We start from the raw sequence: 72,089 nt of genomic DNA on the forward strand, positions 1-72,089 counted from the left end.
TTCCGATTACATCTTTTAGGTCTGGATCAATGGTCAGTAATCTCCAGTGCCTCTTAAAAATCATTGACACCTCAGTAGAGTAACAGTCATAAGTTCCAATGCACCGTATCACTTGTGGGGAACCATTGTCTACCTTGTCTTCATGGAGTGCCCGATCTCTGCTGGTATTTTTTGCCCTTCTAAACGCTTTCTTTAAACAGTTGATGGGGTATCCCTTAGCCATGAATCTAGACTTTAAATTCTCACATTCCTTTTGGAAAGTGGATTCCTCAGAGCAGTTTCTCCGTGCTCTGAGGTATTGTCCTACAGGTATTCCTCTTCGTAGTGGTTCTGGATGACAACTAGTCCAATGGAGCAGATTATTGGTAGAAGTGGGTTTTCTATAGATGTCAGTCTGTATTTTCAGACCGTCATCTATATAGATAGTCATGTCAAGGAAATTGATCTTTCTTGTCTGAAGTTCATGCGTGAACTTCATCCCTATGGTATTATTATTGAGAATATCAACAAAATCCAAAGAAAGTGCAGGATCCCCATCCCAAAAAAAATCAAAATCGTCAATGTACCGCCCCCAGAATTAAATGTGACTAGTGTAAAATAATAAATCATCATTAAAAACGTGCTCGTGCTCCCACCACCCCAGAAATAAATTAGCATAAGTGGGCGCCTCATGGCGGTACCCCTAATCTGGTGATAAAAGGTGGAATCAAACAAGAAAAAATTGTGCGCGAGTACAAACCGTAGTAATGTGAGGACAAAAAAATTGTTCCCCAAAGATAATACTTCTAGTGTTCAAATAACTCTTCACTGCTTGAATCCCTAAATCGTGCTGGATATTAGTGTACAAAGATTCTACATCAAGACTTGCCAAAAGTGTGGTGTTAGTGACTGTGATATTGGTAATTTTCTTCACCGTATCTTTGGTATCCCGTAAACATGAGGGTAAAGTGTTCACAAAAGAAGAAAGGATCTTGTCAACATAAATACTGGCCCCTTGTGTCAGGCTATCATTGCCCGACACAATAGGCCTCCCTTTCATCGGAAAAGTGTTCTTATGCACTTTTGGGAGTGCATAAAATGTAGCCAAAGTAGGTGATAAATTTAGAATAAACTTATACTCATCAGTAGAAATCAATTTCATTGACATAGCATCATCTAGGATACCCCTTAACTCCTGCAGAAAATCGACGGTAGGATTATTGAGCAAGACAGTATATGTATCAGAATCATCCAGCAGATTCTTAACCATAGAAACATAATTGGACTTTTCCATGAGGACAATATTGCCCCCTTTTCACTTGGTTTTACACCCACATTATCCAGACTTCTTAGCTCAACCAAAGCTGATTGTTCACCAATAGTCAGATTTGAATGAATCCTATCCTTCCTGGGATGTAACTTCTTAATATCCTTCATGACAAGAGTCACGAAAGTCTCAACATTAGGATACTGTGAGATACTTGGTGTAAATTGTGACTGCGGTTTTAAATTTGTTTGGGATGTCAATGGAACCAATTCAGTTCCCTCATTCTCTCTCAAGAGGCTATCCAGAATCCCAATCGCTTCTGATTCTCTGTCCCTTAAAAATCTAATATCCTGTTCCCTGTTGGTATGCCACTTATGTAGGGCCAGTTTTCTGGCAAATAGATGAATATCTTTTGCCCACATAAAGTCATCGAATTTAGGAACCGGAGTAAAGGATAAACCCTTTCTGAGAACACTTATTTGGTCCTCTGTTAATTGATGGGATGATAAATTAAAGATCCGTAAGGAGGAATCACTATCTTGATTCTCTCCAATAATATCATCATAGCCGTGACCTATATGGAGGGAAGGGGGTTGGTCATCCCTAAAAAATGAAAAGAGGGTACAGGGGCTCCGGTATTTTGGGAGGATTGTACCCCTGCATACACATTTTGTGACATTGGTAAGGGTTGACTGGCTAAATGTGAGGTCTGGTGTGATGTTGGATGAACCATAGGACCCTGTACTATGCCGGTAGTCACTGGTCCACTGGGCACAGTTGATAAGCCAGCACCCGATGATAAAAGGCCAGATCTTGATTGTACCGATATGTTTGGCTGATGTGGTGGATTTAAACATGCTGTACTACTACCGGCACCAGAGTGAGATGGAAATTGATTTGGTTTTTTGGGAGCTTGTTGTGGTTTGTGTTGTAATCTTCTCCCTTTCCGTTTGGTCCCCATACGTCTGAACCCACCAGATTCCGAGCTGGATTCCTCTGGACCAGAGGTTTCTGAACCCGAAATGGCTGTGTACGTATTCTGCGTATTATACCTATTTTTGGTTCTATTCTTAAAATCGTACACATGACCAGTCTCAAAGTCCTGCCAGTCCCTGATAAATTTCTTATGTTTACGCTTCTTGATGTCACTTTTAAAAATCTCAAGATTTTTTTTGTAAATTAATCTCAAATTGTTGGAATGCGGGGTTATTAATGAACGCCTGTATTTCCCTAATTTCCTTCTCTAACGTCTCCTGTATCTTATTATAGTACGTCTTCTTGTAATCGAGAAGGTATCTAATCATTCGCAGTGAGTTCTCAGTTAATAATTTTTCCCAACCTTGAATAAAGGAGGGATCCTCTTTATGAGAATTCGGTACTATAGGGATCCTCAACCCCCTGTAAACAATATTTCTTTGGAGGTAGGTTTCAAAGCTAGTAATTTCCCACCAGGTCTTAATTTGCTGCTTATATGTTTTGGTAATATTTTTGAATGCTGACTGAATCTCAAACTGGTGGAGAGGAAGACTCTCAGTGGTAAACACTTGTGCTGCCTCAGCTAATAGGCTCTCTACATTAATATTCTGCTGTAAGAAACCTGCCATATTGCAAGTAGGGCAACAAAAACCAATGGGGACATAACCCCACTCAAATACAATTCCAAAATAATGCCCCAGCGGGGACAAGGGTAAGTTACAACTACAAATAAACCAATCCCGTTCCCGGGATCAAAAAATACCCTTATTAAAACCCCACCCTAAAACATGACTTTTATTAATATGTTTATTAAAAGGTATAAGCAAAAAAATTTTTTAAAAACACCAGTGTCACCAGTCCTACTATAAAAGGTATACGTCACAGTAACATAAGCTGTGTAACACTAATATTAGGTCGTACATATTGTTGATGGCTGCAGTCCTAACAGAAATAATTCAATTATGACCAGTGACAGAGGCTAATTAAAAACTCTGGCTCCCCCCCCCATACACCACTCTGGCTCCTCCCCCTCCCATACATCACTTTGGCTCCTCCCCTCCCATACTCCACTCTGCCTCCTCCCCCTCCCATACACCACTTTGCCCCCTCCCATACACCACTCTGGCTCCTCCCCCTCCCATACACCACTCTGCCTCCTCCCCCTCCCATACATCACTTTGGCTCCTCCCCCCTCCCATACATCACTTTGGCTCCTCCCCCCTCCCATACATCACTTTGCCTCCTCCCCCCTCCCATACTCCACTATGCCTCCTGTCAGCCACGGAGGTTCACAAGACACCAGGGAGCCGGGTGGAGAGGCAGAGTGCCGTAAGGGAGGGGGAGGAGCCAGAGTGGTGTATGTATAATTTTTTTATTATCGTTTTTTATATATATTTTTTTAAATTTTAATTTTTTTAGTAGACTTTGCAGAACAGAAGGGGGGGGGAGGTCTGCTATAGCACTCAATCTGTTTCAACGATACTGTAGCTCCTTCACTCTGGTTTTGTTAAAGAGGTGTTCTCCAGGTACCATTTTGATTTTGTCCTTTCATGCTTGGGGTTAAGCTATTTCTGGTGGTATTATCCAGGCTGAGGCCCTCAGACCTAGAGTCTCTTGCCTTCTTAGGACTTGTCTATTGTACTTGCCTCTCACCTTTTGGTCACTTCCGTTCTAAAATGTTCAAATACAAGCTCATCTGTCATCCTAATTTATTTTACATATCTCATTCAAGACTGCTGGGGTTCATGAGGGGATACCTACTTTTTTCGTGGAAATTCCCTTTTCTTGTGTACCCTTTAGCAGTACCATTGTATTGTCTTGCCCAGTAAACTTGTGCATAGCTTCTGTTGGCTTGGTAGAGGAAAGTCCTTTATTGGTTTGCCCCTGCCTTACATAGAGATTGAACTATATATGATTATTGTTGCTTAGGAATACGCAATCTAATTCCAAGGTGGGATTTTAGGGGTTTTTTTCCCTCCCACATTATACATGTTTTTATTATCAACTAGTTTTTTGTTTTTTTTTCTTAGCCTGCCTACTGGGTCTTGTTTTGTAGGATAACAATAATACATTTGGGGAACCATAAGGGGGAGGGATTGTAAGATTGAATACATCCGCGTGTGTTTGTTATCTTGCATATATACACATTGGTGTACAGATATCTTCATTGATTCATCGATTGACCTGTTATGCACCTGTGGTTTTAGCTTGTGCCTGTTTCTCACAAACTGGCTAAAAACAAAATGCATACTTTCCTATTTAAATAAAAACATACCAAACATATTTATGAGCAAACAAAGGTAGAGCCCCCCCCTCTCCATGGCCTCAACCTTTACAACCCTAGACAGACCTATCAGTGTATCTTCAGTTTTTATTAAGCATTTTTGTGGTCTGGGAGTTCTCAGTTGGGTTAAAGTGTTATCGATTTGTGAACAGAGTATTTTGTAATAGTAGAAATGATATGAAAATGAAAGTATGTATATATATATATACCGTATTGGCTCGGATATAGGCCGCCCCCTTATATAGGCCGTACCCTAAAAGTTTGGTGCTTTTTTAAAGAAAAAGTTGTATATGCGTATTGCGTAGATGTCCCCCGCCGGCCCCGCAAGACACCCGGGAGTCTGCTCCGGTAAGTCAGGCGGGGGCCAGAGGTAAAACGCATCGTGCGGTTAGACAACCGCACGATGCGCTTAGACAACCTCCCCCCCCGTGGGAAGTGCTGGCAGGGGAGGCTGTCTGAGCGTATCGGGGAGTAGGATGCAGGTCCCCTGCACCGCTGCGGGGGATCTGTATCCTAACCCCGCTGCCTGCCCGGCGCCCGGGACGGCATGTCCTGGGCGTCGGGCGCTAGACCCCAAATATAGGCCGCACCCCCGCTTTAAATACTTAAAGTGGGGGGAAAAAGTGCGGCCTATATCCTAGCCAATACGGTATATAGTGTGTTTATAATATATATAATTACACACACACTTCAGAGACAACAGGTTTGCACGAACCAGCTGGTAAATTCAAGGAATATTGCTTGCTCGCAGTGCTTTCGATTGGATCAAAATTGTGTTAACCAAAAAATATTTAGCTATGTAAAGACTTTTCACTTGTATTCTGCATTTTTGTACTAAAACTCCTTGTTTTTCTACAGACTTGTGTGGCCTCTTTCTGCTTCAAGAAGAATCTTCAGTAAATGTTTAATTCTTGGCATTACAACGTTCCTTGGTGTAAATACATTTCATAGTGTGGGACATTTTTGATTTTGCATCTGATATTTTGACTTCCAGTCACAATGGCACAAAAGTCCTATCCACATTCGTCTTTAAATAGAGATTTGTCTGGCCATCATAGGCATGATACTTCTGGAGCAGGCATTCTTGCTGCTAATCAGTCCTTATCTATGCCATCTTCTCTTGGAAGACTGAGCCAAGGCTCTGGTCGTCTTGCTAGCTTGATGGATCTTGGAGCAGCGTCTAAGTTAAACATGCAGGGATCTCATAATATGCTGTCGTCCAGTTCCTCTTCCCACAACTTGCCCTCAATATTTAATATTGGTAATAGAGCTGCATCCTCTCTTTCTTCTCAATTTCGAGGAGACTCTGATCAGGCCAGCAAAATTTTGGCCAGCTTTGGCCTTTCCTCCAGGGATTTGGATGAGTTAAGTCGTTATCCTGAGGAAAAGATAACTCCTGAAAATTTACCACAGATTCTTCTACAGCTTAAAAGGAGGCCATCAGAAGAACTTCCTTTATCTTACAGGGAAGGCAGATCCCGAGAAAGAGGACTTGGTGAAGACTGGGAAGATTCTAGACCATACAGGAGAGAGCGTTTTGATGACAATGCATCTGATCTCAACCCAATTGTTGATTATGATCATGGGAATCACTCTCGAGAAACTAGTTTTCGTGAGCGAATAGATTTTGAGAATGACAGATTAAAAGAGCGAGAGCGGTTCAGAGAAGGAAATGTGTTTTCTAAAATCTCATATAGTAAATATGAGTATGACCATTTGGGGTACAGTCGGTCACAAGAAAGAGCTCTTTATGAAAAGACAAGAGGATTGCCATCAAGTAGCAATATTGATGACTACCATGGACTTTTACCAAAAGGTTTCCCTCATGTTTGTACTATTTGTGATATGCAAGCTCATTCAAAGCAGGTGAGTTTGATCCATTCATTAAGGTGTTTTTTTTGTTTTTAACATTTTTACATATAGCTATTCCTGCTGGCTTTTCTATTTCTAATTCGATATCTTAAATGCCCTTTTAATGGTGTATTTGCAAAGTAGACTTTCTCTACTTTGTGTTTGACTCTGTTTAAAAGTAATAGTTCAGTTTGCTTCATCAGAAACTCCTCTGCATCCTCTGATTTGACATGTGAAGGATGCGATAAATGGAAAAATTTAAATGCTCTTGAAGTTTTCCTTTTAGCATCGCAGTTCTTTTTTTCTAGTGGAGTCATCAGATGTAAAGAAGATTGACAGTAGCATTCTAAAGCCTTATGTTTGAGTGTCCCTGCTCATCCCCACCTCTTAGCTTTCACAAATTCATCAAGGCCAGATTAAAGCTGCCACTTTGGTGCCTTGCCTTACCTTGACTCATGTCCATAAATACAGAATGAATAAGTCTAAAAATTGATAGCAATAATGTCCTAAATCAAGAAGTCTTGGGAACTTTTCATCCATTGGTTAATGGAAAGCCCAGCCACTACTCGATAAACCGTAGCAGGACTCTTGGAGATTTCATGTGTTTTTCCTAAAACACCTTTTTTTAACAAATGTTTTACTTTCTGTGTTAACTTGATATTTTGCTGTCTTTATGATCACTTTCTGTCTGGTTGTTACAGACTATACCCCCCCACCTTGTTGGTTTGTTTGCCATTATTTTCAGGGCTCATTCTTCTATATGAAAAGTAAGCTTTCTTTTTCTCTTGGATTTTGCGGTTTCTCCCTAGCATCTACAGTTGCCCCTTTTATTGTATAGTAGTACTTACAAAACTGTAGTGATATCTTGGCCCAATTCAACACACCTTGAAGTACATCTGTGATGCTCCCTGAATTCAGTTTTATAGTTTCTTTAAATAAACCTGTTATAGGGTGTATATTCAACAAAAAAACTTTCTGTGCATATTATGGGAACAGCCATCTTCTTGTTCACATGATTTTGGTGATTATTCTTCCCCCATAAAGCTAACAATTTGTTATACTTTTGTTGGTCCTGACTTCTTAATCTAGGTATGCAAGGATCCTTGTTGCAGGCATGGTTTTATGGGTAATTCTTAGTCTCTGGGTTCTGATCCAGGGATATTCCCTTGCCCAGAATGTTCTCCTGTTCCAGTGATCTTAAGTTTTACCTACCTAATCTTCTAACAATTCTTACCCCAGGAGATGTACGAAAAAATACCATTTTATTTGATAGGTTGGCAGTCTGGATGTATAACTACGGATCAGTCTACCATACCTTAACAGTATTAAAAGTGAAAATGTTGGTTACCACTTTGTCCATTCTTGGCTCCTGCTGCATTGAGAATTTGAGAAGTTATAGGAGACACTTTAATTACTACTTCATTGAATTAACGAAGAATGCCTGAAAGGTGTTGAGGTCGACTTTTGTTCTTGTTTTTGAATCCATGTGCTAGGAAACATTATTTAGATGGTGTGGCATGTAAATTAAAATAGTTTCTTTAGCTGTTGTATAATGTAAAATTTGAGGAAAAAAATTGGCAAGCAGACACTGACTTTATTTTTGTATTTGTTTTATTATTAAGGAGTGGAGTCAGCATATAAATGGACCTACACATAGAAGACGTTGCCAGCTGCTTCTTGAAATGTGAGTGTTTTTTGTATTCTTTGGACAATGTATGTTTGGACACGGGTATAGAAGAGGGGATATATTTAGAAGGGTTGACTTTATTACCTTAACCATTTCGTGACCCTGGGACGTACTATTGCGTCCTATAAAACAGGCCCTAGTATTAAGACCCAGGAGCTTTCTTATAAACTTCTTATGATGTGGTATTCAGCCACTTCCCTACTTGTTGCATCAGACTCTGTCCTCCATTTGTTTCATAAAAAAAAGTGCGACACCTCCTTAATGAGGCCAAGGCCTTGATCCCCCTGCACTGGAATAAGGTCACGCCACCCTCCCTTCGGGAGTGGATTGCGAGGGTTGTTGAGGAACTGATAGCGGGGCACGTGGGTCAAGAGGCACAACACGGAAGGAAATGGTTATACTAGAACCGTTTCGTGGCTGATCTCTCTACACGGGCCAATCCGGTTTAAATTGTTAGTCACCTGAAGGAGTTGGGTTTTCTCACGAGATTTACCAAGTCATGTCTGGCGCTTCATTGTATTTTTATTACTGTCGGGGTTTTTTTGTTTAACCCCTTCAATCCCAGGGGTTTTTGGTACCTCAAAGCCCGGAGCAATTTTTGGGGTATGTCGGTAAAGCGATGATTCTCTTTTCCTGTGAATAGTGTAGGGCTGAAACAACTAATCGATAAAATCGATAATAATTGATGATTAAAATCGTTGTCAACGATTTTCATTATCGATTAGTCGAATAGATTTTTATCGATTTTAAAAAGAGGTTTTTTTTCAGAGCAAATGCTCTGAAAAACTTCTCTCCTTATATAATCCGACCTCAAACAGAGATCGGATTATAACACTAGAATCCAGATTCCCCGCAACGCTGCAGGGGACCTGGATTCCCCCTCACTGTCAGCCGGTGGGTGTCCGTGCAATGTGCACAGACAACTTCCGCCTCCACTTCCATACACCCCTCTGACTCTCTCCCGACTCCCTGGTGTTTTGTGAACCTCCGTTGCTGACAGGCACTTTCACTGCAGCTTCATAGAAGCCTCAGCGTAAGTGAAGGTGAGTAACGGAGGCTGTCTGTGCACATCGTGCAGACCCCCACCGGCTGACAGAGAGCTTTCTTTTGATACCATAGTTGGATGATTAGCTGAAAATTTAGAATGAGAAATTTAGGAAAAACTAGCGTAAATTAGAAAAAAAAAAACTTTTTTTTTTTATATTCCCTCTGAATCCTCACAAAATTAGGTAAAGTGATGGAAAATCCCCTCCAGGACACCTGAATTGATAAACTTGATTTCAGAAATACCTAATTCTTATAGATTTTCCACCCAGCACCAGGGAACATACTATAAGGTGTACATTTTTTGTATAATTTTGATGCTTATGGCTTAACGGGTTTGGGGGTTGTGAATGTGGGCAGGAGGGTTATAATGGCTAGATGTTACGCTAGGGCAATGGGATGTAAGCTTTTTTATTTTTTTTTATATATTTTCACATTTTTTATTTTTTTGTATTCATAATTTTTTTTTTTTTACACAAAAATGGTTAGAGGTCCTGTTATGGACTTCCTGAACATGCCAGTGATGTCACAGCTCACATAATTTTTTTAGTATTTATATTAATGATTTTTTTTACTATTTTTTTTTTTAATGAATTAACGGGGTTTTTTTTCCTTCACTGTTTCAGGACGGGAGTGAGAGACATGGTTTCTCACTCCCCTCCCCGCAATCCCCCTGCACCGATCACACTGTGATCTCTATGCAGACCCTCACAGACGTGCATAGAGATCGCAGCGTCTGTGTCTCATCGGAGGGCAGGATATCCCCTGCAGGGGATATCCTGTCCTCCGATGGACTTCCGGGTTACGTCAGCAGTGACGCAACCCGGAAGGGAATGCGCGATTGGGCAGTTTGAAATGTAACAGCTTTCCGGCCTTCATGCAGATCGGACAGCAGAAAGCCGGCGATGCCGGCTTCTGCTGTCAGTGGGGAGTCCAGGCTGTCAAACGACAACCTGGTCTCCCGTGAAGCGGCAGGGATGTGTCCCTGATGCTGCACGAAGGGCTGGACGTCCCAGTACGTCCATAGGGGATTAATTATCTTGTTGCTTTCTTTGTTTCATAATTTACTTGTTACCTGTTGTATGTCTATCATGTCCTGCTGTGTCAGGGCTCCCTCTCTCCTTTTTGTGTTTCCTTTCTCCTCCCCCTCCCCCATTTTTATTTGAAAAAAACCCAAAAACCTCAAAACTTTTTGTTTTACGAATAAAATAAAACAGGCCCTAGATCAGCGCTCCAGAAATCTGTTTACCAGGTTGCCATGTTAACTAGCACCTTGGTGCCCACCTTACGTTACTCTGAGAGGCAGCGGTGGACAACTTGCACGCAATGCAGACAGGACTGAGGAAACTGTATTTTGCACACTATATATACAGATATATGTATGTGTATATCTACATTTGTGTCTGTGTGATATAGAAGAATGGAGAGAGATAGTTATCGATCTATCACAGGTCAGCACTTATTCAATTTTATGACACAGCAGAATATATACTCACTGGCCACTTCATTAGGTACACCTTGCTAGTACTGGGTTTGACCCCCTGCTGCCTTTAGAACTGCCTTCATTCTTCGTGACATACTTTATAAAATGTGTTGGAAACATTCCTGTAGATTTTGGTCCATATGGATGTGATGGCATCACGCAGGTGCTGCACATCCATGATGCAAATATCCCATTCCACCACATCCCAAAAGTGGATTTAAATCTTGTGACAGTGAACTCATTGTCATGTTCAAGAAACCAGTTTCACATGATGTGAGCTTTGTGACATTGTGCATTATCCTGCTGGAAGTAGCCATCAGAAGATGGGTACACTGTGGTCATAAAGGGATGGACATGATCAGCAACAATAGCTGCTTTTAAACAATGCTCAGTTGGTACTAAGGGGCCTAAAGCGTGCCAAGAAAATGTGCCCCACACCATTACACCACCACCCTGAACTGTTGATATAAGTCAAGATGAATCTCCTCCCTGTCTCACATCCCTAACCAACTCTTTAATACTCAATTCCCTGCTTAGACCGATTCCCTACTACCGCTTCCACTAACCTTAATGCATCGGACTTTGCCACATACTTCAATAATTAAATTAATCAGAGATGACATATCTGCATATTTGCCACCCATTCACCTCTTCTCCCTTCACTACATTAACTCATTTCTCTGCTGTCACTGAAGAGGATGCACATGCTCTTCTTCTTTCCTCTTGTCCAACCACATGCCCCCTTGATCCGATCCCGTCCCATCTCACCCAATCTTTCATCTACACATGTCCCTACTGTAGCTCATATCTTCAACCTCTCCTTGAAAAAGTCCTCCCTTGACCTCAAATAGGTCTGACTATGAGACTAAGATCCAGATCACCCGCAGCGATGCAGGGGACCTGGATCCTCCTGTGTTATGCACCCCCAACTTACCGGTGCATCTGAGTCCCCGGTGCTTGGTCCGGGCAGCGTGTAGAGCTCTACACGCTGCCCGGACTAAGCACCGGGGACTCGGATGCAGGGGACCTGGATCCTCCTGTGTTATGCGCCCCCCCCCCCCCAACTTACCGGTGCTTCTGAGTCCCCGGTGCTTAGTCCGGGCAGCGTGTAGAGCTCTACGCGATTCGGGTACACCACTTCCGCTTGAGCTCTACACGCTGCCCGGACTAAGCACCGGGGACTCCGAAGCACCGGTAAGTTTGGAGGAGGGGGGGTGTTAAATGGGGGGCATAAAGCATTTCTGGAAGCAGAGTGCTCTGTGAAATGCCTTTTAACCCCCTTAATGCCACTCTGCCTCCAGAAATGCCTTTTAACCCTCTATACGCCACTCAGCCTCCTGAAATGCCTTATACCTCCCTATATGCCACTCTGCCCCATAATATGCCTTTTAACCCCCTAAATGCCAGAGTGGCATATAGGGGTATAAGGCAATTCTGGAGGCAGAGTGGCACATAGGGGGTCAAAAGGCGTATCATGGGGCACAGTGGCATTTAGAGGGTATAAGGCAGTATTGGGGTAGAGTGGCAAGCCTGGGGGCAGATGTGCATAACTGGGGGGCAGGTTGAAAAAAAGGAAATAAAAACAAAATTTTTCTCAATTATAGCTTTTATTAACAAACAATTGTTCACATAGTTTACTTGAATTAACATTTACTGGTAAAACTTTTTTCCTATAGGGTCGTCTTATATTCAGGCTTTTTCTGTTTCATAAATTAATATTCAGATTTTGGGGGGGGTCTTATAATCGAGCAAATACGGTAACTGTTTCTGGATTCCAACTCCCTGCTTGACCCTCTTCAATCTGGTTTTCGCCCTCGACACTCTACTGAGACCGCTCTTACTAAAGTTACTAATGACTTACTCACTGCTAAATCCAAGGGCCACTACTCCATGCTAATCCTACTGGACCTTTCTGCTGCTTTTGAAACTGTGGACCACCCTCTTCTCCTTCAAATGCTTCATGATCTCGTGACACTGCTGTCTCCTGGTCACTTCCTACCTCTCTGATCGTAACTTCAGCGTCTCCGTCTCCAGTAACACTTCCCCCTCCCTCTCTGTTGGGGTACCCCAAGGCTCTGTTCTAGGACCCCTTCTGTTCTCGCTTTACAATTCCTCGCTTGGCAAACTGATCTCATCCTTTGGCTTTCAATACCACCTGTATGCTGATGACACCCAGATCTATCTATCCTCCCCTGATCTCTCTCCCTCTGTCTTAGATTGTGTAACTGCCTTGCATCTGTCTCTACCTGGATGTCGGCACGTTTCTTGAAACTTAACCTCTCCAAAACAAAACTTCTCATCTTCCCTCCCTCCAATGGTAAGGCTCCCCCATCAATTTCCCTCATTGTTAATGGTTCCATCATCTCCCCGTCTACTTATGCACGCTGTCTTGGTGTCACCCTTGACTCCGACCTTTTGTTCACCCCCCACATTCAGTCTGTCTCTAAAAACTGTCGTCTCCATCTTAAAAACATTGCCTGCATCCGTCTGTCCCTAACACAGCACGCCACTGAAGCTCTTGTCCATGCCCTGATTATTTCCCGTCTTGATTACTGTAACTCTGTCTTAGCTGGTCTCCTTCTTAACCGTCTCACCTCTGTACAAGCCACCATGAATGCTGCTGCTAGACTCATCTACCTCTACCATCGCAATACTAACGGCTCTCCCCTCTGTCTCTTCACTGGCTGCCTATGCACTTCGGATTCATTTCAAAATCCTCACTCTTACTGTCAAAGCCCTTCACGGCGGTTCCTCTCCCTACATCTCCTCACTCATCTCCAAATACCATATTTCCCTCTGTATAAGACGCACCTTTTTTAGAAAAATTTGGGGTCTAAAAACTGGGTGCGTCTTATACAGTGGTGGTAGATTTGGATGCATGTGTAGGGGGCACAGGGAGGCTAAAAGTTATCTGCATGTACTGGCTGCCTGAGCATGATAGGAGTGTGATTGCTAACGGCTAGCAGCTAACATCAATCACTCATATCATGCCCAGGCAGCCAGTTCAATAGCTTTATGTAATATATTTGTTTTTTCTTTGTGTGTGTGTGTGTGTGTGTCCCAGTAGATCAGCAGTCTCTGAAATACTCAGACCAGCCATGCCACGTTCAAAGTCACTTAAATCCCCTTTCTTCCCCAACTTCAGGAAGGTGTCTTGAGGACGTCTACATCCCTAAATCCATAGTTGCTGCCATGTGATTGGCTGACTTGCTATTTGTGTTAACAAGCAATTGAACAGGTACACCTGTGTGTATAAGCTTCTTGCTTGAAACCTTTAGATTACATCAGCCAAAAAAGTGTACCTAATGTACCTAATTTTTAGACCTGCTAAGGAACAGATTGTCCTGATATGTAAAACTATAGAATTCAGAGGGCGTACTTTTCTTTCACACTATTCTACAGTGTCCCCTTGGGCAGACCTCCCTGGTGCTCTCGGCAACCAGTGAAGCCATGTGACATCCTGTTGAGCCACTTCAGCTATTCTGACGGCACTTCTGGTCACGCGTACCTCTATGGTACACTGTAGATGCTGTATCCCTGTGCGCAGCTCTACTCCTCTGGAGGAAGCAAGTCATTGGAAGACTGGACTGGAGGTCAAAGAAGATGCATTTTCCCTTGCAATTCCTGGTGGCACACAGAGAGAGATAGCTCTGCCTATCTGGTAAGGCAGGAACAAATAGTTACCCCTTCTCTGGTGTTCCTGCCGTACTCGGGTAGGGACATGTTAGATATTTTTTTTCCTGGAAGTTTATATATTTTTATTTCAGATTTCCAGAGGGGATTCTATCTCTTTGCCAGTAAGTGCTTTAGGGAAAGCACAGGTGCTTACCTGATGAGTGTGAGGTCCTAGGGGGACCCCTAGGTAAACCCAACTCAGTTTTTTGATCCTTAGGAGGGACCCTTTGATTACCTTAAATTCTTCAGCCCTTGGGTGGGTTTACTGGGAGAGACAGTAGGCAAATCAGTTTGGCTGGAGGCATGGAGCCACTTCTGTTGGCCCAGTTCTGCCTGGAATTCTGGTTTGCTGGGAGGTATTTTTGTTGAGGACATGCACTGAAATTGTCTTAAGATGTGCATCTATTGTCCTAAAAACAGGCTGAGAATAGAAGCTTCCAATCACCCTTTTTTCAGGAAGGGGAGGTCCTTGGTGTTGAAGTCACTTCCTGGTAAGGCTTACTTAAGGCAGCTATCTGATTAGTACAATTTTACCTCTATGCTGGTAAAGTTCTGGTTACCTATAGTGCATGTTTTGCCTGGGACAAATGTATAGCCTGTTCCCGTATTATCTTGTGTATTTTTACTACGCTACCCTCAATATACGTGATGTTCTCCTACTCCTGTTCCTTGTTCATTTAAGGATGACAGATAAGGGTGCCGAGTCCCCCATTGAGAAGGAACAGAGCCTTAGGCTACAACTAAAGCTAAGGATCATGTCTGCTCAGTCTGTAAAAAAGACTTTGTCAGCGGTCCGTTTCAGAAGGTATGCTCCTCCTGTACTAAAGCCAAACGGGTCTCTGTGGCAGAGTTTACTTTGTGGTAGAAAGAGCTGCAAGCTACATTTTGGCATTCAACTTTCTATTATGAACCAGCCTGATCCACTGACCTATCCTTCCCACAAGATTCCTGCCTTTAAACACGGTTCATCAGAAACGGGTTCTACATCAATTCAGATCCAATCATTTGAAGAGGAAGGCAGAATTAAAGAGTAATCGTTCTTTTTCCCATGGAAGGAGTAGGTCGCCTTATCTCAGCGGTTAGAACTGCCCTGGAAGAAACTACCACTAGGAAGTCTGACCCCTTTCAGGGACATACATGAACAGCCATGGCGTTTCCTATCCATGATACATCTGATTAGTGGCGTTATCCAGAAGGCTCTTTCCCTTCAGCGCTAAAGACTCAAACTTTTTGGAAGTTCCAAAAGTGGATACCTCCGTGGCTAAGGCTACTCGAAAAACAGCAATTCCATTAGAGGATGCCTCATTTTGAGGAACCCAAGGACAGGAAGGCCTTCTGAGGAAGCCAATTTTATCTCCAGTGGTTCTCTCCAAAAGGAGTGTGCCTCCCAGGTTAAAATGTAATCTCGTTTTGTTACTCGGGTTAGGGGAGAATACAGTTCCTTTCGGAATAAACCCTATCGGTGTCCCAGAGGTCATGCTCAGAGGGGAGAGGAAGGGGCCGGGTAGAGGTGACAACCTCACACGCAGATTCTGCCGCCAAACTTATACCAGTGGTGGGCGGGCTTTGTTTATTTCACCAAAAATAGGCCAAGATTATTTCAGATCCCTGGGTGCTATCTAAAATTTGTGTAGAGAATGCCTTAAGGCTACTGGCTCTCTCATCGCTTTCATTGTCTCAAGTCCTCGGGATTCAGCAAGAAGAGACGGTGTTCAGTTTGTCAACAAATTTCAGCTTTGGGCCCTGTTCCTCAACTAGAGCAATTTCAAGAAGGTCACTCTAGTATTCTTGGTGCCGAAGGCCTCTGGGAAGTACAGGCTGGTCATCTATCTTAAGCATGTCAACCGCTTTATCAGAGACAGCGGGCTTCGAGTGGGGACTCTACCGTAGAGATCGTTTCCAGTGGACAGTTCGAGAATTTCTGGAAAAGGAAGTGTTGGTTCCTGTGCCATTCAATGAGCAAGGAGAAGAATTACATTCCCAGGTTTCCATTGTACCAAAAGACTAAGAGGAAACTTAGCCTTTTGTAACTGCTCTTTGATGCATCTGTTTCAGGATGGAAACTCTGGGAATGCAGTTTCCATTTGCTTACATGGCATCTGTTTCAGATGGTTACATTAATTTACCCAGAACACCAAAGTTTCCTAAGGATGGCTGCTCTAGGACATAATGAAATGTTTAGTTTACGGCGCTGCTGTTGGCTGGTCAACATACAGAAGTCTTCTCTAGATCCTCCTCGGAAGCAAGAATCCTGTGACGCCCGGAAAGTGTCTTTAGGACTACTTTTGGAGAAAACTAGCTCAGCTGGATGCTCAGTCCTTTCCTAATGAGAACTTTGTTCTGCTTTCAAGAGTGGTAAAATCCCTCATGGAGATGGTGGCTGAAGTGCAAGAACCTATCACCATTTCTATCTCGACTGGTTATGGAGCTCATTTAGGTTTCTTAAGGTAATTGGTCTGGTCCAGGCCACCTTCTTCCATTTTTCTGTGGTCCAGTTCTTATGCTCACGTGCCCATAGTAGGTGCTTTCGACAGTGGACGGGGTTTAGGATGGGCACCCTAACTGATCTGTGGCTACGCAGCTCCGTACGCAACAAACAGCCTTGCACTGTTATGACACCTTTCTATCGGAACCAGTATACACTTTTTTAGTAACTTGAGATAAAGTTACCTTGTCTGTTGGATTTGACCGTACGGACTAGCCTTGCTGCAATTCCATCCTCCCCGCCCCTGTTGTCTATTCGCCACTTTTCCTTCCTTGGACCACTCTTGGTACTGGCCACTACGGACTGGAAACAGACCACAAGAGCTGCAGTTACAGAGAACCTCAGTCTTGCCCGTTTTTCCTGCTTCTAACACATCAACTTTGCCATGATAAGGTTATCAGTGTTTACATCACACTGATCAGCCATAACATGACCACTGACAGGTATCTCCTTTTTCTGACCTGTTATTTTTCCCCTTTTACCTCATCTCTTACCTTGCTGAGAAACCCTATCTTTTCCTTAATCCACTAATGTGGAGAGCACTGGCATATGACATCATATGCCGGCATACTCACAATGGAGCAGCGAGACTGAGGTCTGAACAGGCCTGTGCTTTTACTTTGGGCTGGTCGGAGGAAGCTCTATGATTTTCTGAACTGGCCCTACTCTCTCAGTGGATGTATCTGGGGGTGGCCACATGTAGTCTTGTGCTATAGGCTGGCTCCTGCTTGGCCTATCTAAAGCACCAGTCCTGCATGTGTGTAGATTCGTACCCAAAGTTACTTTTCTTGCATGTTTGTCAGGCTCTTGTTTATCTGGGGGAAATGAGTGTTGTTTGTGCGCTTCCTAGGAGAAATAAAATAGAAGGACCCGTTACCTGCCCACCTTCGCTAAACAGACAGGGATTCTGTCACCTCAGTGTCCGTTTTTCCATGTCATGGGGGAAGCTTGCAGTTTTGTAACTTAAGTTGAAACTCCTTTTACCTTTTTGTCTTTTTTTATTTTTTTATTTTTTTTCCAGCTCATTTCTCAAGGTTCAACATTTGTATTTTTACAGTCCCCATTGACTGGAGCACTGTTTTCATTCCCAGTGGTACATATTCCCTGTTTGTGTGTGTGGCCTGATCGCTAGCATAACTGTTCATTTTTGTGAGTGGCGCGAACAGCTTGCTATTTACTACAAACTGAGTAAGTGAACCATCAGTTGGGACAGACATTATGGCTTTTGATCCTTTTGTCACTACCTTGTGGAATTGTCTGTGTACATATTGTGGAACCCAAGGCTTCCACAATTCTATGGCATGTTCTTGGAAGATAACATTGTCCCCACAACATTTTCCTACCTGCAGCTATTTTAACTGTTTTATTCTATTGCAGGCACGCTATACGGCTACTATTAGTTTTGCTTCTAGGAAAGGCACATTCTATTGGGCAGTTCTCATGGCTACTAAACGTTTCCATTCAGAAGAGAAATTACACTTGCATTTGTAGTGTGTGATCTTTCCTTTGAAAACCATACCCAGTCATGTAGCCTTAAATCGGCAAACAAAATGCATGAAGAAATTCTTTGTAAACCTGTTCACTCAAGGTTTACTCCTCTAATGTATTCAGATGGGAAGCTACCTTCTGCAGTTGGATCCTCTGCCCTCAGGTCATCCGTTTTACAGGGGTACAAGATATACATTAGTCAAAATCACTTCCGACTCTTTATCCTTATCTCGCTTCCTTCTAAGACTTGACCTGTACGGACGGGAATAGACTAGATTGTCAAATTGGTGTTTATTCGCCTGTTGTGTTTCTATTGCCTTTTTTTATACCGCTTTTCTCGTACATTTTTCTGCAAATATTCATATGCAGAATTGTTTATTTTCATGCTTGTGACCCTTTCAATTTAAATGTTTTATATATTTGTTTTAGATATCCAGAATGGAACCCAGATGCTGCTCATGGAATGTAAGTATAATGTGCAGTTATCCAAGTCAGGTTTGTCATAATTGGTTTACCTTGATAAACTGTCAATCTTTGTAGTTTCTTAGGAAGTAGGATAGGTGGCCAGTGATGCATAATGCTTAAAATATACTGAAATGAAGTGTTGCAGGATACTTATCCTAAATATATTCCAGTAGTCTTAAAATACTTATTTCAGCAAAAATACATATGACGCAAAACACACACACTATATGGGAAAAAAACGTATTAGGGCACATCTTATTGTTGCTAGTAATTTTAACCCTGCTAGATTTTTTTGGTATTTTTGGAAGGTGGAAACCTTTTAGATAGAGACCACGTGAAATCACAAAGCGGGGTGACAGGGTGCTAAGGCGCATGGTGAATCGCCGACACTCTCCAAAGCTGGCTCCGAAGCTGAAAAGTTCTAAACTTCCATTGGCATGAATGTGGGCACAGAAACTGTCCGGTGGGAGCTTCATGGAATGAGTTTTCATGCCCAAGCAGCTGCATGCAATCATCAAATCACCAAGTGTCTGAGTCATATAAAGGACACCAGTAGTGGAAATGTATTCTGTATTGTGACAAATCAATCTTCTCTGTTTGGCAGTTTTGAGAGTCAGAAGAAAGTTACCTGCCCTACTTCTGTCTTTGTGGGAACAGTTTGGGGAGGGCCCTTTTCTATTCTAGTATGACTATGCCCCAGTGCACAAAGCAAGATCCATAAAGATGGATGAGTTTGGTGTGGAAGAACTTGACTGACATGCAGAGCCCTGACTCCAGCTCTATTGGGTAACTGGGCAAAAGTCCCCACAGAAACACTCCAAAATCTTGTGGAAAGCCTGGGAAGGAGTCTAGAAGCTGTTATATTAATGTCTATGTATTTTGAATGTGATGTCATATGTCTATATATATTTAGAAAGTCCCTGTTGGTGTAATGGTCAGGTGTCCCAATAATTTTGTCCATAGTGTGTAAATCTTTATTTAATAGTGTATACAGAGTTACAAATCTCAGTTGGAATCACACTCACATTTAATAAAGCCACTAAGGTAATGACCTTAGTAATGACCCCTCTGGCAAGCAAATAAGTCAATGAAGAATACAACTCGGTGAAATCACAAGACAAAAATTTTTTTTTACTGCCCTTCACTTACGCTGAGGCTTCTATGAAGCTGCAGTGTAAGTGCCTGTCAGCAACGGAGGTTCACAAGACACCAGGGAGTCGGGAGAGAGGCAGAGTGGAGTATGGGAGGGGGGGAGAGAGGCAGAGTGGAGTATGGGAGGGGGGATGCGAGGCAGAGTGGAGTATGGGAGGGGGGATGCGAGGCAGAGTGGAGTATGGGAGGGGGGATGCGAGGCAGAGTGGAGTATGGGAGGGGGGGAAGCGAGGCAGAGTGGAGTATGGGAGGGTTATAGTGGTGTATGGGGGGTATAATGAATTTCAGGGTAGCAGAGGGGTGTAATGAATTTAAGGGAGGCAGAATGGCATATCTGGGGGAGTTAGAGTGGTGTATGGGGGGGTATAATGAATATAAGAGTGGCATATCTGGGGGAGGCAGAGTGGTGAATCGGAGTATAATGAATTTCAGGGTGGTGCATTTATGGGGGGGTCTGAGTGGCATATCGGGCTGCACAGTGGCATATAGGGAGGTATAAGGCATAAATGGGGGCAAGTGGCATATTGGAAGTTATAAGGCATATAGGGGTATAAGGCATATCGATATTAGGCATATCAGGGGGGCATAAGACATATCTGGGGGTAAAAGGTATATTAGGGGGCTCAGTTGCATATCACTGGCATATAAGGAGTATAAGGCATATCGGGGGCACAGTGGAATCTCTGGCATATAGGATGTATAAGGCATATATGGGGGAAGAGTGGCAAGCTGGGGGTCAGATGTGCATAACTGGGGGCAGTTTGGTAAATAAAAAAATATAAACAAGGCTTTTTTTCTCATAGTTTTTATTAAATGTGAAAAATAGTTAACATATGAATTAATATTTACTAATAACTTTGTATTAAAACCTAGTTTGAGAAACACTGTGTTTGGGTTCTTGTAGCTTTTATTATGTCAGTAAAATAAGAAGGTGAAGAGAGAGAGGCCATTACAATAAAGAGATGAAAGTGTAAAATGTACGTTTTGCTAGCCACATGGGTGCTCATGTAATCCAAAAGGTGCCAATTCTAACCCTCCATTATATAGATAGTTGCTCTCGTACGGCGATATAATTGCAAGTAATGAAACAGAATTGAGACAATCGGTAGTGTTTCAGTAGCGTCTGTAGTATTGTTCTTAAAGAGCAACTGTAGAGTAATATGTATTGAATGGTTTAAGTCTTAATGCTATACTATTTACTTAATATTTTTAGGGGTGATTCATTTATGCTTCAACAATCCACCAACCCCGCACCCGGTATTTTGGGTCCACCACCACCACCGTTCCATATCGGAAGTGGTCCTGATGGAGGTCGTGGAAGTAACAGAGGAAACCTCAGTAAGTAAATTTTAACCCCTTAAAGACTTAATGGTTAACAATACTATAGCTGTCATGGGCACACCCTACTCCAAGCGTGTATGTGACTTGGTTCGGGTGGTAAAAGGGTTAAAACTCCGTCTGTCCTAGACCAGAAATAGTGATACCTCCCCCTCCTTTAAAACCACCCATGCTTAATTATGATATAACGCTGCCACCACCAATGCGATTTATAAATGGGCTGCCTTTGGTTCCTAGACAAAGACTAAAAACACACAAAGTACAGTATCTGTGAATCTTTTTTTTTTTTTTTTTTACCAGACAAAGGAAGAACTTAAAGGAATAGTTAAGAACAAAAAATTAGTCCTGAAATGCGTTATACTCCTAAATGCCACTTTGGCATTTAGGGGGTTAAAAGGCATATTATGGGGCAGAGTGGTATATAGGGAGGTATAAGGCATTTCGGGAGGCAGAGTGGTGTGTAGAGGGTTAAAAGGCATATCTGGAGGGAGTGGTGTTAAGGTGGTTAAAAAGCATATCATAGAGCACTCTGCCTACCGAAATCACACACACACACACACACACACTTACTTACCGGTGCTTTGGACTCCCTGGTGTGTAGTCGGGGCAGTGGGTAGCAGCGGGGGGTTGTCTGTGTCCATCTCACATACACCCTCTGACTGTCAGAGATAATTCCCCCCAGCAGTGTGGGGAACTCTCCTCTCTGACAGTCGGGGAAGGTCTGCGCGATGGACTAACCGCACCTCCCTCCGGCTGCAGCGGAAGTTGCCTACGCGAATCGCGTAGATGTCTACCCACTGCCCTGACTACACACCAGGGAGTCAGAAGCACCAGCAGCTGAGGTTACCAGACAGGAGGATCCAGGTCCCCCGCAGCGCTGCGGGGGGATCTGGATCTTAGTCTCATAGGTCTTGATTATAACATGACCCAGATTATAAAACGAGGGTTATTTTTCAGAGCAAAACCTTGTCTTCTAATCGAGCAAATACGGGATATTTTTTTTTCATAAAGGGCAACGCAGGGGGCCCTTTCTGCCATCTCTATCCTTTCAATATAACACATTTCCCAGTATAGCAAAACTCTAGTTTAAAGTTTCTTCCAACCCTCTAACCATTTTCTCCCTCATCATTGAGGTGCAATCTGTCATTGCTATAGTCTGTAGCAGACTGCTAGGTTTGCCTAGTTATCTTAAAACCTAAATCCCTCCTTTACTGCTTTTGCAGCCATGCATTAATCTCTCTCAGCTCTCGTTGCCTCCCTAGTGTAGCGCATGGTACTGGTAATATCCTTGAACATGAGAATTTTTCCCTAAATGTGTCATCTAGTGCCATAAAATCTTCGACTCACCTGTCATTGACTGTAAATCTAACCATCTGATATTTTGTAGCCTAAAGTCAGTGAGCTAAAATTAAATGTTCTGAAAAGTTGCACTATGCTTTTTTTTTTTCAGATCTATTTCAACAGCGAACCCAAGACTCAAACTTTTTAGTACAGCATCCCCACCTTTTTTCTATGTAATATAATCTGCTTGTATTTGTACCAATGTTCAGGGTCTTGGGCCTGAATCATTGTGTGGACATTTGTACAGTTATCCTGCAAATATTTTTTTTCTATGACAAACTGGCGCATTTTATAGTTTTTACACTTTTGCAGGGAATGAAGAGGTGTGCAGATCAAGACACCTTCAGAAAAGCAAACAGGTTTGTACAGTTTTATGAATTGTTACTCAGGTGATAAAAATGCATTAATATATACTTGATGAGTTTTGAGCATTAATTAACACTCAGGTCTTAAATTTGTGTACTATATAACATACAGAGAATCTAAGACCACGCTCCCATAAATTCATTAAGTATCGACAAAAATGGTAATTTTGCGTAGTTTAACTTACCTACCATGGTGCTGTGAAATATGTTTACATGTGCTGGTATGTAGAGGTTGTGAAAACCTGCACTGCTTCAATAATGTGACGATCAATAAATACTTAAGTGTTTGTGACAAGAAGTCTTGTATATCACTTAATACTCGTATGGATGTACTATTACATCCACAAAAGGCCTGGATTCTGTGATAGTAGCACTCTACATGGCCTCCAGTATACCACCTCTGTTTTCATACCTGTTCATGTCACCATATCACAAAAAAAATGTGCCCCAATACCCTATGTAGTGGAGAATTAAAGAAAAAAAACTTCACTACCCCCGAACCCCCCCAACCCTAGAAGTACTTAAACTGGACATAACAAGTAGAGCATAACAGTGTTGACCTACAGAATGAAAATGCAAGGAGGGTCTTTCTAAACAAGTTTATATACTGTAAAAACTAATGCATGTTTGGTTTTCCATAGCACAACTTGGTGTTTTTTCCCATTGATTTTTGTTCAGGAAAACAGTAGAGTTGTTCACATAATGGACTTCCAGAGGGGAAAAAACTTAAGAAGTCAGCTGCTACAGCTTGTAGAGCCTTTCGGAGTGATTACAAACCACCTTATTTTGAATAAAATAAATGAGGTATGTGTCACTGTCGTTTGTGTATTTTGTATGCATTGACCTGTTTAAACACCACACTGAGCTCATTCTTTGCAGTATGATCCTTTATGGCAGTGCTAATGCAGTCCATAGACTTGATCAATAAAGGGGAGAGTTGTGGTTTAACCCCTTCAATCCCAGGGGTTTTTGGTACCTCAAGTCCATGAGCAATTTTGCTTAATTTGCACTATGTCGGTTCAGCGATTATCTCTTCCTGTGAATAGTGTACCCATGTAAACTATATATAGTTGTTTTTTTTTTTCAAGGACAGAGCTTTCTTTTGATACCGTAGTTGGATGATTAGCTGAGAAATGTAGTAAAAGCTAGTGAAAATTTGAACACCTAATTTTTTTTTTTAAATTGTCCCTCTGAATCCTCACAAAATTGGGTAAAGTAATGGAAAATCCCCTCCAAGTTTATCAATTCAGGTGTCCTAATTTCAGAAATACTTAATTTATATAGATTTTTCCATACTTTCCCAGCACTTATAGTGCCTCTTTCACTATTCATTATGAGGGGCCAACAGTTTACTGGAAAGTCAAGAAGCAAAAACACTAATCTGCTATAAATGTGGGTACTTCCATTATGTTCCTCGGAAGGAAGAAGCAATTTCCCGGCTTGGGGGGGGGTCGGGGGTTTAACCACTAGTTTCCTGCGGGCTGGTGTTTAGGCCTTATTGCTTCTGGTTCGATACGTTTTCGGCGTTCTAAACACTATTACCAATGAGTCTTACCAGTTTGATATGTTAAGTGGGAAATCCAGCCAGTATGTTTTGTTTATTATGCACCTTATTAAGCATTTCATTGTGTTCTGATGGTTAACGACACCCAGCCTGTTGCAGGTTTTTTCACCTAAGGAATTTAAGCCTCTCTCTACACCCTTGTGTGTGTGCGCTGTGTAGGCTTGCGAAGATGTCTGCTCCTATTGTTCCTGATAAACAGACTGAGGAGAAGCCTAAGAAGGCTTTAGCCAAAGCTAAACATCTTTCATGTACAGGTTGTGGCAAACCCCTCCATAATACTACTAAGCTAAGTTGTGCCTGCCCCACACAACAAAGATCTAGCAGCCAAAGCACCTAGAGAAGCTCTTAAGAATATTTCAGCCATCAGACGGTGGTCGCCTTTTTTGTGTGATGCCTCTCTAGAGCGTATTTGTATATGTGCCAGCGCATCTGCCTTATCTGCGGCAGCCAGGAATGCGCTATGGCTTTGTGGTTGGAGGGCAAACATGGCCTCAATCACATCTGCTTAGACTACCCTTTCCTGGGAAAGTGCTCTTTATAGCTGAGCTTGAGGCCCCACTTGAGGAAGAAAAAAAAAAACCACAAGGGACAAGCATTGGTTGCCCCAAAAGAGACCAGTGACCAGAGTTCCAGCATAGACAAGGTGAATAAAGAAGATTTGACAGGACATATGACTGGCACCCTAGGAGATCCACCAGAGAATAACATTCTCGGGGCAGCACTTTCAGAGGAAGAGGGAGATGAGACTAGTTCCTCTTCCCCAAACCCTCTGCATGACACCAGACAGATGATGAGAGGACGATTAAGGGCATTCAGTGATTGTGGCATTTACGCAAGATGTATGGACAAACAGTGTTGTATCCAGGATATTCCCTTGAAATTCAGAGAACAGCCTCCCACTTGCCTGCAGATCCAGTACAAAGAAAATATCTTGTTGCAGGTGATTGTCTTTCCAGAGAGACAGACTATCATCTGTTGGTTCCAGGTGCCCAAGAGGGAGTAGGCTTCTTCACCAGTATTTGCGATCCCCCAAAGCCGGGGGTGGGGCACAGTTATTCAGACTCATTGTGGACTATTTCCACTTGCAGAGACAGCATTTTCAAATATATGGGAACTATCAAGTCTACACTGGGAGACTTTATGGTGACCATTGACTTAAAGGACACATACCTTTATGCCATTTCCTCAGATTCATGGCTCCTTCACCTCCCGTTTCAAGCTCAACCTTTTGGCCTGGCATCTGCTCCCAGAGTCTTCACAAAGATACAGAAAAGTGGAAGCTGTTATAGCTGCATAAGGGGGTGCAACATGGTTTTGGAATAGAATATCCAACATATAGATGTGATGGTCGGGTTTCTACATACTTTTTGGTCATGTAGTGTGTGCGTATATGTATAAAGTAAAACGTTTTATACTGAGATTTCCCAAAGGAACTCAATACAGTGTCTTGAATCAATACTAACAAACTTCTTTCCCCCTCTCCTTATTCATTAAGGCCTTTATTGAAATGTCTGCTTCAGATGATGCCTTGGCTGTAGTGGAATATTATAGGAATACTCCAGCTCTTGTACTTGGACATCCAGTCAGAGTCCATTTGTCTCAGAAGTATAAGAGAATCAAGGTGATTGTCGTCCCCCCCCCCCTCATTTTAGCATTACGCGATTTGTGTTTTAAAATGACTTGTGAAAAAGCTTAGTTACCTTTTATATACATATATATGCATAATGCATATAACTTCATTGTTAAACATATTGGTAAGCAACCTGGTACAAATGCTCAAGAAGATGCTATAATGCAGAACAGATGACAGCATTATATAATTAAAATGCTGTTGTGGCTTTGTTTATTTTTTTCACAAATTTATTTTTGAAATGGCTTTTATATTTCTAAGAAACCTGAGGTGAAAACTGAAGAAAAATCTAGCTTCAAACCGGATACTGGTCGAGTGATACATCTAAGCAATTTACCCCATTCTGGTTATTCTGATGGTGCAATTGTCAAGCTAGCAGAGGGGTATGGAAAAGTGAAAACATACATATTGATGAGAATGAAGAACCAGGTAGGTACACAAATCATAGCTGTCTCTCCACTATTGTACATTAGTTTTAGCTTTAACTTATCTGTCACTAAATTTTAGGACAGCCAACTTCTGTAACTACTTGCTACCATGTAAAGGTTTTAATGATTTTATATATATTACTTGGGTTCTGCGTGGAATCTACTTAAATGTTAAAGATATATATTACTTTGTGGTAGAGGTAAATGTATTTTCATTTGGTTTTTACCTGCTGCATAGGCATTTATTGAAATGGAGAAGGCGGAAGATGCGCATACAATGGTTGATCACTGTCAAAAAAACCCCCTTTGGTTTCAGGGAAAAGGCATAAAGGTAGACCTTTCTGAAAAATACAAGAAACTGGTTCTAAGGGTAAGTGTTGTAGTGTAAGCATATAAATTACTTATGCCAATGGTTTTTTGTTGTTGCATTTGTTTGATCTAAAATGTCTGTGCATTTGGAGTCGTACAAATTGCAAACTTACTGAATTTTGGCAAGTTTGCTGATTCGTACAAGGCAAGTCCCTTACCAAACAGGTGAAAACAAATCAAAAGGACTCCTGGAACAGGTGATCTGACAAGATGGAACATCTCTGTTTTGTTGAACATTCCCTGTCCTGTAATTGGCCAACAAAAGGACGAATCTCCCACATGGAATAAAAAAATATTCATCTCCTTACAGAGTAGACTCCTTCAAGGAACATATGAATAAGATTTGATTTGTAATCTTGTGCCTCTTCACTGCTACCGTATTTTCTCGATTATAAGACCAGGCTTTTTTTCAGAGCAAATAATCGGGGTTGTCTTATAATCAGACTTCAAATAGGTCTGACTATGAGACTAAGATCCAGATCCCCAGCAGCGCTACAGGGGACCTGGATCCTCCTGACCCCCCCCCTTTACTGGTGCTTCTGAGTACCCGGTGTGTAGCCGGGGGAGTGTGTAGACGTCTACGCGGTTTGTGTAGACAAATTCCACTGCGGTTAGCAGCGGGGGTTGTCTGCGTCCATCGCCCAGACCTTCCCCGGCTGTCAGAGATCAGAGTTCCCCTCACCGGGGAATTCTCTCTGACAGCCGGGGAAAGTCTGCGTGATGGACGCAGACAACCCCCGCTGCTAACAGCACCTCCTTCCGGCTGCAGCGCTGCCCGGACAACACACCTGGAGTCAAAAACACCGTTAAGTTTTGTTTTTTTGGGGGGGGGGGGGCGGCGGTGTTAAATGGGGGGGCATAAGGCATTTCTGTAGGCAGAGTGCTGTATGATATGCCTTTTAATCCCCTTAATGCCACTCTGCCTCCAGAAATGCCTTATACCTCCATATATGCCACTCTGCCCCATAATATGCCTTTTAACCCCCTTAATGCCAGTGGCATATAGGTGTTTAAGACATTTGTGGAGGCACAGTGGCACATAGGGTGTCAAAAGGCATATCATGGGGCACAGTGGCATATAGGAGGTTTAAGGCATTTATGGGGCAGAGTGACAAGCCTGGGGGCAGATGTGCATAACTGGGTGCAGGTTGGAAATGTTTGAGTCCGGTGATAAGTTCTTGTAGGTTTGTTAGACTTTTAGATTTAGACAACCAGGTAATCTATTGTGCTCATAGACACTATAATAATGTAGGAGAAAGTTGAGTGACTCCTAAGTGTGTAATAAATATATTAAAATGGTATAAGTAATGGGGCAAACATTTATATGTGATTAGTTGAAATTGTGTCAAATTTCTTTAGCAGCTTAAAAGCACAACCCGCTGCCCAAAATCATATTTCTATTTAATGTCCATAGTCCATTTTGCATACACCCGGATGCATTTCACTTAAAACATGCTTATTAGCTCTCCTTTTGAAGCAGCCAATTGCACGTGTGGTCATAAACCACTAGTGTACAGATGGCATGTACACGGTGGGCTTCTGCTACCCCAGTTTGGTTTCAGTGGGAGCTCAGTTTCCTTTAAGTGGACTTTGGGGTTGTACTGAACACATGCAAGAGGTGTACTAAAATACCCTTCAGAAGGGCAACTGGGACAGGTATTCCAACTTGCAGGCAGTAAAACATTCACATAGGTATATATATTTTAAAATATACCATAAATGTTTAAATTTCCAGTATTGTGTATAATAGTGGTTTGGGGTATGTGTGACTGCTTCATGATGTCTGGAAATTACTGGAAAGGACCTTTTCTTGATTGCCCATTATGTCCAGCTTGTCTGATTTTTACGATGTGTTTATTCAAAAATAAAACCTCTTGTAACACATTTAATGGCTTTTTCCTGTTAGATTCCAAACAAGGCAATTGAACAACTTCAAAAAGAAAAAAACAGGTAAGCCCACTGCAGATATTTAATTCACCTCAAATGGTCAACATTAATCACTGCAAAGACAGCTGAATTTTCCTTGTTTAAGTTGCTTTTGTAAATAAAATAACTTAAGTTGTTGGGAACTTGTTTAAAGTAAAACACTATTGTATACATTCTCATGAAAACTGGTCTTTGGGTTTCACTCTCAACCCTAGTTGGTGCAAGTGGGTTGTATCATTTTTGTCTCTGGATGAAGGAATAAATCATTCCTCCTCCTACTGTTGGTACAACACCTACCTACTGAGGAAGTGCAGTCTTTATTCTTTCTCGAAGTTGGCTTAAACTGACCCTGTAGATATCCCCTTCTAAATTAGCCCCCTTTGCCACATTTGGCAGATTCTCTGCAGGTCAAGACCACCTCCTGCCTTGGAGGGTTAGTGGATCTCCTACCAGTCTTTCAGCCCCTAAAGTGAGGTTTTTTTTTTTAACTCATTGGTGACAGGCATTTTTTTGCACTTGAGCATTTTCAGGGGTTCTGCGATGTCCTTGTTCAACTGTAATATAGTGTGCTCTCCAGGACAATTAGAGCTTTCTTTTGAAACTGTTATCCATAATATAGTATGGGGGAAAGAGTGAAATGAAATTGTAAAAACTTTATCTGCTATAAATTGTACACGGCTAAAAAAATATATTGCCTTCACAACTTGTATGCTTAGGATTTTCATATTTTGGCAGTTGGGTAAGTGTTTCAGTTTGATCATATTTTTTCCCAAACTCTTTTCCAGTGAGCTATAATCTTAAAACAGCCTGATCTGCCCTGTTGATGCTCACAGCAACAGGGTGTAATAGTATGACACAGAATGCCATCATAATGGGGTTAAGGTTTGGTTGTGATGGATCATTGATTCATCAAAGGATTGTACAACACTGCGGAATGTGATGGTGCTATATTATACATAATAAACAAATTACAATTAGTCCACCCCTAAAGCTGTACTTTCTGGATTTAATATACAGAAAAAGAGCTCATTCACCAGACCACAAGGAAGGATCAAGTGATAAGAAAGCCGTTAAAGTGGAAGGCGGTTCCAGCGCAAGTAAATCTATATCCAGTACAGTTGGAAATAAAATACGTTTTGAGAGTGATTCAGTTCTATTGGAGGAGATAAAACCAAAGGAACAAATTGCTGGAAAAGAAGAATTGACAGTTAAACATGAGAGTGACTTTTTAGTGCAAGAGGAAGAAGCAACAGCACTCCTAGAAACAAGTAGTTCAGTTGGTGATGAAGCTGAAGAGCTTGTGGATGAAAATGTGAACAAAGATGTGTCAGGCACTTGTTCTGTTGTGCAAGAAACTGAAGATGTAAAGAAAAAGGTATATAACATACGTACAACCATGTTTTCTGTCTTAAATGTTTTAAGCTCATGTTTGCTATGCAGATATGGGTTTTATGAGGGAAGAGCGGTGGCATGTATGTTCTGGTTAGTGTGCTGAAGGCCACTGGCTTAAATCCTAAACCTAGCCCCTACAAAAGCAGTCTCCCAGTGCATCTATTATGCATGTGCTCATATGTTTCTGCTTGACTAAAGGAAGTATGTGTATATATCATTGTTTATAACAAATGTTTACCTAGGGTACATAAAAATGCCAGCCAGATTGAAACATAAAGATGGCATGGAACAAACACCTTCATGTACACATCACCACTCCATTTAGCCACACTAAAAATGCATATTTAAAGTACTTGGTAATTACTTTAATATGCGTTCTTCCGTCTATGTCTTATCTTTATTAAAAGCTGTAGTGCTGCTGTTGTCTTCTTCAAGCAGTTTGAAGCACCTTGAATGCAAGCATTTGGCTGGGTTGCCAGCCCTGTTAGAACTCTTGCACAAACCAGTGCTAGAGCTTGCTGGTGGGGAACATTTGGTCTGCAAGCTTAGGAGTAAAGTACAGGCAGAGAGGCATATACTTTGGAGGGATTCTGCAGAAAATACCTGGCAAGTATGTATCTCCAAGCCAAAGCACTGGAGGTGTGGACACAGTGCTAATGTATAGAAGGCGAGTTTTGATGAATATCTCCATGCTTTTGCAAAGAAGTGGTGGATTAAAGATGGCACTTGGTTATCATATGCATTAGTTAACCAGAGTGTATTTGTAGCATATCCCCAGCTTGGCAGCTATCTTAAAATCTGCAAACTCCTAAGCAAGTAAAATAAAAAAAAAAAAAAAAAGCTTTCTGGATATTCCTGGCCTCCTTGGGAGTTTGCAGACTTCTATATAGCACGACCTGTGTAGGCAGTTCATACTCTGCCAATCCATACCCTTAGTGTAAATTCCAAAACTGGTTTTGGGTCTACCTAAGATAACAATTGTTGAAAAACATGTTGCAACAGTACCTGTCATGGTTTGTGTTCACATTAATCGCTGCCGCTGATTCAAGGCTCTCTAGAACATCTGTGCCAGGGGAGTTTATTCAGGGTATCTGGTTTTCTCAGGAGAAGATCTTTAACTGTCTGTTACGTAGAACTTGTAGTTTTCATGGCACCGTGGAAGAAAACATGATGGTGGTTAGGATTTGCTCAGGCAGTTAAAAAGTTATTAAAAATGTTACTAATATCCGGCCAATCTATTTATTTAGAACTATAACGTGTTTCCTTTTCTAAAGTATTTGTTTTTTTTCCATAATATTTCCAGACTATTACATGTTATGCATTTTATCTTTATACCAATCTACTAGACAAGCACTAACTCATTTCTTATATAGCCTTATTGTAAAGAATAGGCTTCATTTTAAAAACCCAGTCAGACAGACTGACTAATAAGACCACGCAGGAAAGGATATTTTTTTGTTATGTATTGACATAAGGATCACCTCTGTGACGTTTGCGCAGGCAGTCATCCAAAACATCACTTGACTGACCTTAGTAGCTTACAGGTCTGCCGATAAAATGTTAGAAAAAGTAAATTAAAAGTAGAACTGCATTCCAATAATTTAAGTATAAATATAAAGTGAAAAATGATCCACAAATTCTTATTGTCCGTTCTTCATGTCACTAAAAGAATACAAACGTGTAGTATGTGGCTCACAGATTTAAGTTTCTCCCACATGTAGAAAGTTGGCAAAAGCTGCAATATTGTAAGAAATATGTTTAATAGATAATACTAATCACACTTGGTTTTTTATTTGCTTATAGTGTCTTTTACTGTATGATGAAAAGTGTAGGATGAAATGTATGTAATGGCTAAATATGTACAAGCTTGAGTCTTTGTGGTGTAAAATTCCCTTTGTCATGAATGGATTAACTGTGGTACTGTACAAAGTGGTGCTGCACTGGAGAGGTTTTGGTTTCTTATGTATTACTGCAGACTAATGGATAACATGAAAATAAAAACATGATTGGTTCCTAAACTTTTTTGTTTATTTTTATGAATATCGGTCGCCTTGGTTATTTTACTGAGGTTGGAAGTGTGTGTGGGGGGTTCTATATAGTCTGTGCCCTGCCGATTAGAGAGGGGGTTATATGTTTATCAGTATTGCTACTGACAAATGACAATCTCGTGGGTTTTTTTTGGTTTTTTTTCCTTTTTTGTTTACCGTTTAGTCTCCCTTTTCTTAAAACAGAAAAATATAGATATGTTTAATGTGAAGGAATCTTAACTTATATATTAAATATTTTACCAGGCTTCACATGATTTCCCGAGTAATATGGAAGATTTTGTTACTCTGGATGAAGTTGGTGATGATGAAGAGATAGATGCAGAAAAGTTGAAATATGCTTTGGCAGATGAGTCGTGTGAGGATTCAGCACCAAAAACTGATGACAGTTTGGTTGAAATGGTCATGGCCAGCACAAGTGTTGATGAACCAGAGCATGAAAGCGAAGGGACAGACGACAAGGATGTGGTAAACACAGACACAAATGAATCTGCTAATGCTCTTCAGTCTAATGAAAATCCAACTGAAGTGATTTCAACAGATTTACTGAAAACTTGTAGTCTTGGTCCATTTCAACCAGATAATCCAGTTGGTAAGTATTGCTTTAAATACATTTTTCATATTTGCAGAATGAGTGGATATGTCTACATATCTCTATCTCTATCTATCTCTATCTCGCTAGCTAGCTAATCTATCTGGCTATATATCTGTCTAGCTATATGTCTCAAGATTTAATATAAGTGTGGTTTTTAAAAGTTTAAATATATATTTATATATTTATATATATATATATATAATTATACATGAGACCTTTCGAAACGTACTTAATACAGGGCTCGACAAATCCCAGTCGCCATGGCGACTGAGCATTTTGCCCTGGCACATAGGTGTTTGTCGGCCTGTTAAATCCCAGAAAAACGTCCCCATGTCGCTACAATCATGGTGATCGCGGGGGCGCTGCTGCTGTCTGCCCAGGAGTCTGGGCAGACCAGCACAGCCACTCCGAGCCTGCCCCCGAGCCTGTGATCACTCCCACGGAGTGATTCTGTAGGCTGAAAACGAGATTGCAGGAAAACCTGCAATCGTGTTTTCAGCTGCCACAGGCAGCTTCAGGGAAGGTGGTTGTGTGTTGATTGGGTCCCCACACAAGAGTGGGGACCTGACACAACATCCCTCTGCTGCCTGCCCCCGAGCCTGTGATCACTCCCACGGAGTGATTCTGTAGGCTGAAAACGAGATTGCAGGAAAACCTGCAATCGTGTTTTCAGCTGCCACAGGCAGCTTCAGGGAAGGTTTTTTTTTTTTTAAGAGCAACAGTGCAGCGTTAACCCCTTCAATACTACAATTGTGTGTGACACATTCGTGGCATTGCAGGGGTTAACATTTGTCCCCACAAGCTTGTGGGGACTAAATATCAGTCAATGCTGTGCTCTAATGGAACTTTAAAAAAAACAAAAAAAAAACAAAACCCAGCACTGACCTGAAAGTCCAGGGTGCTTCCAGGTCAAATGCGGTGAGTTTAGTAATTGGGCGGATGATGATCAGATCACTCCTGACCAACTGTTATTTAAAAAAAAAAAAAATCCTGGCTCCTAACTTTTTTAGCTGGCGCCTAGATTCACAACAAGTTTGTCAAGCCCTGCTTTAATATAAAATATATATATTAACCCCTTAAGGACAATGGGCGGTCCCTAAACCATTTGAAAACAATGCATTTTGAGCCCGTACATATACAGGCTTTGTCATTAAGGGGTTAAAAGTGTGGAAACATTTTGAACATCCCTCGTATTTACAAAGTAGTTGTAACAGATTGTAATGACCAAAAAACAATCAAGACCACAGCTTCTAAGTCTTCTTAAATCAGTTTATTTTTTTAGACCAAAGTAGTATACATAGTTGCAGGTGCTGTAGACTTTGTATTTTTGAAAAGATGGAGGGGAAAAAAAACCTTGCCCTACCTTGCCCTTCTTATACATACCCTTTTACATTCCCTTTTACATTAAGCTGTATATGGGCAATATGTGAATTTTAGGAATCCTATAGGACCAGTGATATGATACACTGGCATTCCAAGTTTAAATTTTACCATCTTTTTTATTTTTTACCATGTTTACGCTAAATGACCATAGCATTTTGTGTTTTTGCTATGTCTTTTCAACATTCAACACTGCACACAATCTCATTTAGTGTACCCACACAGTTTTTTTCCTGGCATACAGTGGCAGTACGAGTGGGTAATGTCCTTTCCTTAGGGACAAGCTGAATCTAAAGAAATAAAAACAATTAAATGACCCGGAGCCCCTCCTCCTTACCCATAAAGCCGGGGCCGACCGGAGGCAGCCAGTTCTTTTCTTGTCCCTTTCAGGGACGGACAGGTTGAATAGTCTGTCCGGACAGGAGTCCGGCATCTTCAGTTGCTGGTGAGGCGCACGGGTTGTTGCCTGGGGGTTTCGTGAGCCTCCGATTGCTCCCTGGGTGGTGAGCAGAGAGAGGTCTTCCCTCCGTAGCGGTTTGCGTTACGGAGGATGTATTTTTGTCTTCCTTTTGTGTACTAGGAAGTGGGAGCATGCGCAGTCTGGTGGAACGCACGCCCGGGTGTCGTTGCGTTCCACTGAAGATCCGATCGCGCTACTGAGCATGCGCGAGTCGGATCTTCCGGAGGGCGGCAATTTTAAAATTGCATATAAGCGCTTTGCCTGTCTGACTGCTGGAGCTTTTGTCCCCCACGGTTCAGAGGTGGTTAGGGTAAGATATTTCTTTATCTTGGCTCTTTCCTATCCTCTTCCCTCCAAAAAAAAAAAAAGGGGGGTTTTTTCTTTTAATACGCTTTTTTTCTTTGTATCAGATGTCAAGTCCGGTCCCATCAGAGAATCCGGATAAGGATAAAAGACCTGCTTCCGTTCCCAAAAAAGCCACTTCCAAAGCTAAACATTTAACATGTTCTGAGTGTTCTACTCCACTGCCTGATGGCTGCAGAAAAAAAATTGTGCAACGCCTGCTCTGCTGAACAGCTTGCTTCCGAGAAGCGTAAAGACCTACAATCTTTCCTTGGGTGGTTTCAGGAAAACTTGGCTCAGACATTTGAGGCATTTCAATTCTCGGCAGCTCAAACTCAGGAGAAAGTCAAGATTGGTTCTACACACAAGCGCAAAAGATCGAGATCTTTCTCTCAATCAGACCTTTCCTCGGGTGAGATTTCCAGGTCCTCTAATTCATCATCAAGTGATAGTTCGGAGGATGAAATGGTTTTTCCCTCCCATGACCTCCGCAAGTTCACCAAAGAGGTGACTCGTATGCTCCTAGAAGATGATGTAGGAAGAGTTAAAGGTTTTCCTGTACTTCCTAAGGTGGATGACCTTATTGCCAGGGAATGGAAGCACCCTGGAAAGCGAGCTTTTATTTCAAAGCAATTTAAGCAGCTGTTCAGGCTTCAAGGGGAATATTCCTGGGAGGATCCCCCCAAAGTGGACGTACAAGTGGCACAGCTCTCCAAAAAGACTACTCTCCCTATTGGTGAGGTGTCTGGGCTCAAAGACCCTATGGACAGGAGGGCAGAGACTTCATGCAGGCGTATTTTCCAGGCGGCAGGAGCCCAATGTAAGGTGGCGGTGTCCGGTGCAGCAGTGGCTAGGGCCCAGCACATGTGGCTTCAAGTGTTGCAAGATCGTCTTGCGGATGATTCTGATTCTGAGATTAATAGGCTGTTTAAGAACTTAAAGCTTTCTAACAGTTTTTTTGTGGATTCGGCTCAGGAATCCCTTAAGCTATCAGCGAAGAACATGGCTTTGTCTTCTGTATCTTGCAGAGCCCTGTGGTTACGGTCCTGGACGGCTGATTCCGCTTCTAAATCTGCGCTCTGTGACTTACCTTTAGAGAGTAAGAAGAAGTTTGGTGCTCCTTTGGAAGATCTTATTAAGCAGATTTGGGATACGAAAAGAGCCTTACCTCAGGATAGAAGACCAAGGTGGAACCGCAGATATCCATATAGGAACCCGAGGCCCTTTTTCCAATCCACTAGATCTCAGAATTTTCGTGGGTCCTTTGGAGATAAGAAATTCCAAGACCGGCCGAAAAGGCAGGACAAAAGAAAATTCTGACAAAGTAGGGGGTCGCCTTCGGCACTTCAGACTCTCCTGGGAACAGACCACCCAAAATCCGTGGATTCGTCGGATTGTTTCGGAGGGTTACAGGATAGTTTTTTCATCCCCCGGTCCACCAGTTCCTGATTTCGTCTTACCCCTTGGTAAAAAAGAATTCGACGCTTTTTTCAGAAAGCATGAAGCTTTTGGGAAAGGGAGTTATAGAAAAGGTTCCTGTTCACCAAAAATTCCAAGGAGTCTATTCCCGGTTGTTTCTGGTGCCGAAGCCAGATGGCTCCCTGCGTCCGGTTCTGGACCTGAAGTCTGTAAACCGCTGTATCCCCTACCAGCATTTTCGGATGGAGAGTATCACCTCAGTCACACAGGTGCTAAAGGAGGGAGATTTTATGGTCACCTTAGACCTGAAGGACGCATATCTTCATGTCCCGATAGCCGAGGCGTCCAGGAAGTTTCTGAGGTTTGCCTTGCGGGTCAATCAGAGGGTGCATCATTTTCAATTCAAGGCCCTTCCATTCGGTCTGGCATCAGCCCCAAGGGTTTTCACAAAGATCCTTTGTCCTTTGACAGCTCACCTCAGAGAACAGAATATTTCGATCATTCCTTACCTGGACGATTGGCTGATCATGGCGTCCTCCCGGGAGAAGCTTTTGTTAGACCTTTCCACAACTATGAAGTTCCTGGAACAACACGGCTGGTTAATAAACAAGCAAAAATTTTGCCTCATTCCTGCTTCCAGGACTCTTTTCTTAGGGTTTTTGGTGGACTCAATGTCCCTTTGCGTTTATCTCCCGCGTTCCAAGCGGCTCAAGATAAAACAAGAGATCTCAACACTGCAAAGAGGTCCAACTTGCTCTGTCAGGAAGGCTATGAGCGTCCTGGGTCTTCTAACCGCTGCCATCCCGGCGGTACCTTGGGCAAGGTGTCAGCTTCGTCCCTTGCAGTGGCAGATTCTCGCAAACTGGTCCAAACAAGAAGAAGATCTAGACACTTCCTTCGCAATAAGTGCCCAGGTCCTCTCCCAGTTGAATTGGTGGAAACAGTCGTCCCATCTCGCCAGAGGGCTCTCTTTCCAACCCAGAAGTTGGAAACTGAACTCATTATCTTCCCTCCCTCCATCTCCACTCCACTACCTGAATTCTCTATCACCATTAACAACACGACTATCTCTCCTACTAACCAGGCCCGATGCCTTGGGGTCATCCTTGACTCAAACCTCTCCTTCATCCCTCACATTCAGTCCCTCGCCAGATCCTGCCTCTTGCACCTAAAAAACCTCTCTCGTATCCGCCCATTCCTCACCCAAGAATCCACAAAAACCCTGGTTCATTCCCTTATCATTTCCCGTCTTGACTACTGCAACACTCTTCTGGTTGGCACTCCACTGTCTCGACTCTCTCCTCTACAGTCTATCCTTAATGCGGCTGCTAGGCTCATCTTCCTTGCACGTCGCTCCTCTTCTGCTTCCCCCCCTCTGTGAAACCCTCCACTGGCTCCCAATTACCTTTAGAATTAAATTTAAGATCCTGGTACTGACATATAAGGCCATCCATAATACTGCTCCTCCGTACATTTCTGACCTCATTAGCAAATACTCTCCTACTCGATCCCTACGTTCCTCCCATGGGCTAAGGCTCTCCTCATCACCTCTCCCTTTTCCCGTCTACAAGATTTCACTCGAGCTGCCCCATATCTCTGGCATCTACTCCCAAGGAACCTTCAGCATTCTCCCTCCCTCCCAACATTCAAGAAACATCTAAAAACCCACTTCTTCAGAGAAGCATACCATCTTAGCTGCTAGAACTTCCTTGTCATCGATACAACCACCACAATACCTCTCACCCTTTCTCTATGCCTTATGTTTGTCACCCCATTTCCCTCTAGATTGTAAGCTTGCGAGCAGGGCTCTCTCCACCAAATGTATCGGTTTGTCTTAGTCTGTCAATTCTTGTCTTGTCATATCCCTTGAATTTATGTATTGTATTAAGCGCTGCGTAAACTGTTGGCGCTATATAAATAAAGGATAATAATAATAAATATCACCACAGATGCCTCCGGCCGAGGATGGGGAGCCCATTTGGGTTCCCTTTTTCGAAGGGGAGATTGGGCTCCAGTAGATGCTGTCCGCTCGTCAAATTTCCAAGAGCTAAAGGCAGTTCTTCAGGCTCTCCTGGTCTTCAGGCCCTTCATAGAGGGTCAGGCGGTAAAAATCCAATCGGACAACGCAGCGGCCGTCGCATATCTCAACAAACAAGGTGGAACGCGGATATGGAGTCTTCAGATCCTGTGTGCAGTAATTATGGAGTGGTCCCAACTTCATTTGACGGATATTTCAGCAACCCATATCAGAGGCCGCTACAATTTAATCGCGGACGATTTAAGCAGGGCAAAATGGTCACAGACAGAATGGTCCTTGACCCCACAAACCTTCTCCACTTTGGTGGCACGCTTCGGTCTCCCGGATGTGGATTTGATGGCGACTCGAAAAAACCACAAGGTCCCGGTGTTCGCGTCCCTCAACAGACGGGAATTTGCCTCATTTTCTGGACGGTCTTTCCATGGTTTGGAATTTCCGGTTGGCCTACATCTTCCCGCCAGTGGCTTTGATTCCTCGCGTCCTTCTAAAAATTCGCTACGACAAGGCCAGGGTCTTGGCCATCCTTCCGTACTGGCCCAACAGGAGTTGGTTTGTCCTCCTCAAGCAGTTGACCATCACCTATTGGGAGCTGCCAATTTCACCACAGCTACTGGAGAACGTCAACCTTCGCCCGGAACTTCTTCGGGTGTTCCGTCTGACAGCCTGGTAACCAGGGTTTGGACGAAGACATCTCAGACTTTGTTGACATCGGTCAGAAGTTCAACGTCCAGGATTTATTTCCGGGTGTGGACCAAGTTCCTCCTGTGGTGCTCCACCAGGCATCTTACGATTTTTCCTCCATCCATCAACTCCGTCATTCGTTTTTTACAGGAGGGTCTGTCTTTGGGCCTTAGTGTCTCGACCCTTAAAGGGCAAATCTCGGCCCTTAGCCATTTTTTTCTTTCTGATCTGGCCTCTCACATTCTTATTAGGTGCTTCTTTAAGGCCGCCACTATTCGACGTCCTCCTAGGAGGTCTTTGTTTCCATCATGGGATCTTTCCGTTGTGCTTCGGGCTTTATGTTCAGCGCCCTTCGAACCTCTGGAGGAAGTATCCATGAAGCTTCTCTCGCTGAAAACGTTTTTTCTCGTGGCTATTACCTCGGCTAGGAGAGTTGGGGAAATCCAGGCTCTGTCTTCCTCTCCGGAGTTCAGTTTTTCATGATGATAAAGTTGTTCTACATGTTAAACCTTCGTTTCTCCCTAAAGTCATTTCCAGGACCAGTATTAGTCAGCCCTTGGTTCTTCCTACTTTTTTTCCGTGTCCTTCCTCTCCTGAGGAATTGGTTTGGCACACGTTAGACGTCAAAAGGGCTTTGGAGATTTATATTGCTCGGACCTCCTCCATCCGTTCCTCAGACCATCTTTTTGTAAATTTTTTTGGGCGGTCTGCCGTTAGAGCGGCCTCCAAATCTTCTATTCCCAGATGGCTGGTGGACGCCATCCGTATGGCCTACCACTCCTCTGGTCTCACTCTACAATGGCCCATTAGGGCCCATTCCACAAGGGCCATGGCGGCCTCCTGGGCAGAAAAGGCTGCAGCTTCGCCTGAGGACGTTTGTAAGGCTGCTACCTGGTCCTCATTCTCCACCTTCATTCACCATTATCGGCTAGACATCTTCTCCTCCTCTGCGGCGGATTTTGGGCATAAGGTGCTCCAGGCGGTGGTCTCCTGATATGTGCCCCCCCCAGTTCTGGGATCTTGCTACATCCCACTCGTACTGCCACTGTATGCCAGGAAAAACGGAAATTTTTTACTCACCGTAAATTCCTTTTTCCTTAATACAGTGGCAGTACTGGTTTCCCTCCCTTATGATAGAATAAATTATTTTTGATATAAACTATATAACCAGTGCAAATGGGGAAAAATCCTCAAACTATATTTAGGTATGTCCTGTTTTTGAAAACTCTTCATATGCCTGGTATTTTCATTTATTTTGGCTCTTACAGTGTTAAATATGCATGCACATCCCTGTTTCTAAACATAATTTTTAAGTAGGAGTGAGAGCTTTTTTGCTGTTGCTGGGCTTCCAGGCAGGCCACCAGCAGCAGTGCACCATACAGAACTGCGGCATTGAAGGGGTTAATGCTGCACTGTCCCTCTCATATAGCAGGCAGCAGGGGAATGCGGGGGCTTCTCTGACTGAGCACCGGAAGGACACATCACGCCGGTGCTCTCATAGAAGCTCCGGCGGAAGGGTCAGATAGCGGAGGTTGTCTGCGCTCATCGTGCAGACGTCCTTCACCTGCCACAGAGGATCCAGGGTCCCCTGCAGTGCTGCTGTTTTTCAGGGTGTTTGTTTCGAAGTAAATAGTTAAAGTTTCTGCCTTTTCTTGGTCATCAAGTAACCATTTAAGTATTTAAAGAGTTGTTTGGGGTTGGCTTTGCTCTTTGGCTATCACGTTCTCATTTAATCACCTTTTTTGCATACCTTATTGGCTTCCTTATATGTTATAGGATGCCTCTGATTTAAATGCTTTAACCCCTTAATGACAATTGCCGGTTCTGGCACGGCACGGAAAAACAAGTAGATTATGACAAATTACGTGCCAGAACCGGCACGTCTTTAAACAGGTGCAGAAAGCGATCTGCACCCAAACAGGGTTGCTATAATGCCTCGACCTCAAGACATTCAGCAACGCCACGGTCGGCACCAGGGGCCATGTCTGGCCCCTCCCCGGGGCGTCAACGGGCGGACGCCCATTTTAAAAGCGTTTAGGAGGCGATCAACGATCACCTCCTAAACTTAAATGGTGTCGCTGGAATGGAGGCATCCAGCGACACCACTTACCTTTTGGATGGACTGTGACCGCTCCGGAGAGCGGTCACAGCCGCAGCTGCCGGTGATCTTCGCCATCAGCAAGATGGCGGCGGCCTGGGAAAAAAAACAATAAAGGTGAAAAAGTTCGCTAGACGGTCTCCAGACCCTCTAGAGAACTTTGGCTCCACTTGCTGGTTGAATACAGGTATGCATTCAACCATACAAGTCAATGGAGCCCAGCTTTCTAATCAGTGTGATTAGTAAAAATAAATTAAAAAATAAAATTTAATAATTGGAAAAAAATAGTAAAAAAATCAGGGGAACCTTCAAGTTGAGAGAAATTTTTACATTTTTTTTTTTTTTAAAAGGCAAAAAAAATAAATAAATATATATATATATATATATATATATATATATATATATATATATATATATATAATATAAAAAATATATTTTTGTGAGCAAGTCCTAAAATTAGCACATTATCTTAAAACAATTCTCGCATGGAAAGAGTTAAAATACTGGCATATTAAATGCCCATGGGGTGTATGATTTGATGGGGAAAATTTAATTGGCCGGGTTCAACAATGTCCCAATTAACACGGGGGGAAGGATGGCCACACATCTAATTTCCAATTAGAAAAATGCACACCTACCAAATGTGGCCTTTTAGTTCCCCCCAAAAATGACAAACCCATGCATATGGGGTATCACTGTACTCAGGAGATGTTGCTGAACACATATTGGGGTGTTGCGTGACAGCGGCAAATACCAGGAGCTGTAAATTCATACATAACATAGGTGTGTGGGGGAAAAATACACACAAAAGAATACTACTGCAAACTTTGAAAAAATTCTGGTGGTAAAATGTGTGCATGCAAAGAGTTAAAATACCAGCATTTAAAATATCCTGGTGTGTCTAGTTTTCAAAAATAAATGGTTTTGTTGGGCACACTGAAATGGCCCGGGTCAAAGATGTACCAAATGCGCATGTCCCAAATGTGGCCCTTTTGCCCCCAAACAGCCAGGCAAAATCATTCATGTGAGGTATCGCTGTACTCAGGAGATGTTGCTAAACACATATTGGGGTGTTTTATGATAGTGACATATACCAGAACCTGTTTATTCATACCTGAAGTAAAATTTGTGTGAAAAAACAAATGCAAAAAAAATTACTACCATAAAGTTTGACAAAGGCTGATGGTAGAATTAGTGCTTGGAAAGGGTTAAAATACTAGCATTTGGAATACCCTGGGCTGTCTAGTTTTCAAAAATATATGACTTGATGGGGTAAATTGCATTGGCCGGCTTCAAAGATACCCGAAATGGCACATGGGGGGAAGAATTACCAGGTTTGGAAAAAATGGCTTTGAAATAGCAAAACGCTACCTGTACATATTGCCCCATAATGTGTAGAAAAAAGCAAAAAAACATAAAAACATTGGGTATTTCTAAACTCAGGACAAATAGTAGAATCTATTTAGCAGGTTTTTTCATTACCTTTTATAGATGAGTAAAAGATTTTTCAACTAAAAGTTAGAAACAGTCATTTTTTTTCTAAATTTTTCACCATATTTTATGCTTTTTTTAATAGTAAATAATATGATACAATCAAAACAATGTCATCTAAAGAAAGCCCTTGTCCTGAAAAAAACAATATATAATGTGTGTGGGTTCAGTAAACGGGAAAGAAGAAAATTACAGCTAAACACGAGCAGCGCAGAAATGTTAAAACGGCCATTGTCACGAAGGGTACAAAAAGTAAAATCAGCCTTTGTCACGAAGGGGTTAAAAGCCCTTTTCTTATTTCTTGGTTTACTTCCCCACTAAGCCACATTGGTTTCAATCTGTTTCTTTTATATTTATTTCCCAATGGTACATACTGAGAAGTGTACTCTTTTTTAATATTTGAAGATATTCAATTTTTCCTTTGTGCAATTTCTTTGACTTTATTTCAAAAGACACCATATTGAATGTTTGACAGTAGATCAACATTGTTATAACAAGATCCAGACAAAAGTTCTTTCTAGTTGGTGCTTGTACCAGTTGTGACGTGAAAGTGTCATTTAACAGGTTCAAAAACCTGAATCTTCTTGCAGAACTACTTGTTCCTCTGTCCCAATTTATGTCCAGGTAATCTACAATAATTAACGTTAACTAGATGTGCAGCTTTCTCGATTTACTCTAAAACCTATTAATACTGATGAGGAAGAACATTAGGTGGCTTATAACACATGCCAACCAGTAATTGATTTCATTTTTTTTGTCCCAAGGTGATTGTTGACTTACAAACATACCCTACCATCCTTCTTGCTTTTTCTATCCTTCCTAAATGTGTAACCATTTAACTCCCCAGTCATGCGTCTCATCCCACCATGTTTCCGTGTTTCCTATTATGTCATATTTCTTAGTGTATGCTATTGCTTCTAGTTCCCCTATTTTGTTATTTAGGCTCCTTGCGTTGGTAAGCATGAGGTGTCTACTTTTAAAAAATAAAAAGTGTGATTTGATGGGGTAAATCAAATTGGCCAGGTTCAAAGATGGTCAGATGTCCAAATTCCAAAAAAATGGCACACCTGAGAAAGGTGGCCTTTTAAGTCTCAAACAACAAACCCATGCATGGAGGGTATCACTGTACCCAGGAGTTTTTTTATGTATTCCGGGAGCGGTAAATTCATACCTGAATTATAAGATGTTTGTGGTGCGTGTTTTTGTGTTTATTCACACACCTTGTAATTCTGACATGTATTCACCGCTACTGAAATATCACCGTCAAACACCCAGTATGTATTCAGCAACACCTGAGTACAGTGATACACTTAGACTTTAAAAAAGCTATTTAGAAAGACTTTTTCTGGTACAATGTTTTGATATCGCTTCACACAGATTAAGGGCTTTGGTTGCTAAAATAGGCTACATTGAAGGAAGGAAGAAACAAAAAGAGAAAAAAACAGATTTGCTGGCAAGTCCATGAGTCCGTACGTCTGCTTTTATTAGCAAATCTTTTTTATGTTTTTACTTTTATTTCCCTAGGTGTGGATTATGTTGTACCAAAGACTGGATTTTACTGCAAACTATGTTCATTGTTTTACACAAATGAAGAGGTTGCTAAAGTTACGCATTGTAGCAGCTTAGCCCACTATCAAAAACTAAAGGTAAGGTGTGTGTGTGTGTATATGTATATATATGGCTTGAAAAGTATTGTCTTCTGAATAGACAAAGGTCTGGATAATGCCTACTTTCCTAATGAGTTCCAGTTGAAGTTTCCATAGGAAATGACAACTGTCTGCTGGGTTTAAGTGGGTGTTTAACCCCTTGATGACAATTGCCGGTCCGGGCACGTCACGGAAATTCAAGTCGATAACGACAAATGACGTGCCAGGACCGGCACATCATTAAACGGGTGCAGAAAGCGATCTATTTTCGCTTTCTGCACCGAAACGGCGTTGCTGTAATGCCTCGACCTCGAGGCATTCAGCAACGCCATTATCGGCACAAAGGGGCCATCTCTGGCCCCTCCCCGGGGCGTCAACATCCGCCATACTTTGTATGGCGGCGGACGCCCGTTTTAAAAGCGTTTAGGAGGCGATCAACGATCGCCTCCTAAACTTAAATGGTGTCGCTGGAATGCCTCGATCCTCCTCGCATCCAGCGACACCAAACACTTACCTGGGGATGGACTGTGACCGCTCCGGAGAGCGGTCACGGCCGCAGCTGCCGGTGATCTTCGCCATCAACAAGATGGCGGCGGTCCGGGAAAATTCAATAAAGAAAAACAAAGTCTAAAAAGTTCGCTAGACGGTCTCCAGACCCTCTAGAGAACTCTGGCTCCACTTGCAGGTTGAATATAGGTACTGCATTCAACCATGCAAGTCAATGGAGCTCAGCTTTCTAATCACAGTGTGATTAGAAAAAATAAATTAAAAATAAAATTAATAATTAGAAAAAAAAATTGTAAAAAAACAGTAAAATGTAAAAATAATTTCCCACTGATGTCACTATCAGGGGGACCTTCAAGTTGAAAAAAAATGTTAAAAAAATAAAAAAAGGCAAAAAATAAAATATATATATATAAAAAATATATTTTTGTGAGCAAGTCCTAAAATTAGCATATTAGCTTAAAACAATTCTCGCATGGAAAGAGTTAAAATACTGGCATATTAAATGCCCATGGGGTGTCTACTTTTAAAAAATGTATGATTTGATGGGGTAAATTGAATTGGCCGGGTTCAACAAGGTCCCAATTAACACGGGGGGAAGGATGGCCACACATCTAATTTCCAATTAGAAAAATGCACAAGTACCAAATGTGGCCTTTTAGTTCCCCCCAAAAATGACAAACCCATGCATGTGGGGTATCACTGTACTCAGGAGATGTTGCTGAACACATATTGGGGTGTCGTGTGACAGCGGCATATACCAGGAGCTGTAAATTCATACATAAAGTTGGTGTGTGTGGGGAAAAATACACACACAAAAATACTACTGCAAACTTTGAAAAAATGCTGGTGGTAAAATGTGTGCATGCAAAGAGTTAAAATACCAGCATTTAAAATATCCTGGTGTGTCTAGTTTTCAAAAATATATGGTTTTGTTGGGCACACTGAAATGGCCCGGCTCAAAGATGTACCAAATAGGGCATGGGCAGTGGATCCCCAAATGCCAAAGTTCAACATTGAAAAATGTGCATGCCCCAAATGTGGCCCTTTTGCCCCCAAACAGCCAGGCAAAATCATTCATGTGAGGTATCGCTGTACTCAGGAGATGTTGCTAAACACATATTGGGGTGTTTTTTGATAGTGACATATACCAGAACCTGTTTATTCATACCTAAAGTAAAATGTGTGTGAAAAAACAAATGCAAAAAAATTACTACCATAAAGTTTGAGAAAGGCTGATGGTAGAATAAGTGCTTGGAAAGGGTTAAAATACCAGCATTTGGAATACCCTGGGCTGTTTAGTTTTCAAAAATATATGATTTGATGGGGTAAATTGCATTGGCCGGCTTCAAAGATACCCGAAATGGCACATGTGGGGAAGAATTACCAGACTTGGAAAAAATGGCTTTGAAATAGCAAAACGCTACCTGTACATATTGCCCCATAATGTGTAGAAAAAAGCAAAAAAACATAAAAACATTGGGTATTTGTAAACTCAGGACAAATAGTAGAATCTATTTAGCAGGTTTTTTTATTACCTTTTATAGATGAGTAAAAGATTTTTCAACTAAAAGTTAGAAACAGTCATTTTTTTCAAAATTTTTCACCATATTTTATACTTTTAATAGTAAATAATATGATACAATCAAAACAATGTCATCTAAAGAAAGCCCTTCTTGTCCTGAAAAAAACAATATCTAATGTGTGTGGGTTCAGTAAACGGGAAAGAAGAAAATTACAGCTAAACACGAGCAGCGCAGAAATGTTAAAACGGCCATTGTCACGAAGGGTACAAAAAGTAAAATCAGCCTTTGTCACGAAGGGGTTAATAACAGTGACAAGCCTCTGAATGAGGCTTTTTGTAAGGTTGCCAAGAAGTCAAAATTGTATACTCCAGCTAAAGGAACTGCTAATGACCCATTAATCAGAGCTGTGGGCCAGCGCCCCAAACAAATTGAAACACAAAATATAATTGTTAATCAATGTAAAATTACACGCCTTATGTTGCTAAATTCAGTGGTTAATAGTCTTTACAGTGGGCTCTCCAGAACAGTATGCAATATGACCAGAGATCTGTAAAGAGGCAGTACCACTGATGTATCTAGCTATACCCTATCAGTGCCTCAGGCCAACCAGCCCCTAATCATTGCATTATCCATTCAACTATTTTAACATCCAGACCCAAACACTACAACTTATTGATTGGCCTTTTATGGGGGATAGACGTAAGATTAGTTTGTATGTCTTTCCTGTCATATTGTTACACCCAATCCTGTATCAGACTCCAGCTTTTCAAACTGATGTGCTTGACTGTCACATGTTGAGCAAAACATTAATACCTTTCCGAACCAGGAAGAATCGTGAGCCTCCTTGGCGTAGCGCCTAGGTCTTGACTTTCCATAGGAAATGTGATCTCACAATCACTTTGCCATTTTTCTACAGATAAAGGCAGTATATCATTTTTTAGGGTATCAAGATAAGATATCATGATATTATATTATGATGTTTCTTAATAATTAACTCTAATTCTAAAGGTGGGTGGACGATCTGGGGTTTCAAAAAATGTTTCAATCTAAAATAAGTGAACAATTCATTATCGGGAAGCATAAATTTAGTTTGTAACTCTGAAAAACTAAGAAATCATTCAATTTTAAATCTCCCAAGTGTCCAGATATTATTTGAGGTCCAGTTTGTAAAGTCAATGTTCTGCATATGATATTTAAGAACGTTCAAAGGAGTAAGAGCTGTGAATTCCACATCTAGGCCTTCTACTGTTATAAATGTATGACTTGTTTTTATTGCATCCACTATAATTGGATTCATAAAGTTCAATTGTTTCAAGATAGAAGGCCTAAGCCAAAAAAAGTTAAATAAGGCGTACTCATTCGCTTGAATGCGTTCACAATGCAGCCAACCCAAATCTTTATCTTTTTTTAATGTCCCAATATAACACACATGTGTGAACATTACAGCTTCATGTAACATTCTAATATCTGGAAACCCTAGACCCAGATATCTATAACTACTCTTAATTGTTTTCTGACCCGATTTCCAAACAAAGGAGAGAAACAGTTTTGAGAATTTATCCAAAATATAACCCGAAACTCTGAGAAGTATTGTCCTAAAAAGATATAAGATTTTGGGGGATTAGATAAGATTTTACCATATCAACTCTACCAAGCCCAAGATAGCTCTATTAATTTCATTTTTTTCTACTTGAGAAGCAACATTATTCAACACAATTTCATAATTAGAAAAGACCAGTTTTTTTAAGTTGAACATTAATTTGATCCCCAGATAGTCCACCGACTCTTTCGAACAGTCAAGATGATAATACTCAGCGAGGTGAGTCTTTTGTACAGGAGAAATATATGCTGACATCGCCTGCGTCTTTGGAAGATTCAATTTATAATTAGAGTATAAACTAAATTCTCGAATGGCTGACAAAGCTGCAGGGACTGAAACCTCTGGATTAGTCAAAGTGAGAATATCATCTGCATATAACGTTATTTTAAAAGATTGAGCCTTGCAGTGATCCAATTTGGATCGCTAAAGGTTCTATTGTTAATGCATAAAGCAGGGGGGCCAAGGGGCACCCCTGTCGAGTGCCATTGGCAATATCAAAAAATGTAGAGTTCAAAGCGGGCCCTGTGACCGTAGCAGTAGGAGTGCTATATAAAGCCATTGTATTTGATTTAAAGAATCCCGTAATCCCTGCAGCATCCAGAGTAGCACTCAAGAAGTTCCAGCTAACCCTATCAAAGGCATTCTCTGCGCCTAAGGCCATGAAGACAGGAGTAAGAGTATAATGGACCTGCGAAATCAGATCTAATATGTTTCCGAGTGTTATCTTCTCCATTTCTGCCGCTGATAAATCCTGATTGATCTGGATGAATCAAATATGTTATAACTTTTCAATCTCTTTGCTAAAATTTTGGAATAGATCTTTGCGTCAACATTTATTAAAGAGATTGGTCTATAATTAGAGAGGAAACAGGGATCTTTCCCTGGTTTTGGAATTGGACAGATGGAAGCTTGGAGGAAGTCTTTAGCAGCAACACCTTGTTCTCCGATCTTGTTAAAGACCATCAGCAAAAGGGGAGAAATCAAGGGATCTTATAAAATAGTGCTGTGTAACCATCTGGGCCAGGTGATTTCCGATTCTTTAGATTTAAAATAGCCTCTCGTTTCACTCGGTGAAAAGGGTCTGCTTTTTCTCTAGATAGCTTTGGTAACGGAAGTTTACGTAAAAAGCATTCAATACGGGAAAGCGAAATATCTCTTGATCAGAGGTTATAAAGGGATTTATAATAGTCTCTAAAGGCTTCTGCAATTTGTGAAGTGTTTTATTCTTTAATATTAATTTCTTTATTCTATGTCTTTGAGCTATTGACTTAACTTTGTTATCCACTTGTTCGGACGATTACTTTAAAAATACCATCTCTGTTTAGAGTAGGAGATGGCTTGCTCTAGTTTCTCGTCAAGTTTTGATTTATTCTCCGTCTGAATTACTGCTATTTCTCTTATCAGGATTGGGATTTAATTTAATTCGTTCGACCTTCGCCAGTGCTATATATAGTTCAGAGAGAGATCTTCCTTTTTGCTTGCTAATAAAGGCATCAGTTCTTAAGTACCCCCTTAATGTGCAGATTGCCAAACAGAGAAGCTTGATTAGTCGCGACACAGAACACGTTTACACTTCTCCAGAGTTCAGTGGCGACATGCTTTACACCACTTGATCCAACAATTGGCATTGGTAATGTGAGGCTTGCATGCAGCTGCTCGGCAATGAAAACCAATTCCATGAAGCTCCGGCTGCAGTTTTTATCAGGGGATGCACCAAAAAGAAAATTCGGGACCTAAACCGAAAATTCAGCGTTCACCGTGTGTGTGTGTGTATGTATGTATACACACACCTGGGCATAATAGGAGTGTGATTACAGCCTCCCTATGCCATGGTATCCCACACACACACACACACACACACACGCACAGGCATGAAGATCTGCATAAAAACGAGATGCACCGATATGTGACCGAAATATATCGGCCAAAAAAGGCATTATTGACAGACAGAAAAATTCTATATTAGGGATTTCTGTTAGCACTTATATACACTTCTCAAAATATTAAAGGTAACACTTAAACACAATGTCTCTCGAAGTCAATCACACTTCTGTGAAATCACACTGTCCACTCAGGAAGCAACACTGGTGAAAAATACCCCTCATTTTATAATCGGTTTCATTCAGTGCGACTCACAGCAGTTACTACTTACCAGTCCCTCCCTGCAGTCACTGACGATTGGCCCCGCCCATTTCCTTATAGCGTCCACAATCCATCTGAGTACAAAATTCATATTTGGGCTGCTGAAAGTTAGGAGAGGCGGGGTTTAATTTAGGGGCAGTTATGGTTAATGGGGTGTTTTAGGGTTAATTTAGGGGCTGCTATGGTTGATGGGGTCTTTAGGGTTAATTTAGGGGCTGCTATGGTTGATGGGGTCTTTAGGGTTAATTTAGGGGCTGCTATGGTTGATGGGAAGCCTGGGATCATTGTGAAGTGCACACTTTATTCATGACATTAGTTTTTACAGGCACACCTTTTCACGATGGCATGGAATGTTATGAAGGGGTTGAAACTGACCCATTGTTTACAGCCGGCCCATTAACATTATAGCCACATTCATGTGGCCTAAATGCAGCTGTCTGAAATTTTTATTTTGCAATATTAGCCCTTTAGCTTTTAATTTTTTTAAAAACATTTTTACCACTTGTAAAATTTGAGTTTCCATTAACTTACATGCTGTCATATCATTGCTTTGTACAGATGTGTTAAGTGTTAATGTTAAATTATTCAAAATAAGATTTTTAGATTATGCTGACATGCTTAGATTGGAGTTGATATTGATGTACATATTCCTTATGAATTCTGATTTTTTTTTTAATTTTTTTTTTCTTCTTCTTTAGAAAGTCCTGATAAAGATTGCCAAGAATACAAAGAAAAAGGCATGAGGATCAAAACCTGTCCTGTGTCAAATAATTTTCCTTGTGTTTAGAGCATTAAATACTTGGTTTCTTTTGGTTTTTTATTTCCGGTGTTTCAGTATTCTTAAATATGCTAGTTTGTTTTTATTGCATTATACAATATCAGATCTTTTTGTCTTTGATTGTACAAACATAAACTCACAGTATGCAGAGCCTTTGTGTATTAGTATTGTAGAAATTATGACCAAACCAAAAGGTTATTTTACACCTTTTTTCATTAGTTTTATAGGTGTGCATAGTTAAACTAAATGGGACATTCCAGCCATCATATGTGCTTTAAATTTCTGTAAGGGCTTCTGGTGCATATGCATTTGTTCCTATCATGACACATGGTACACTCGATGTTAGTCACCTCCAGGGCTGTTTTTATGAGTCTGATACCCCTGTGTCAAAAAGCGCTCTTGTTGATGGGTTTTAGGAAGGGTCAGACCACAGGAGGTAGGAATCTGCAACTTCTGAACTACAGTTCTTGCATAAGGTTTGAATATTGCATATTATATTACTCTGTTTAAACATCCTGCTTGGAACACTTGAGTGTCCCTTAAAATTACCTTCCTAGCGCTCTATGAAGCAAATAATCAAGGTTTTTAGCTAAGCAGAATTGGGGTGCTAGCTGTCACAACAACTTAACTTTTTGCTAAGCACATCTGCTATAGTACAAGCTATGTTGAAATACTTTCATGTTCTTCTCATGTTAACCAGTTATTTCTTTTACATTTCACTGTATCTCCTTTTTCCCTATTTTAAGCCAAGCATTTTAACAAGCTCACATTTTGTTTTTCCTTTTATTGTGCCGGGGGGGCGGGTCTGCCCCCTCAGCCTACAATCTATATCAGGCTTACTAGATGTCATTAAAGCATGTATGCATATAACACGTGTGTGTGTCTGCGTTTAAACCACTAACAGTACTGAAATAACATGAGGCATGAAGTGCTGAGAATGTACATAGGGTTAGGGCTGCAATAAATTGAAATTACATAAGTGTGAACCCCCAAAATATAATATAAAAGTTCTAAAGTGATGAACCTGTATTCTAAATATAGATAACTTAAGATAAAATACAGAAGCAATATTTAACCCCTTAATGATAGCCCGTACATGTACGGGCTCAAAATGCATTGTTTCAATGGGTTTAGGGACTGCCCATTGTCCTTAAGGGGTTAAAAGACAGTCCACAAATACAAGGATGTCAGAGATTCTAGTTTGCCTAATCAATTTATGGCATAAGTGATATTTTGCTAGACCAAACCCCTTCCCATTTTGTGTTCATACATAATGCACTATTCCAGGGCCTAGTAACTCGAGGTTTTGTAGCCACTAAAATTAGTTTTCTTTTAAGATAAGTGGCCAGTCTAGATCTAACAAAGCCCTCTCTGGCAGAAAGGGCAACAATAACAAATTTAAAATCCCCCCCCCCCCCCAATCCAATTTATTGGCCTTAACTAAACCGATTATGCAGAAATTATCCACTCCTTAAACCACACCTCCATGATCAACAGAACTATACATTTTGGCTTCTATTTTATTTCACTATGTTTCCAGAGCCTTACAATCCTTTATTAAATTATCTGGTTAAATCAGACATTGAGATGAAATTTACAGAAAGCAATTGAAAATATCTAGGGCTACAACTAACTATTAGTTGGGCGATTATTTTTTTCGATTAATCGAATAAAAAAAATACATATGTACATTTTTCATTTAATAAACAGGATGCTAAAAACAGCAGAATAAAAAAACTTTTAGAAAAATGCATTTCTTGTTTTTATTTCCCAACCTCTGTGAGTTCTGCTTGGCTTTTGCAGTTGCATTTAGCTTGGACACACAAGCGAATCCTGAGCTGGGGCGACATCTCTAAGTGAGGAGTTACAAGCAAAGAAGGAGAGTATATTCATTACTATTGCAAGGGGGAGCACTGTGTTTGTTTGTGTTGTGTTCAGTGTAAAGTTTTGTTGAAAAAAGCAAAAAAAAAAGGGTAAGGGCTATTTCAGGTGTGTTGCTAATTAAGTAACCTTCTCTGTGAGTTCTGCTTGGCTTTTGCAGTTGCATTTAGCTTGGACACACAAGCGAATCCTGAGCTGGGGCGACATCTCTAAGTGAGGAGTTACAAGCAAAGAAGGAGTTAAAAAGCAAAAAGGAGTTAAAAAGCAAGAAGGAGGGTAAAGTATAAATCCTTGTGATTGCATATAATATATTTATATATATTTTGCGCCTTACTGTCTGTTTTTGCCAGTTATTGGAGCTATCCTCATTGCCAAGATGTCCTCCATGTTTGACAATGCGGTCAGGTGTACATCTTGCTCAATGTATGCAATCCTTGAGCAGCGCTTCGAGGGTGCATATTGCTGTGCGAGATGTGTGCGGGTTGCTCATTTGGAAGCACAAATCCTGAGTCTAGAGGAGCAACTGGCAACACTGAGATCTATTGACAACTTGGAGAGGAGTCTGCTGCTCACTGAGCAAGCTCTCTCGCAGGTAGAGGTGGGGGAGGATAGTGGGATGGAGGTACAGGACAGTCAGGCAGCTAGCTGGGTTACAGTTAGAAGGCGGGGTAGGGGGAAAAGCGCCAGGGAGGCTAGTCCTGATCTAGCACACCCCAACAAGTTTGCCCGGTTGGCAGATGAGGGGATGTTAGTTCAGAGTTAGCAGTACTGCAGCAGGTCACTGCCTCTGACCACCAGAGGGGTGTCTGCTCCAGTAAGGAGGGAAGGAGGAGCGCAGGGCAGGCCAGACAGGTGCTGGTAGTGGGGGACTCAATTATTAGGGGGACAGACAGGGCGATCTGTCACAAAGACCGGGATCGCCGAACAGTGTGTTGTCTGCCTGGCGCTCGAGTTCGGCACATCGCGGATCGGGTTGACAGATTACTGGGAGGGGCTGGAGAAGACCAAGGAGTCATGGTGCACATTGGCACCAATGACAAAGTGAGAGGGAGGCGGAGTGTCCTTAAAAATGATTTCAGGGACTTAGGTAGCAAGCTTAAGGCAAGGACCTCCAAGGTAGTATTTTCTGAAATATTACCTGTACCACGTGCCACACCAGAGAGGCAGCGGGAGATTAGGGAGCTAAACAAGTGGCTCAGAAGCTGGTGTAGGAAGGAGGGGTTTGGGTTCATGGAGAACTGGGCCGACTTCTCTGTCGGATACAGGCTCTACGGTAGGGACGGGCTGCACCTCAATGGGGAGGGTGCAGCTGTGCTTGGGGAGAAGATGGTCAGAAGGGTGGAGGAGTGTTTAAACTAGGGAAAGGGGGGGAGGGAAACTACAATATAGAAGGGGAAGATAGTGTAGATAGAGAGCTGGGGCTTATAAATGTACCTGGGGGTGGCGCAGAGGGAGGGGTTAGAATAGTTAATAGGGATAGGCTTCATAGGGAAAAAAACCATACACCTCTAAATTGTATGCTTACTAATGCCAGAAGTCTGACCAATAAAACTGACGAACTGGAGTTAATAATGTCTGAAGAAAATTATGACATAGTGGGTATAACAGAGACATGGTTGGATGATAGCTATGACTGGGCGGTTAACATACAGGGGTATAGTCTATTCAGGAAGGATCGGAAAAAACGAAAAGGGGGAGGAGTTTGCCTTTATGTAAAGTCCAGCCTAAAGGCCACACTGCGGGAGAATATATGTGAGGGAAATGATAATGTGGAGTCATTATGGGTAGAAATATATGGAAAGAAAAATAATAAAATACTGATCGGGGTTTGCTATAAGCCACCAAATATAATGGAAGCAGCAGAAGATCAATTATTAAAGCAAATAAACAAGGCAGCTAATCACGATGAGGTGGTTCTTATGGGGGACTTTAACTATCCCGACATAAACTGGGAAAGCGAGACCTGTGAATCTCATAAAGGAAACCGGTTTCTGACTATAAGTAAGGATAATTATCTGTCCCAAATGGTACAGGACCCGACCAGAGGGGGCGCCCTACTGGACTTAATATTAACCAACAGACCTGACAGAGTAACTAATGTGCAGGTCAGGGGGCATCTAGGAAATAGTGATCACAATATGATGCATTATAACTTGTCCTTCAATAAGGGAACTCTTAGAGGAGCCACAAGAACTATGAACTTTAGGAGGGCAAAGTTTGATCAACTAAGAGAAGCCCTTAACACTGTAAATTGGGAAAATGTCCTCAAAAACAAGAGTACAGATGCTCAATGGGAGATTTTTAAGAATATCTTAAATTCTCACTGTGAAAGGTACATACCGTATGGGAATAAAAGAGTCAGGAACAAGAGAAAACCAATGTGGATAAATAAAAATGTAAAGGGGGCAATAAATGGCAAAAAAAAGGCATTTAAGCTACTAAAACAGGAAGGCAGTGAGGAAGCACTAAAAAGCTATCGGGAAAAAAATAAAATATGTAAAAATCAGATAAAAGCAGCAAAATTGGAGACAGAAAGACTCATTGCCAAAGAGAGTAAGACAAACCCCAAAATGTTCTTTAACTATATAAATAGTAAAAAGGTTAAAAATGAAAGCGTTGGCCCCTTAAAAAGTAATGAGGGAGAAGTTATAGACGGGGATCAGGGAAAAAGCTAATCTATTAAATATATTCTTCTCTGCTGTATTCACAGAGGAAAATGAAATGCCAGGTAATATACAGCAGGATGAGATAAATGCCCCAGTACATGTCGCCTGTCTAACGCAGGAAGAAGTTCAGTGCCGCCTAAAAAAAATCAAAATAGACAAATCACCAGGTCCAGATGGCATTCACCCCCGCGTTCTAAGGGAGTTAAGTAATGTAATAGACAGACCCCTATTTCTAATATTCAAGGACTCTATAGTGACAGGGTCTGTTCCCCAGGACTGGCGCATAGCAAATGTTGTGCCAATATTCAAAAAGGGGGCAAAAAGTGACCCGGGGAATTATAGGCCTGTTAGTTTAACTTCTGTTGTGTGTAAACTGTTTGAGGGTTTCCTAAGAGATGCTATTTTGGAGTATCTCAATGAAAATAAATGTATGACTCCATATCAGCATGGGTTTACAAGGGATCGGTCCTGTCAAACTAACCTGATCAGCTTTTATGAGGAGGTGAGCTCAAGACTGGATCGGGGTGAATCGCTGGATGTCGTATATCTTGATTTTTCCAAAGCATTTGATACGGTGCCACATAAAAGGCTCGTACATAAAATGAGAATGCTTGGGCTGGGGGAGAATGTGTGTATGTGGGTAAGTAACTGGCTCAGTGATAGGAAACAGAGGGTGGTTATTAATGGTACATACTCTGAGTGGGTGACTGTTGCTAGTGGGGTACCACAGGGGTCAGTTTTGGGTCCTATTATTTTTAATATATTTATTAATGACCTTGTAGAGGGATTGCATAGTAAAGTATCAATCTTTGCAGACGATACTAAGCTCTGTAACGTGGTTAACACAATAGAGGACAGCGCACGATTACAAATGGATCTGCGTAGGTTGGAGGCTTGGGCTGGGATGTGGCAGATGAGGTTCAACACAGATAAATGTAAGGTTATGCACATGGGGAAGAAAAATCCAGGCTGGGAATATGTATTAAATGGGAAAACACTGGGGACGACTGACATGGAAAAGGACTTAGGAGTTTTAGTTAACAGTAAATTTACCTGTAGCGACCAGTGTCAGGCAGCTGCTGCTAAGGCAAATAAAATCATGGGGTGCATCAAAAGGGGCATAGATGCCCACGACAAGGAAATAATTCTACCCCTGTACAAGTCACTAGTCAGACCACACATGGAATACTGTGTACAGTACTGGGCACCAGTGTACAAGAAAGATATAGTGGAGCTGGAGAGGGTTCAAAGACGGGCAACCAGAGTAATAAGGGGAATGGGAGGACTACAGTACCCAGAAAGATTATCAGAATTGGGGTTATTTAGTTTGGAAAAAAGACGGCTTAGGGGGGACTTAATAACTATGTATAAATATATAAGGGGGCAGTACAGAGATCACTCCCAGGACCTATTTATACCCAGGACTGTATCTATAACAAGGGGACATCCTCTACGGTTGGAGGAAAGAAGGTTTCTGCACCAGCACAGACGGGGGTTCTTTACAGTAAGAGCGGTGAGATTATGGAACTCTCTGCCAGAGGAAGTGGTAATGGTAAACTCAATAAAAGAGTTCAAAAGGAGCCTGGACGTGTTTCTTGAAAGCAATAATATTACAAGTTATGGATATTAGATTAATAGGGACAGAACGTTGATCCAGGGATTTATTCTGATTGCCATATTTGGAGTCGGGAAGGAATTTTCCCCCTGGTATGGGGCAATTGGCATCTGCTTCATAAGGGTTTTTTGCCTTCCTCTGGATCAACACAGTAGGGACACAATATGTATATAGGTTGAACTTGATGGACTTTGGTCTTTTTTCAACCTTATGAACTATGTTACTATGTTAACCTGCCCCCCCAGTTATGCACATTTGAGCCCAGACTTGCCACAATGCCTCCCAGATATGCCACATACCCCCAGATATGCAGCTCTGCCCTCCCCACATATGCCTTAAATACCCTATATGCCTTATACCCCCCTTATGCCACGTACCCCAGTATGCGTTATACCCCCAGATATGCCACTCAGTCCTCCCCGATATGCCACTCTGCCCCCCAGATATGACTTATACACCAGATATGCCCCCCCCCCCCCGACTTACCCCCCATGCTCCAGACTCCTTGGTGTCTAGTAGGGGCAGCCGGTGAGCGTCTGCACAGTGTGCGTAGACAACATCTGCTTCTGGCCGGCACTTTCGCTGGAGCTTCTATGACTAAGCACCGGAAGGTCATGTGACACCGGTGCTCAATCATAGAAGCCCCGGAGGAAGTGGAGGGCACCAGCTGTCAGAGAGGAGGATTCGGGTCCCCTGCAGCACTGCGGGCGATCTGGCTGTTATTATCTGACCTCAAATAGCATTTGCTCTGGAAAAACCCTAATCTTATAATCGATAAAATTGATTCAACTGATCGATAATGAAAATCGTTGCCAACGAATTTCATTATCGATTAGTTGTTGCAGCTCTAAAAATATCATGTAGCAAGAGAATCTCTACATTTTGATCTTTAAATTTGCTAATCTTTAACTAAAATAATTCTCAAACAATTAAAAATTATAATGAATTTGTTGCAGTGTAGACACATCTCGGTGCTGTCTACCAAAAGCCTGGACCCTCCCTTGTGTGCAAACACTACACCGCTGCCTCTGTGCCAGCTGATTGTATGTATTAGTGTTCGCCATAAGTTATAAGGATGTAGAGGTATGGTCCCGAGGGAACTATACGTGTTAATGGGAATCATGCAAAAAATTTAATTAAATTTGTAATTAGAAAATGTAGCAGTGACTTTAATATTTAAGCATTTAGTATTTTCCTTTGTCCATGCACAAAGAAATCTTAACTTTATATATAGTTTACCTTCCAGTTTTGCATCTTAAGTTTATAATATGAGGATTTACCTAAATATTCTATTACTCATTAACTGATAAAAGTCACTCTGTCAAAACAACTTTTTGTGAAAGCCTAGCTTGTTGGAACTAGAGCAAAAGAGCACTACAGACTTAAAAAATGTTACCTCTGCTGTAAATCCAAGAACAAATAAAAAAATGCCAGCTTGAACTCTGGAAAGAAGAGATGATACGTCTGTGTACAACAAATGTATTTATTCATATATTTGGGCCATGGAAGCAAAGGCAACACAGGAAACCTAGCAGGACAAAACTTAACCCATTTGGCATTGTGTCCTTATTCCAAATCTGCATTGGTAGTGGGTCAGCTACAAAAGTTTATAGGGGGGGAGAGTAAGCTACCAGAGAAGACTAGAATACATATAAAATGAAGATTAATATGCTGTGTTTGAAAATGGAGAGAATGGATAGATAAATCTATAATAAAAACTTAACTTGGGCTGTGACTAAAAGGTTAAACAAGGTCCATGTACTAACACATTCATCAGATAAGGCAAAGAAAATCAATGAAGAAAGTCAAAGTATCTTGAATGTGGGGGGGGGGCGTGGTTAACTGCCACTCAAGATGGCTGCTTAGGCGCTGAGCTCTGCTGACCCTCTCTGCTACAACTGGCTTTCAGTGTGCTATTCCTCACCTTCCGCCGCCATGGGGAAACACAATTGGTTGCCTGGTACACCCAGATCACAACCCACCAAAGAAAAATCGAACCTTACCTCCGTCAGGAAGTTTTTTCAGAGCCCTTTGGAAACCAACTCCGGGGACTCGCAACCCAAGATGGCGCCTTCTCCCGCCAGCTCCCACGAGGAATGTCCGGACAATGCTGCCTCGGACGCCTCTCACTTTGAGGACCCGGCTATACGACAAGCTTTAAAGCTCCTACCAACAAAAGATGACACGATACCGCTTATTGCGCGGGCTACTCAAGGCATTCGTGACACGCTTTCTGAAATCCGTTCCAATGTCCGCCAACTAGGAGACCGAGTCGCTGCCACGGAGGAAGATACTTCCCGCATCATGGGCACGGTGGACCTAATATCTCAACGGACCTCTACACATGCCGATCTCATTAGAATGCTGTCCCGTCGAGTGGAGGACTTGGACAACAGAGGCCGCAGGAATAACCTCTGGATTCGGAGGATACCAGAGTCGGTTCCTCCGGACGATATCACTTCCACCCTTCAACTATTTAATGATATCCTCCAGAGACCTCCTGATACTGCGGTTAAGTTGGACAGAGCTCATCGTGCTGTGCGACCCTGGGGAGATCCTGGTGGTCCCCCGAGGGATATCATATGCCGGCTACATGACTACCCACTCAAAGATCAGATTCTACGCAAAAGCCGCTCTTTGCCATCTATTAAGTGGCAGGATTTGACCATTTCCATTTTCCCGGACTTATCTCCGATCACACTACAGACTCGACGTACCCTGAAACCTCTAACATCTGCACTGTGTGAGGCTTCGTTTCCTTATCAATGGGGCTTCCCCTTCGCTCTCATTGTATGGCAAGGATCTAACACCTACACAGTCCGTCAAGCCACAGATATTCCTCCTTTCCTGGAAGCCTTGGGCCTCCCTAAGATCACTGTCCCGGACTGGGAAGACTCCTTCAAAGCGCCTCCACCTCTTCGGAACTCCTCTACTAATTGGTCTCCCAGGCCACGCCGGCACAAGCGCCAGAAGACACCACAACAGTAAATATTGTATTACTTTCTTCTGTCTCCGTGCTCTTCACATTTATTTGCACTCGTCTCTCCTCTGGGGACCTCTACACGAATCACCTACTCTTCACGACTGCGGTGCTTTTCCGGGCTCCTAGCCCCTGCACGGCCGCCTCATTGGGGACTGTTCCTTTGTCGTCCATCACCTCTTGCGGCGTATGGATCTTCTCCACCGTTCTACACGTTCCTGCAACACACTTCCACATACTTCTTCCCTCCAGCAGATCCAGTCCTGCTTTGCGATTCATCCGTGCCGCTGAGCTACGGTGATGACCATTTCCTTTTTCCTTTTTATTTGTGTTACCGCCGACTCACCTTGAATCCCACACAGCTGCATTGTCTCCGCTGTGACAATGCACCGTTACGCCTTACTTCAACAGGCAACGGGTCATGGAGTTTTACTTCGTGTCCTTTCACATGACTCTCAAGCCCAGGCGGTTTGATAAATGTTATTTAGACATGACGGAGTACCTCAATTGTATGTCTGTAATTTCTATGTGCTTGGGGTTATGTTATTTATGAGATGGGTTTTTTGGGGGGGGTTTTTCCCCCCACACACATACACTCACATCCTTTTCCACACGTTGCACGCCACCATGGGGTATCAGTATGATACCTCTCACTCACCATTACTGCCTTGCCATAGCCGCGGTCGGCTCTTTAGGCACCCATTTCCCTTCCACGACTCTTTTGGAGGCCTCTTTCTCCTGATTAGGCCAGCATAACGCCCATTACATCACTCTACCTGTGCCCTATACCTTACACATGCTATGGCCTCTGCACCTTGTTTATAGTATACATATACATTCCCACCCTCAGTGGGACACGCGCTGTATATCTCATACCCCCTTACACACCTTCCCCTTACGACACTGATTGTCATATTACACTTTTTATACATATTTTTGTGGCGGAGAGGAGGTGGGCTCTGCCTGGCCTCTTTACACAATCACACGCACTTCTTTACTCTACTCTCTGCTACTTCTCACGTGCTCCCCCACCAGAGCCTGCCCACCTATCCTTGCAGGATGGGTTGTGGTTCTTTGACTGCATGGTTGGTCCATTGGCTCACTATTGGATGCTTCGGCATCGGGCTGCTGTTTTGCCCTAGTTGGAATTTTTTGTTCCTTTCTTCTGTTTTCTTTCGGTATTACTCTTTGTTGGTAATGTCCGGTGGAGACTATACTATTTTGCGTTACATTCTCAGACACCTGTTGTTTTCGGATACCCATGGCTCTTGACTCACTGAATGTTACTTCCCTTAATGTTAGGGGGCTCAATAAACCACAGCAACGCTCTAAATTGCTGTATATGTTACGCTCTCTGAAGACCCATGTCGCTTTTATTCAAGAGACCCATTTTTTAAGTTCAGAACCACCTAAATTGACTAATCACGTCTATCACACTGCTTACTTTGCTAGCTCCCCCTCTTCTAAAACTAAGGGGGTGGCAATATTGATTCATAAATCGGTTCCTTTCCAGTACACTGACGTCTGGAGAGATCCTGAGGGTCGCTGTTTGTTTCTGAAGGGATTCCTAGGTCCCCATAAGATTACTTTTGCCACTGTCTATGTCCCTAATAGGGATCAGGTTCCTTTTCTGACAAAACTCCTCTCTAAACCGGCTACCTACCAGGAGGGTGTAACCATCTTTGGGGGAGATCTGAACATGGTTTTGGACCCGAAACTTGATTGCTCTGTTGTGAAATCTCACATACCTAATGTTAAGATTAAACGGGTAAAGCGCATGCTATTGTTTAATAATGTCTCCCACCCTCTCTCCCTAAACACTTTAATTGGCGCCTCTTTTGGGTAACCCGCAGTACATCACTGAGTTTTCTGAGCACCTACAACATTACTGACAACGCTCTAGAGGACACTCCTATTCAAACTCTTTGGTAGGCCCATAAGGCTGTTATTAGAGGTCGGTTTATCCAATTGGGCGCTAAATTGAAGCGTATTAGCCAGGCATCCATGGTTGATCTTTCCCGCAAAATTGCAGAACTTGAACTACAGCATAAATTTACTCTGGCTCCCAATCTAATGGACCAACTTAAAACCCTGCGGGCCCGCCTTTCTGCTTTACTTGACACCCGGATTAAGCAAAACTTTCTTCTTACGGTATAGGGTCCCTGCGACCATACACATTTTTGCTGCTCATGTCTCGCCTACCTGCTGGAGGTTTGGATCTTCTAGGGGTACTTTCCTCCATATATGGTGGGACTGCCCTCTGATTAAGCCTTACTGGTCCACTATTCTTCGCATAATACGATTTGTAGATGACCCTGACATTCCCTTCGACCCTGCCAGTGTTCTGCTCCACATTCACAATGCTCCTGTGGCCTCCTATAAACGTTCTCTCACCATGCAGTTACTTAATGCTGCTAAAGCAGTTATACCTCGGTTTTGGAGGTGCACAGACACCCCACCCTTCTCTGCCTGGTTGTCCCACGTCACCTTTATTCACCAGATGGAGGAACTAGTTATGTCCTCTAGGGGACTTGACTATAAACATGGTCTGAAATGGCTTCCGTGGCAATCCTTCTTTATATCACCGGCATTTCCGAACTTTCTTTCGGGCACTACCATTGTTACGTAAATGCAGTGATGAGCCTCCTGTTGTAATGTGTTACTTCCTGCCTGATATCACACTCATGCACGTTCTCTGTACATTGGGTTTCTTTTATTTATGCCTCTCCACCGGACTGGACTTTTAGTCCTTGTTTTATGTCCCTTTCTGTGTTATTTCTATACCATTCAGGATGCAACTGATTATGAGTAATCTCAGTAATGCTGTGAGGTTACATTGTTTGATGTTCTTTTGCACTGCTGCCTGATGTATTTCGTATCATTTGTTTTTCCACTCACGTCGGTGGTGTCTCTTTGCGACATGGCTGTGTATTCTTGCTATTGTATGTTTTTGTGGATTATTTGTCTTACCGCATAATGTACATTGTTTCACACCCACGACAATATGTGCCATACCTTTTCATTGTACGCCTCTGTATGATCCACTTTCTACAGCTTGTATACTAGAACTTTGTTGTATGCTTTGAGTATCTTTTTAATAAACTGAGATTTATGAACAAAAAAAGTATCTTGAATGTGTAAATATAAACTCAACAATGACATATATGTAGCCTGACATTAACCATGTCTTTGCCCTATAAATTGGATATGTTTTCAGGCTAGTATAACCAAAATACTATCAATATATAAGGAAACTTATTTTTAGAAGACATAACCCCTTGATGACAATTGATGGGCCGGGCATGTCACAGATGAACAGCATGTTGGTGACAATTGATGTGCCTGGCGAGTGTAAAGGGTGTAGAAAGCTTTATTCTTGTAAACAGCGTTGCTGTAATGCCTCAATTGTGATGTACTGCATTCAACCATGCATGGGGTTGCCTGGCCACACATTTTTCAATGTTGAACTTTGACATTTGGTGATCCACTGCCCATGCCCTATTTGGTACATCTTTGAGCCTGGCCAATTCAACGTGCCCAATAAAACCATACACATTTGAAAACTAGACACCCCAGGGTATTTCAAATGCTACTAGTTTAACTCTTTCTATGCACACATTTTACCACCATCCTTTGTCAAAGTTTGCAGTAGTATTTTTTTGCGTGTGTATTTTTCCCACACGCGTTGTACTTTAGGTATGCATTTACAGTTTCTGGTATATATCACTCACACAACACCCCAATATGTGTTCAACATCTCCTGACTACAGTGGGCTTGTTGGATTGTTTGGGGGCTAAAAGGCCACATTTGGGACGTGTGTATTTTTCAAATTGGAAATTTGACATGTGGTCATCCTTCTCCCTCTTAATTGGGACATGATTGAACCCGGCCGATTCAAAGTAGACACCCCATGGGCATTTAACATGTCAAAATCTTAACTCTTTCCATCTGAGAATTGTTTGAAGATATAGCACTAATTTTAGGACTTCCTCATAAAATGACTTGCATGGTTGAATGCAGTACCTGTATTCAACTTGCAAGGGGAGCCAGAGTTCCCAGTAGGGTCTGGAGAAACCCTCTTGGAAACTTTGGATTTTTTTTTTATTATTATTATTTTAAAGGACGTGCCGCCATCTTGCAAGTGGCAAAATATCTTGCAGTTGTGATTGCTCTTCAGAGCGGTCACAGCTCGTTCTGGGGTGAGTGTTCAGTGTTGCTGAATGCCTTGTTATCGAGTCATTTCAGCTACTCCATTGATATTTTCAAGCTATGCAGCGGGCGTCTCTACATTGAGGCATTACAGCAACGCCGTCTGGGTGAAAAGCGAACAGAGATCGCTTTCTGTACCCGTTAAAAGTCATGATGGTCCTGGCACGTCAGTTGTCGTTAATTTAATGTTTTTGTGTCGGTTGTCGTTAAGGGGTTTAAGTAAAACATAACAAACTGAGAAACCCAAATACAAAAAAAATTTTTGGGTGAACATTCACAAATCTGCTTGCAAAACAGGTAAGTGCTTCTTCAAAATGGATTATGAAAACCTGAGCTATATGTAGTGTAGGGGACAGCTCACGCATGGGGCGGCAATGACAGTTTCACACAGGTTTCCAACGTAAAAGCGTGTTTATTTAGATGTTGTAATCACAGAGCACCTTGTAAACAAAACAAACTATAAGCCTGTCCGGCTCTAACTAAACAGCAGGATACCTCTCTAGCAGCCTAAGGTCTGACGCAAAGCAAAGTAACCAGTTTTGTATGGGGTAAAGCTTCATACCTGGTGGGCTGCAGCGCTGGCTGTAGCTGCTCCTTCATTCAGTGTCTCCCTCCCTCTGAAAACCTAACAGCCCTTTCTTTTAAGGCCTCCTCCCCAGTAACGAGCTTAGGAAGCCTCACCTGAGAGCACCTGGGTTTGCTACCAGGCCTGGTTGAGGTAACCAGGTGAGACATATATCCCATCAACCACTCTCCCATACACTTTACCACATATCCCCCCCGTCGACTCCAGACCAGAGGTCCGGACAGCGTCAGCAACCATACAGTACACCCTGGACAACGCATCCGCATTCCCATGTAACTTCCCTGGTCTATGCTCCACTGTAAATCTAAAATTTTGCAAGGAGAGAAACCATCTGGTCACTCTTGCATTCCTCTCCTTATTCTGTTTCATCCATGCCAGAGGAGCATGGTGAGTCACCAACACGAATTCCCTGCCCAGGAGATAATATCTCAGGGACTCCAACGCCCACTTGATGGCGAGACACTCCCTTTCCACTATGGCATAATTTTCCTCGGCTGGGGTCAGTTTCCTACTCAAGTACAGCACTGGGTGTTCTTCCCCATTAACCACTTGTGACAAAACTGCCCCCAAACCTCTAGCAGATGCGTCCGTCTGAACCAGAAATGGTTTCCTAAAATCAGGGGAAACGAGCACTGGCTGGTCACACAGGGCAGACTTCAGACACTGAAAAGCCCTTTCTGCCTCGGGGTTCCACTTTACCATCACTGACTTACCACCCTTTGTTAAGTCTGTCAATGGTGTGGCCATGGAGGCAAAATTGGGCACGAACCGACGGTAGTACCCGGTTATACCAAGGAAAGCCCTCACTTGTTTCTTTGTTACTGGCCTAGGCCAGTTCTGTATCGCCTCAATCTTATTGATCTGGGGTTTAACCAGCCCCCTACCAATGATATAACCCAGGTATCTTGCTTCCTCCAGACCCACTGCACATTTTTCAGGGTTTATGGTTAGGCCTGCATCACTAATGGAGTCTAACACGCCCTGTACCTTCCCGAGGTGACTTTTCCAGTCAGACGAAAAAATTACCACATCGTCCAGGTAAGCAGCGGCATAATCACGATGTGGTCTCAAAATCAGATCCATCAGTCTCTGAAAGGTAGCAGGGGCCCCATGTAACCCAAATGGCATCACAACATACTGGAACAGGCCCTCTGGAGTGGAAAAGGCAGTCTTCTCTTTAGCCTCCTCAGTTAACGGTATCTGCCAATAGCCCTTTGTAAGGTCAAGTGTTGTAATGTACCTTGCCTTCCCAAGCCTCTCAACCAGTTCATCCACTCGGGGCATGGGGTACGCATCAAACTTTGAGACCTCATTTAATCTCCTGAAGTCATTACAGAACCTCCACGTCCCGTTGGGCTTTGGGATTAGCACTATGGGGCTTGACCATTCACTAGTAGATTCCTCAATAACACCTAATTCACGCATGCGCCTGACCTCCGTGGATACCGCCTCTCTACGGGCTTCTGGTATCCTGTATGGCTTCAGGTTCACTTTACTGTGAGGCTCAGTTTTGATATGGTGTTTTATGAGGTGGGTACGGCCAGGTTGGTCCGAAAACATGCGTCTGTTTTCCTGCAGGAACTCCCTCACCTCCTGCTTCTGGGGCACTGACAGTGCCTCTGCTATTGTTACTGGGGGAACTGGTTGCCCCACTTCTTTGACCCCTGCCTGGGTCGCCCCCAAAGACTCCCGCTCTTTCCACGGCTTGATCAGGTTTACGTGGTAAACCTGGAAGGGTTTTCTCCTGCCCGGTTGATGGACCTTGTAGTTCACCTCACTCATCTTCTCTACAACCTCATAGGGACCCTGCCACTTGGCTAAAAACTTACTTTCGACGGTGGGCACTAAAACCAGGACCCTGTCCCCAGGATTAAAGGCCCTCAACCTGGCAGATCTGTTATAAATTCTGCTCTGGGCCTCCTGCGCTCTTTGCATATGCGTTTTAACTATAGGCATCACCGTCGCTATTCGCTCCTGCATCTGAGCCACATGTTCAATAACACTCTTATATGGGGTGGCCTCGGTCTCCCAAGTTTCTTTGGCAATATCTAACAAACCCCGTGGATGTCGGCCATAGACTAACTCAAAGGGGGAAAACCCTGTAGACGCTTGGGGCACCTCCCGGATAGAGAACATGAGGTAGGGTAATAGACAGTCCCAATCCCGACCATCCCTTTTTACCACCTTTTTTAGCATATGCTTTAGGGTTTTGTTAAACCTCTCCACTAACCCGTCTGTTTGAGGGTGGTACACTGAGGTACGGAGGTGAGTGATTTTAAACAACTTACACAGGTCTTTCATGACCCGTGACATAAAGGGCGTACCCTGGTCAGTAAGAATTTCTTTAGGGATCCCCGTGCGAGAGAACATGTAAAACAACTCCCTAGCAATATTTTTGGAGGCCATGTTTCTTAAGGGTACCGCCTCTGGGTACCGGGTAGCATAATCCAAGACAACCAATATGTATTGGTGTCCCCTAGCTGGTGTCCCCTAGCTGATTTGACAATGGGCCCTACCAAGCCCAAGGGGCTACGGAAGTGTGGTGTTGGGGCACTCTTCTGGCATGTGGGGCATGACTCACAATACCTTTTTACTTCTTCATATACCCCAGGCCAATAAAACCTTTGGAGGACCCTCTCTTGTGTTTTATTAGTCCCCAAGTGCCCCCCAAACACATGGTTATGGGCTATGTCCAGCACCAGGTGTCGGTATGGTTTTGGCACCAGAAGCTGTTCCACAATTTCCTTGTTAACTTTGGTGATCCGGTACACTAGATCCCCATTCATGGCAAGATGCGGAAATTTCTGGTCAGCTTCGGGTTCCTGTGGTACCCCATTTACTACCGTGACATTTGCCCGTGCAGTTCCCAGAGTGGGGTCTCTCACTTGCTCGGTCCCGAAGTTACCCCGAGACATTTCTAAATCTAAGACCTGTTGGCCGGGTAGGGAAGTTTCTTCTTCTTCCTCCCCAGCTAACACCTGCAAGGGGAAAGAATCTTCACTATACATTTCAGATGGGCCTAGATCCTTTTCATCATGCCCCTTACTGGTATCATTGTTCCCAATGGCCGTCTCACCTGACCCATTACTTACAGGGAGGGGTACAGACTCTGCCGGAGTTTGTTCCCCAGCTGCAGAAACGTTCCCCCTTCTCCACAGCTCCCAGAACAAGGGGAAATCGCGGCCTAATATAACCGCATGCATAAGTCTTTTTACAACTCCGACTTCGTAGGTCACAGTTCCAGATGGGGTCACCAACTTAATGGGGGCCACAGGGTAAGCTACAATATCCCCGTGGATGCATAGCACTCTTATGTGCTTGTTCGGCATGTAGTCCATAGTCACAAGGCCGGCCCGAACCAAAGTCACCAGGCTACCCGAGTCCAAAAGTGCCTTCACGGAGCAGTCACGTATCTTCACCATACAAAAATGCGGCTCAGTCTCTGATTCTGGAATGGCTGCACAAACAGGTTCTGCAAACAGGGACTGACGCCGACTAGCGTCACACACCATGGGCTCTGAGTTAAGAGGGCAATAGGCGGCTATGTGTCCCCACTCATGGCACCTCCAGCACTGGGGGGTCCCTGGCTTCCTTAGTAGGGAGCCCTTTCTAGGATTGTGGGGTCCCAGGGGTTCAGGATCAGTCTTTTGCCCTTGCCCAAACTCTAGAGCCCTGCTCTCTCTCACATTTTTCCATACACCTCCAGCTGGAACTCTCTTACCCACAGCTGTCGCGGGTCTGACAGTCTTGGAAGGCGTTGGTGCCGCAGGGACCTCACGGAGGAAGTCCTCGGTTGCTATGAACCTTTCCACCATGTTGACCAGCTGCTCGGCAGTTCTGGGGTCTCCATGCCCAACCCACCGTTGTAGCTCCGCCGGGAGGGCGCGGAGGTAGTGGTCCACTACCACCTTTTCCACAATCTGGGCTGGTGTGGTGGATTCTGGTTCCAGCCACTTACGTACAAGATGAATAAGGTCATACATCTGGGACCTGGCAGGCTTGTCCACGGTGTATTTCCAACAGTGGACTCTCTTGGCCCGAACAGCGGGCGTAACACCCAGGCGAGCAAGGATCTCCATTTTTAGTTTTGTAAAGTCCCGGACATCCTGCTCCCCGAGGTCATAGTAGGCCTTTTGCGGTTCACCAGTCAGGAAGGGTGCAATCGCTTCTGCCCACTCTGCAACTGGCAGTCTCTCTCTCTCCGCCACTCTCTCAAATACGGTGAGGTAGGCCTCAACGTCGTCGTCGGGTGTCATTTTTTGTAAGCCCCGCTGAACGGCCCTCCTCACGTTAACAGTCTCAAGGGGGCTTGCCTCCACTTGTTGGGGCTGAGCCACAACAGTCTCTCTGAGCGCAGCAATCTGCTCCATTAACAGGCGATTCGATTCCTGTTGTTGGGCCATAGTCTGCTGTTGCGCATGTTGCTGGGCGTGAAAAGCCTCTGCATGAAACTTCCGTTGCTGTTCCAAGGCCTGCTCATGTCTCAGGTTGGCCTGTATCAGCTGCTTTATCACTTCCTCCATTGTGCCGGATGGGCCTTACAGTGCTGCAGCCTTCACTCAGGACATATGCTTCCGGCCCTTTACATGTCCACAAAATTCAGATGCTGTGTTTTGTCCCGCCGTTGTTCCTAGCACAACTGTGCCTGCATTCTCCACCAATTGTAGGGGACAGCTCACGCATGGGGCGGCAATGACAGTTTCACACAGGTTTCCAACGTAAAAGCGTGTTTATTTAGATGTTGTAATCACAGAGCACCTTGTAAACAAAACAAACTAAGCCTGTCCGGCTCTAACTAAACAGCAGGATACCTCTCTAGCAGCCTAAGGTCTGACGCAAAGCAAAGTAACCAGTTTTGTATGGGGTAAAGCTTCATACCTGGTGGGCTGCAGCGCTGGCTGTAGCTGCTCCTTCATTCAGTGTCTCCCTCCCTCTGAAAACCTAACAGCCCTTTCTTTTAAGGCCTCCTCCCCAGTAACGAGCTTAGGAAGCCTCACCTGAGAGCACCTGGGTTTGCTACCAGGCCTGGCTGAGGTAACCAGGTGAGACATATATCCCATCAACCACTCTCCCATACACTTTACCACAGTAGTCACAAAGATTGTTTTCAACAATAGAATTTTTATGTTTAGGCTAAGAACATAAAGGATAAGAGCATTTTTTTTTAAATTCTTTTTATAGGTTGGTCAACTGAAAGGCCACATGATTGGTTTCTGGCTCAATCTTAAAATCCCAAAATAGTAATAGACACTGATGTTAATGAGTAAAATGTAAGTTAAGTTGATTTAAATTTGCACACGACATAAATGAATGAATATCACCAGACAAGGCTGTTGATAGGTCATCAATGTAACAAACACAGTGGACAATATATTCCTTAAATTGATTTTGATCATATGATGCTCCTGCCAAACGTGCATAAGTGGGTACAAAACATGCCCTCATTGCAGTCCCTTGAAATTGACAATATTTTGGAGGACTATTTTTTGCAAACGCCAATACCGAAATAAAAAAATTGTGTCCAATGTGTAATTGCTGAATCTATGTAAACATGAAGAAATACTTTCCAGACCCTTATTCTGCAGTATACAGGAATAGCAAGTGAAAGCTTTGACTATCTGCCAATCAAAGCCACCAATTTGTTGAAGTATTTGTTAAGGTATCACAAATTTACCTCTCTTGAGCAGCCGCTATAGGAAGTAAATATAGGTCCACAAGCTCTGAGGGGCCCTCACCAAGACTACAGATACCTGACACGATAAGTCCTCTGGCAGGGAGACCTGTGAACCTTAGGCAATAAATAAAATATTGGTGTTCCAGGATGAGGCAGAAATATATTCTACCTTCTATGTTCAGAATTCCATGATACGCCCCAAGTTCTTCACTAAATACTAAATGGTCTGCTTTTACAAAATAGTATTAATAGAAAGTAAGCATTTCTTTGTATCGTGTGTTTAAGCACATAAAAATGCCATGTGATGGTTATTACAAAATGGCATATTAAATATATTTTAATACTTATCTGTGTGAGCCCTCTGTGTATATATGGTTGCAGTTTGCAAATATACCTGGAATCAGTGCATCAAAAGAAACTAGACTCTGGTAAGAATGTCCTATAATACACACAAAAATAAAATCCACATGTACGGTACTGTACAAACGTAAGGGAGGTGTCAAAAATGCTGTAAAGGGTGCGTTAAACACGCATGTTAGTAAAATTATAAAAATAAACTAAGTGCAAAGTGAGTGAACAGCAGAAAAATCTAAAATCCAAATGCGACCACTCTTTGTGCCTTCAAAACCGCATCAATTCTTGTAGGTACACTTACACAAAGTCAGTGATTTTTTAGGCATATAGATGGGTGTATGAATGTCCAGGTGTCGAGTTCAAGCTCAAAAAAAGAAAAAGCACAAAGAAACCGGCAATGTTTAGAGCCAAGGATGCAATGGTCAGACAATAAAATTTAGTGCACCAAATGAAACACAAATCAAGTTTATTTCCGTTTGCAATCAGAAGATGTCCAGCACTGCCATAGGCTTTGCAAAAACAGTGGGACCCTGGTACATCCATCTGCTGTCCGAAGAAGTCTTCATGGAAAACTTGCAGGCAAAGAAACCATACTTTTGACGAGGAAACAAATTCAAAGTATTTGGCTATAGCAGAAGGCAGTTTATTCACCAAAGAGATGTGGTACAAGAATAAGTGTTTGCAGCCAACAGTAAAGCATAGTGGAAGTTCCTTGCAAGTTTCAGGATGCATTTCTGCACATGGAGTTAGGGATTTGCTCAGAATTGATGATCTCAATGCTGAGAAGTACAGATACTTATCAATCATTCAATATTATTAAGAAGGCAACAGATTGGCCCCAAATTTATTCTGTAGTATGCCAATGACTCAAACATACAACCAAAGTCATTAAGAACTATGTTCAGTGTAAAGAATAAGGAGCCCTGGAAATTATGTTATGGACCCCACAGAGCCCTGGTCTCAACATAATTGAATCTGTCCAGGATTACATGGAGAGAGAGAGAAGCAACTGAGACTGAATAAATCCACAAACTGTGGTTAGTTCTCCAAGATGTCTGAAACAACCTACCAGTGTGAAAACGTTCTTAGAAGAATTTATGCTATTTTGAAGGCAAAGAGTGGTCACACCAAATATTGATTTGATTTTAGATTTTTTTTTCTGTTATCACTCGCGTTGCATTTTGTTAAAT

The 72,089-nt window shown here is 42.5% G+C and overlaps 1 protein-coding gene across 1 annotated transcript; it reads left to right on the top strand.

Moving 5' to 3' along the window:
- The first annotated feature begins 5,504 nt into the window (after positions 1 to 5,504).
- LOC149275914 (matrin-3-like) lies at positions 5,505 to 50,898 on the top strand. The gene is made up of 16 exons (XM_089504143.1): positions 5,505 to 6,371; positions 7,979 to 8,040; positions 18,648 to 18,683; positions 20,764 to 20,766; positions 21,049 to 21,173; positions 22,827 to 22,873; positions 23,558 to 23,683; positions 25,939 to 26,064; positions 26,335 to 26,502; positions 26,740 to 26,871; positions 28,777 to 28,820; positions 29,814 to 30,171; positions 30,935 to 30,943; positions 32,480 to 32,825; positions 44,262 to 44,383; positions 50,854 to 50,898. The coding sequence occupies exons 1-16, from the start codon at positions 5,505 to 5,507 to the stop codon at positions 50,896 to 50,898; spliced, it is 2,616 nt and encodes an 871-aa protein (XP_089360269.1).
- The last annotated feature ends 21,191 nt before the right edge of the window (positions 50,899 to 72,089 follow it).

This window comes from Sceloporus occidentalis, unplaced genomic scaffold (assembly GCF_023333645.1).
Source record: "Sceloporus occidentalis isolate IW3139 unplaced genomic scaffold, rSceOcc1.0.p SCAF_257, whole genome shotgun sequence".
In the NCBI taxonomy this organism is placed as follows: domain Eukaryota; kingdom Metazoa; phylum Chordata; class Lepidosauria; order Squamata; family Phrynosomatidae; genus Sceloporus; species Sceloporus occidentalis.

Excerpts from the sequence above, each read along its gene's own strand:
- LOC149275914 (XM_089504143.1), top strand. The coding sequence starts at position 5,505 with ATGGCACAAAAGTCCTATCCACATTCGTCTTTAAATAGAGATTTGTCT. Across the intron at positions 23,684-25,938 it reads TTTTGAATAAAATAAATGAG|GCCTTTATTGAAATGTCTGC; the intron begins GTATGTGTCACT and ends TTATTCATTAAG. Across the intron at positions 26,503-26,739 it reads TGATGAGAATGAAGAACCAG|GCATTTATTGAAATGGAGAA; the intron begins GTAGGTACACAA and ends CCTGCTGCATAG.